The 72,089-nt window shown below is 42.7% G+C and overlaps 9 non-coding genes across 9 annotated transcripts; 7 read left to right on the top strand and 2 right to left on the bottom strand.

Annotated features, from left to right (window-relative positions):
• Positions 1 to 2,303: 2,303 nt before the first annotated feature.
• Positions 2,304 to 2,417, top strand: LOC140310521 (U5 spliceosomal RNA). The gene has a single exon (XR_011916581.1). It is a non-coding gene; the product is annotated as a U5 spliceosomal RNA (small nuclear RNA).
• Positions 2,418 to 18,701: 16,284 nt separating this feature from the next.
• LOC140310790 (U5 spliceosomal RNA) lies at positions 18,702 to 18,815 on the top strand. The gene has a single exon (XR_011916828.1). It is a non-coding gene; the product is annotated as a U5 spliceosomal RNA (small nuclear RNA).
• A 19,882-nt stretch (positions 18,816 to 38,697) lies between these two features.
• On the top strand, positions 38,698 to 38,811 carry LOC140310494 (U5 spliceosomal RNA). The gene has a single exon (XR_011916557.1). It is a non-coding gene; the product is annotated as a U5 spliceosomal RNA (small nuclear RNA).
• Positions 38,812 to 39,119: 308 nt separating this feature from the next.
• On the top strand, positions 39,120 to 39,303 carry LOC140310378 (U2 spliceosomal RNA). Its single transcript, XR_011916455.1, has one exon. It is a non-coding gene; the product is annotated as a U2 spliceosomal RNA (small nuclear RNA).
• Positions 39,304 to 41,580: 2,277 nt separating this feature from the next.
• LOC140310503 (U5 spliceosomal RNA) lies at positions 41,581 to 41,694 on the top strand. Its single transcript, XR_011916565.1, has one exon. It is a non-coding gene; the product is annotated as a U5 spliceosomal RNA (small nuclear RNA).
• Positions 41,695 to 42,313: 619 nt separating this feature from the next.
• On the top strand, positions 42,314 to 42,504 carry LOC140310518 (U2 spliceosomal RNA). The gene has a single exon (XR_011916578.1). It is a non-coding gene; the product is annotated as a U2 spliceosomal RNA (small nuclear RNA).
• Positions 42,505 to 50,974: 8,470 nt separating this feature from the next.
• LOC140310706 (U5 spliceosomal RNA) lies at positions 50,975 to 51,088 on the top strand. The gene has a single exon (XR_011916751.1). It is a non-coding gene; the product is annotated as a U5 spliceosomal RNA (small nuclear RNA).
• A 3,252-nt stretch (positions 51,089 to 54,340) lies between these two features.
• LOC140310390 (U2 spliceosomal RNA) lies at positions 54,341 to 54,524 on the bottom strand. Its single transcript, XR_011916466.1, has one exon. It is a non-coding gene; the product is annotated as a U2 spliceosomal RNA (small nuclear RNA).
• A 308-nt stretch (positions 54,525 to 54,832) lies between these two features.
• On the bottom strand, positions 54,833 to 54,946 carry LOC140310535 (U5 spliceosomal RNA). Its single transcript, XR_011916594.1, has one exon. It is a non-coding gene; the product is annotated as a U5 spliceosomal RNA (small nuclear RNA).
• Positions 54,947 to 72,089: the final 17,143 nt, after the last annotated feature.

Below are 72,089 nucleotides of genomic sequence, written 5' to 3'. Positions count from 1 at the left end.
CAAATATAGTCGGACATTCACACCTTCTTGCAGCCGAACACTTCCGCTTTTAGTGTTCTATGAGGCATTCACATATTTTTTTTCACCGTATTTTATAGATTATGGTTGGAAATTCTCACCCACTCTCATCCGAAGACCTCTCCTCCCGCTTTTGTTAATATATAGTCGGGCATTCGAACCTTTTCTTACCCGCTTTTTACAAATTATGGTCGAACATTCACACCTACTTGCAGCTGAATACTTCCGCTCCACCTTTTAGGTATGTATGGTTGGCATTTGCACCTCTTTTTATACTGATTGCTGAAGATTAAGTTGTTCTTTCTCAAACTACAATTTTTTTTTAATCGTTGAAACTTGATTTGAAGTGGATAAATAAGGAGGACAAACAGTTTTAAGTCAGGCTGATAGAAGGAATTAATTTTATAGCAAAATCTGTATTTCGTCATATTTCGAGAGATGCTTATTGCTGAAGAAGTTCTTTCTCATTCTACAAAGTACAACGTTGTTTATCGTTGAAACTTGATTAGACATGAATAAATATGAAGGACAAAGCAGTCTTAACTTGGTTTGAGTTAATGAATTCGTTTTATAGGAGAATCCGAATTCGTGCATAACTCATAAAATAGAGCTTATTTTCGGATTCCTGAAGAATGAGTCTGGTTCTTTCTCATAATACAAAGTTTGTTGTTTATTGTTGAAACTTCATCAGAAGTGAAGAAATAAATGAATGCCTATCAACAAATGTGGGATCTAAACTCTAGTGCTTCCTCTAAAATAATTTCCTTTCTCAATTTAGAAATGTGTGTGTGTAAGTCACAACACCCGTGACACCAAAACGGCTTTCTTTTCTCTACACTCTGCACTATGAGCACACACACCAAATCAGAAAGGCTTTTTTCTCTCTTTTCTACATTATGGACTGTGGGGACACAAAACCGCTCTCTCTTTTTTTTTTTTTATCGTGTGCCAGGGCGTTGTCTCACGTATTAGATTATGCTTAAGATACGAATGGGTTTATCAGTCACATCAGAATCCATACATACTGATCCTCCCGTAATAAAATGGTCGGATCTTATCAAACACACTTTGTTTCTTGTGACAATCAAGTCAGCGAAACAGCGTATACACGTCAAGACACTGAATCAAGTTTGCCACAAGAACTCATAAGTTTGGCAGTATTGCTCTGCCGTCAGCAATCATACACCCATTTTATTTTCGTGAGACATGTGCAAGCACCTGTTCATCTACTGTTCTATCACTATGAATTAGTGATCTATTATCAATAAGGATACTTCTACAACTACTATCAAAGTATGTCCGGACTTCTTATGTTGTCAGTTGCTATATATGAATAAGTGGGTAGCTACTGACAAGCATTAAGCATGTCACACAGCCCAAACATATAACATTTCAGGACACACCACACAGTTAACAACCACAGAGAAGCGTGTCAAAGCCCAAACATGTAACATTCAACAGGACACTTACACAACACATTCAAATCAAACAGTCAGACAACATACAAGAACATATACCCCAGCCGGCATTGCTCCCTGCCTATTTTCGTACAGCACACTATGTGTGCGCACACCTTTATTCACAAACTCTTCAACTTATACTCTTTTACCGAAGCTGCTACAGCTCGATTGGCTGAATACCCTTTGATCCTATTTCGGTGAATTTGACATCTGCCTTACATATAACAGATTAGCGGTTTAGCAGTTTTAATTTAGTTTGAGTGAAGGAATTAATTTTATAGCAAAATCCGAAATCGTGAAGAACTCATGAAAGTAAGCTTATTCTCGGATTCCTGAAACTTTAGATTTGCTCTTTCTTTTACTGCAAAGTACAACGTTGTTTTTTTTGTTTAAATCTTTCTAGACATGGTAAATATTAAGGACAAAGCAGTTTTCACATAGTTTGAGTGAAGGAATTCATTTTATAGATAAAATCCCAAGAGTCTGCTGAGAAAAGAGAGTGAAGGCGAAGTAGACTTTAACACGGCTATGGGAGCGAGCCGAGTGTGGGCTAACCGGGAGAATTGCTTGAAAGAAACGCGACACCGAATGAGCGATCAGAACAAAGCCTCAATACGGGATTCTCGTGGTGTTTTTGTTGCTGCCTTGTCTTTTGCACAGAGTAAAAGACAAGGCAGCCATCGAATAGGGCCCGATTGTTCCTAGTTGGTCAGCCGAGGAGCAAGGGGGGGGGGGGAGCAAGCGTCTCAACCAAGCAAAGCTCACCATGGGGAAGGTGGCTATGCCAACTAGCCTGATGCCCTGCTCCCGCAGTGACGGATAATCGTACTCTGGTTTCTCTTCATAACGTACAAGTCTTTCGCCTTTTACTAAAGACTTTCGTGGAGAGCAGCACTAATGAGTTGTTTCTATTTTTGGCAGGCTTTACCTTTGCGGGTGAAGCCCTTTCTGTCTGTGCAAAAGAAATCTTCTTACTGTGCAGAGTGACTTCTCTGAGTAGAGTCGCCTTACTTGTTGCGACTGTGCCGATGTTCGAAGCTGGAGTGCAAAGTTGTTGCTTGAATGGTGCTTGCTGGAGCGTGTGGGAGTGCAAAGTTATACCATTTAAAAGGGCTGAAGAGTGCTCAGTGCAGCGGGTGGGCGACACTCTGGCCACCTTGAAAACCGAGGTTACATCCACTACCAGGGGCAGCCCAAGTTCTGCCGCAAGTGTGGTGAGCATGGGCACCTGGTTGAGGCTTGTACCAAGGTGTTATGTGGGAAGAGCAGAGAAATTGGGCAAACTTTTGGAGAGTGTCCAAATGGCAGGAAATGTAATCTCTGTGGAGAATTAAATCACCTCTTCAGAGATTGCCCTAAATCTTTTGCCAACAAATTAAAGACGGTAAAGCCACAGTCAAGCCAACAAAGAGAAGGACCAAAGGTGGCGGTTGGTGAACAAAGTGAAGAGGACGACCCAATAAATTCAAACTTCCCGCCAAAAGCTTGGATTGGAAGTGAGGAGCAAAAAGGGGAGGGGCCTGTAGAGGCCTCACCACTCAGTGTTGAAGTCTGTGAGAATTCACAGGCAGAGGGTGGAGCTACGCTAAATGAGGAGGAAGAGCAGACAGGTGAGTCTAGTGAAGATACTCACCTCCCCGAAGGTCAACAGAAGGTCAATTTGTTGATAGGCATTAATTTATTTCTTCACTTCTGATGAAGTTTCAACAATAAACAACAAACTTTGTATTATGAGAAAGAACCAGAATCATTCTTCAGGAATCCGAAAATAAGCTCTATTTTATGAGTTATGCACGAATTCGGATTCTCCTATAAAACGAATTCCTTAACTCAAACCAAGTTAAGACTGCTTTGTCCTTCATATTTATTCATGTCTAATCAAGTTTCAACGATAAACAACGTTGTACTTTGTAGAATGAGAAAGAACTTCTTCAGCAATAAGCATCTCTCGACATATGACGAAATACAGATTTTGCTATAAAATTAATTTCTTCTATCAGCGTGACTTAAAACTGTTTGTCCTCCTTATTTATCCACTTCAAATCAAGTTTCAACAATTAAAAAAAAATTGTAGTTTGAGAAAGAACAACTTAATCTTCAGCAATCAGTATAAAAAGAGGTGCAAATGCCAACCATACATACCTAAAAGGTGGAGCGGAAGTATTCAGCTGCAAGTAGGTGTGAATGTTCGACCATAATTTGTAAAAAGCGGGTAAGAAAAGGTTCGAATGCCCGACTATATATTAACAAAAGCGGGAGGAGAGGTCTTCGGATGAGAGTGGGTGAGAATTTCCAACCATAATCTATAAAATACGGTGAAAAAAAATATGTGAATGCCTCATAGAACACTAAAAGCGGAAGTGTTCGGCTGCAAGAAGGTGTGAATGTCCGACTATATTTCGTGAAAAGCAGGTGAAGCAAGGTCTGAATGCCCAACCTTACATCATCAAAAGCGAGATCAGAGGTGTTTGGCTGCAAGAAGGCCATAGTTTTCCAAAAGCGGGTAAGGTGCGAATGTCCGACTAAATATCAACAAAATTTGGGGCGGAGGTCTTCGGATGCAAGTGGGTGTGAATATTCCACCATACAAGTATGGTGGAGAGGAAGCTGTGAATAGCCGACCATAGTTTGGAAAAAGCGGGTAAGAAAAGGTTTGAATGCCCGAACATACACCATCAAAAGAGGGAGCGGAGGTGTTCCGCTGTACGAAGGTGTGAATGTCCGACCATAGTTGGTAAAAAGCGGGTAAGAAAAGGTTAAAATACCCGACTGTACACAATCAATAGCGGGAGCGGATGTGTTCGGCTAGAAGAAGATGTGAAAGTCCGACCATGGTTTTTAAAAAGCGGGTAAGAAAAGGTGCGAATGTCCGACAATGTATGATCAAAAGAGAGAGCGGAGGTTTTCGGATACAAGAAGGTGTGAATGTCCCACCATAGTTTGTAAAAAGCGGGTAAGAAAAGGTTCGAATGCCCGACTATACACCATCAAAAGCGGGAGCAGAGGTGTTCCGCTGTAAGACGGTGTGAATGTCCGACCATAGTTGGTAAAAAGCGGGTAAGAAAAGGTTAAAATACCCGACTGTACACAATCAATAGCGGGAGCGGAGTTGTTCCGCTACAAGAAGGTGTGAAAGTCCGACCATGGTTTGTAAAAACCGGGAAGAAAAGGCTCGAAAGCCCGACTATACACCATCAAAAAGAAGGTTTGAATGTCCATCAATAATTGCTTTAAAACAAGAAAGTAAATTTTCGAATATCAAACCGCACATGATCATAAGCGGGAGAGGAGGTGTTCGGCTGCAAGAAGGTGTGAATGTCCACCCATAATTCATGAAAAATGGGTAAAAAAAAGGTGCGAATGCCTAACAATACATTATCAAAAGCAGGTGTGAATGTCAGCTCATAATTTGTAAAAAGCTGATGAGAAAGGGTGAGAATGCCCGACTATACACCATCAAATGCGGGAGCGGAGTTGTTCGGCTCTGAGTAGGTGTGAATGTCCGACCATAATTGCCGAAGAATGTGTTAGAAAAGGTAAGAATGCTGGACCATACATCATCAAAAGCGGGAGAGGTGGTGTTCGGCTGCAAGTAGGTGTGACTGTTCGACTAAAGTTTGTAAAAAGTGGGTAAGACAAGGTGCGAATGCCTGACAATATATGATCAAAAGCGGGAGCGGAGGTGTTCAGCTGCAAGGTGTGAATGTCCACCCATAATTCCTGAAAAATGGGCAAAAAAAAAGGTGTGAATGCCCAACCATACATCATCAAAAGCAGGAGTGGAAGTGTTCGGCTACAAGAAGGTGTGAACGTCCAACCAAAATATGTAAAAAGAAGTTAAGAAAAGGTTCGAATATCCAACCAAACATAATCAAAAGCGGGAGCAGAGCTGTTCGACTGCAAGTAGGTGTGAATGTCAGATCATAATTTGCAAAAAGCTGATGAGAAAGGGTGAGAATGCCCGACTATACATCATCAAATGCGGGAGCGGAGTTGTTCGGCTGTGAGTAGGTGTGAATCTCCGACCATAATTGCTGAAAAATGTGTTAGAAAAGGTAAAAATGCCAGTCCATACATCATCAAAAGTGAGAGAGGTTGTGTTCGATTGCAAGTAGGTGTGAATGTCCAGCCATAATTACTCACAAACGGGTAAGAAAAGGTAGTAGCCAGACCATATATGATCAAAACAGGGAGCGGAGGTGGTTCAGCTGCAAGAAGGTTTGAATGTCAAACTAAAGTTCAAATATATTAACAAAAGCGGGAGGAGAGGTCTTCGGATGAGAGTGGTTGAAAATTTCCAACCACAATGTATAAAATGCGGTGAAAAAAAAGGTGTGATAGAACACTAAAAGGTGGAGCGGAAGTGTTCGGCTGCAAGAAGGTGTGAATGTCCGACTATATTTGGTGAAAAGCAGGTGAAGCAAGGTCTGAATGCCCAACCTTACATCATCAAAAGCAAGATCAGAGTTGTTTGGCTGCAAGAAGGCCATAGTTTGCCAAAAGCGGGTAAGGTGCGAATGTCCGACTAAATATCAACAAAATTTGGGGTGGAGGTCTTCGGATGCAAGTGGGTGTGAATATCCCACCATACAAGTATGGTGGAGAGGAAGCTGTGAATAGCCGACCATAGTTTGGAAAAAGCGGGTAAGAAAAGGTTTGAATGCCCGAACATACACCATCAAAAGAGGGAGCGGAGGTGTTCCGCTGTACGAAGGTGTGAATGTCCAACCATACTTGGTAAAAAGCGGGTAAGAAAAGGTTAATATACCCGACTGTACACAATCAATAGCGGGAGCGGATGTGTTCGGCTACAAGAAGGTGTGACAGTCCGACAATGGTTTGTAAAAAGCGGGTAAGAAAAGGTGCGAATGTCCGACAATGTATGATCAAAAGAGAGAGCGGAGGTTTTCGGATACACGAAAGTTTGAATGTCCTACCATAGTTTGTAAATAGCGGGTAGGAAAAGGTTCGAATGCCCGACTATACACCATAAAAACCGCTGTAAGACGGTGTGAATGTCCGACCATAGTTGGTAAAAAGCGGGTAAGAAAAGGTTAAAATACCCGACTGTACAAAATCAATAGCGGGAGCGGAGTTGTTCGGCTACAAGAAGGTGTGAAAGTCCGACCATGGTTTGTAAAAAGCAGTTAAGAAAAGGTTCGAATATCCAACCAAACATAATCAAAAGCGGGAGCAGAGCTGTTCGACTGCAAGTAGGTGTGAATGTCCAGCCATAATTACTCACAAACGGGGGAAGAAAAGGTAGTATTGCCAGACCATACATCATCAAAACAGGGAGCGGAGGTTCAGCTGCAAGGTGTGAATGTCTGACTATAGTTTGTAAAAAGCGGGTAAGACAAGGTGCGAATGCCCGACAATGTATGATCAAAAGAGAGAGCGGAGGTGTTCGGCTGCAAGGTCTGAATGTCCAACCATAATTGCTAAAAACCGGGTAAGAAAAGGCTCGAAATCCCGACTATACATCATCAAAAGCGGGAGCGGAGGTGTTCAGCTGCAAGAAGGTGTGAATGTTCGACTAAAGTTTGTAAAAAGCTGGTAAGACAAGGAGCGATGTCCCGACATTGTATGATCAAAAGCGGGAGCGGAGGTGTCCAGCTGTGAGTAGGTGTGAATGTCCGACCATAATTGCTGAAAAATGTGTTAGAAAAGGTAAGAATACTGGACCATACATCATCAAAAGCGGGAGAGGTGGTGTTCGGCTGCAAGAAGGTGTGAAAGTCCGACAATGGTTTGTAAAAAGCGGGTAATAAAAGGTTCGATTGCCCGAATATACATCATCAAAAGCGGAAGCGGAGGTGTTCAGATGCAAGAAGGTGTGAACGTCCGACCAAAGTTTGTAAAAAGCAGTTAAAAGCGAGAAAAAGCTTTTCGTGAGTTCTGCATGATTTGGGATTTTGCTTATAAAATGCATTACTTCACTCAAACTATGTTAAAACTGATTTGTCCTTCATATTTACCATGTCTAGAAAGATTTCAACAAAAAAACAACGTTGTACTTTGCTTAAAAGAAAGAGCAAATCTAAAGTTTCAGGAATCCGAGTATAAGCCTGCTTTCATGAGTTCTGCACGATTTCGGATTTTGCTATAAAATGAATTGCTTTGCTCAAACCAAGTTAAAACTGCTTTGTCCTTCCATATTCATCAATGTCTAGATCGACTTCAACAAAGAAAAACATTGGACTTTGCAGTAGAAGAAGTTGAAATCCATCTACACATTGATAAATATGAAGGACAAAGCAGTTCCCACTTGCCCATAAGAAAATAAGCTTATTCTCGGATTCCTGATCCTTCAGTTTTGCTCTTTCTTCTACTGCAAAATACAATGTTGTTCTTTGTTGAAGTCGATCTAGACATTGATAAATATGAAGGAAAAAGCAGTTTTAACTTGGTTTGAGTGAATGAATTCATTTTATACATAAAATCCGAAATCGTGCAGAACTCATGAAAATAAGCTTATTCTCGGATTCCTAAAACTTTTGATTGGCTCTTTCTTTTACTGCAAAGTACAACGTTGTTTTTTTGTTTAAATCTATCGAGACATTGATAAATATGAAGGTAAAAGCCGTTTTAACATAGTTTGAGTGAAGGAATTGATTTTATAGATAAAATCCCAAATCATGCAGAACTCCTCAAAAGGGGCGTATGGCTTAATCACAAGTGTGGCTCTTTCTCATTCAGGGTAGTATGAGGAAGTTTATGCTTGAAATATATGTAGAAATGGGTACATATGAAGGACAAAGCAGTGTTAACTTAGTTTGAGTGAAGGAATTAATTTTATACATAAAATCCCAAATCATGCAGAACGTATGAAAAGAAGCTTATTCTCGGATTCCTGATCCTTCAGTTTTGCTCTTTCTTCTACTGCAAAATACAATGTTGTTCTTTGTTGAAGTCGATCTAGATATTGATAAATATGAAGGAAAAAGCAGTTTTAACTTGGTTTGAGTGAATGAATTCATTTTATACATAAAATCCGAAATCGTGCAGAACTCATGAAAATAAGCTTATTCTCGGATTCCTAAAACTTTTGATTTGCTCTTTCTTTTATTGCAAAGTACAACGTTGTTTTTTTGTTTAAATCTATCGAGACATTGATAAATATGAAGGTAAAAGCCGTTTTAACATAGTTTGAGTGAAGGAATTAATTTTATAGATAAAATCCCAAACCATGCAGAACTCCTCAAAAGGGGCGCATGGCTTAATCACAAGTGTGGCTCTTTCTCATTCAGGGTAGTATGAGGAAGTTTATGCTTGAAATATATGTAGAAATGGGTACATATGAAGGACAAAGCAGTGTTAACTTAGTTTGCGTGAAGGAATTCATTTTATACATAAAATCCGAAATCGTGCAGAACTCATGAAAATAAGCTTATTCTCGGATTCCTAAAACTTTTGATTTGCACTTTCTTTTACTGCAAAGTACAACGTTGTTTTTTGTTGAAATCTATCTAGACATTGATAAATACCAGCCGAAACTCTGCTGCCGCTTTTGATAATTTATGGTTGGGCATTCTTACCCTTTCTTACCCGCTTTTTACAAATTATGATCTTACATTCACACCTACTTGCAGTCGAACACCTTCTCATCCACTTATGATCATGTGCGGTTGGGCTTTCGCACCTTTTCTTACCCATTTTTCAGTAATTATGGGTGGACATTCAGACCTTCTTGCAGCCGAAAACCTCCGCTCCTCTTTTGATCATACATTGTCGGGCATTCACACCTTGTCTTACCCGCTTTTTACAAACTTTAGTGTATAGTCGGGCATTCTCACCCTTTCTCATCAGCTTTTTGCAAATTATGATCTGATATTCACACCTACTTGCAGTCGAACAGCTCTGCTCCCGCTTTTGATTATGTTTGGTTGGATATTCGAACATTTTCTTAATGCTTTTTACAAACTTTGGTCGGACGTTCACACCGTCTTGCAGCCGAACACCTCCGCTCCTCTTTTGATCATACATTGTCGGGCATTCACACCTTGTCTTACCCGCTTTTTACAAACTTTAGTCGGACATTCAAACCTTCTTGCAGCTGAACCACCTCCGCTCCCTGTTTTGATCATATATGGTCTGGCAATAGTACCTTTTCTTACCCGTTTGTGAGTAATTATGGCTGGACATTCACACCTTCTTGCAGCCGAACACAACCTCTCCCGCTTTTGATGATATATGGTCCGGCATTCTTACCTTTTCTAACACATTTTTCAGCAATTATGGTCGGACATTCACACCTACTCACAGACGAACACCTCCGCTCCCACATTTGATAGTGTATAGTCGGGCATTCTCACCCTTTCTCATCAGCTTTTTGCAAATTATGATCTGATATTCACACCTACTTGCAGTCGAACAGCTCTGCTCCCGCTTTTGATTATGTTTGGTTGGATATTCGAACATTTTCTTAATGCTTTTTACAAACTTTGGTCGGACGTTCACACCGTCTTGCAGCCGAACACCTCCGCTTCCGCTTTTGATGGTGTATAGTCGGGCATTCGAGCCTTTTCTTACCCACCTATTACTTACTATGGTTGGACATTCAAACCTTCTTGTAGCCGAACACATCCGCTCCTGCTTTTGATGATGTATGATTTGGCATTCGCACCTTTTCTTACCCATTTTTCAGTAATTATTGGTCGGACATTCAGACCTTCTTGCACCTGAACACCTCTGCTCCCGCTTTTGATGGTGTATAGTCGGGCTTTCGAGCCTTTTCTTCCCCGATTTTTACAAATTATGGTTGGACATTCAGACCTTGCAGCCAAAAACCTCCGCTCCCTCTTTTGATCATACATTGTCGGGCATTCGCCCCTTGTCTTACACGGTTTTTAAAAACTTTAGTCAGACATTCACACCTTGCAGCTGAACCACCTCCATTCCCTGTTTTGATCATGTGTGGTCTCGAAATACTACCTTTTCTTCCCCCGTTTGTGAGTAATTATGGCTGGACATTCACACCTACTTGCAGCCGAAAAACCACCTCTCCCGCTTTTGATGATGTATTGTCCGGCATTCTAGTCTTTTCTATCACATTTTTCAGCAATTATGATCTGACATTCACACCTACTTGCAGTCGAACAGCTCTGCTCCCGCTTTTGATTATGTTCGGTTGGATATTCAAACCTTTTCTTAACTGCTTTTTACAAACTTTGGTCGGACGTTCACACCTTCTTGCAGCCGAACACCCCCGCTTCCGCTTTTGATGGTATATATTCGGGTATTCGAACCTTCTCTTACCCGCTTTTTACAAACCATGGTTGGACTTTCATACCTTCTTGTAGCTGAACAACTCCACTCCTGCTTTTGATGATTTATGGTTGGACATTCGCATCTTTTCCTACCCATTTTTCAGTAATTATGGGTGGATATTCACATCTTCTTGCAGCTGAACACCTCCTCTCCCGCTAATGATCATGTAAGGTTTGATATTCGAAAATTTTCTTTCATGTTTTAAAGCAATTATTAATGGACATTCACACCTACTTGCAGCCGAACACCACCTCTCCCGCTTTTGATGATGTATGGACCGGCATTCTTACCTTTTCTAACACATTTTTCAGCAATTATGGTTGGAGAATCACACCTACTCAAAGCCGAACAACTCCGCTACCGCATTTGATGGTGTATAGTCGGGATTTCTCACCCTTTCTCATCAGCTTTTTGCAAATTATTCTCTGACATTCACACCTACTTGCAGTCGAACAGCTCTGCTCCCGCTTTTGATTATGTTTGGTTAGATATTCGAACCTTTTCTTAACTGCTTTTTTACAAACTTTGGTCGGACGTTCACACCTTCTTGCAGCTGAACACCTCCGCTCCCTCTTTTGATGGTGTATGTTCGGGCATTCGAACCTTTTCTTACCCGCTTTTTACAAACCAGGGTCGGACTTTCACACCTTTTAGTAGCCGAACAACTCCGCTCCCGCTTATTGATTGTGTACAGTCAGTTATTTTAACCTTTTCTTACCCGCTTTTTATCAACTATGGTCAGACATTCACACCTTCGTACAGCGGAACACCTCCGCTCCCTCTTTTGATGGTGTATGTTCGGGTATTCAAACCTTTTCTTACCCGCTTTTTCCAAACTATGGTCGGCTATTCACAGCTTCCTCTCTACCATACTTGTATGGTTGGATATTGACACCCACTTGCATCTGAAGACCTCTGCCCCAAATTTTGTTGATATTTAGTCGGACATTCGCACCTTACCCGCTTTTGGCAAACTATGGCCTTCTTGCAGCCAAACAACTCTGATCTCGCTTTTGATGATGTAAGGTTGGGCATTCAGACCTTGCTTCACCTGCTTTTCACCAAATATAGTCGGACATTCACACCTTCTTGCAGCCGAACACTTCCGCTCCACCTTTTAGTGTTCTATCACACCTTTTTTTCACCGCATTTTATACATTATGGTCGAAAATTTTCAACCACTCTCATCCGAAGACCTCTCCTCCCGCTTTCTTTAATATATTTGAACTTTAGTCGGACATTCAAACCTTCTTGCAGCTGAACCACCTCCGCTCCCTGTTTTGATCATATATGGTCTGGCAATACTACCTTTTCTTACCAGTTTGTGAGTAATTATGGCTGGACATTCACACCTACTTGCAGCCGAACACAACCTCTCTCGCTTTTGATGATGTATGGACCGGCATTTTTACCTTTTCTAACACATTTTTCAGCAATTATGGTCGGAGATTCACACCTACTCACAGCCGAACAACTCCGCTCCCGCATTTGATGATGTATAGTCGGGCATTCTCACCCTTTCTCATCAGCTTTTTGCAAATTATGATCTGACATTCACACCTACTTGCAGTCGAAAAGCTCTGCTCCCGCTTTTGATTATGTTTGGTTGGATATTCGAACCTTTTCTTAACTGCTTTTTACATATTTTGGTTGGACGTTCACACCTTCTTGTAGCCGAACACTTCCACTCCTGCTTTTGATGATGTATGGTTGGGCATTCACACCTTTTTTTTTCCCATTTTTCAGGAATTATGGGTGAACATTCACACCTTGCAGCTGAACACCTCCTATCCCACTTATGATCATGTGCGGTTTGATTTTCGAAAAGTTTCTTTCATGTTTTCTAGCAATTATTGATGGACATGTAGACCTTCTTGCAGCTGAACACCTCCGCTCCCGCTTTTGATCATACATTGTCAGGCATTCGCACCTTGTCTTACCCACTTTTTACAAACTTTAGTCAAACAGTCACACCTATTTGCAGCCGAACACAACCTCTCTCGCTTTTGATGATGTATGGACCGGCATTGTTACCTTTTCTAACACATTTTTCAGCAATTATGGTCGGAGATTCACACCTACTCACAGCCGAACAACTCCGCTCCCGCATTTGATGGTGTATAGTCGGGGATTCTCACCCTTTCTCATCAGCTTTTTGCAAATTATGATCTGACATTCACACCTACTTGCAGTCGAACAGCTCTGCTCCCGCTTTTGATTATGTTTGGTTGGATATTCGAACCTTTTCTTAACTGCTTTTTACAAACTTTGGTTGGACGTTCACACCTTCTTGTAGCCGAACACATGCACTCCTGCTTTTGATGATGTATGGTTGGGCATTCGCACCTTTTTTTTACCCGCCTTTTACTATGGTCGGCCATTCACAGCTTCCTCTCCACCATACTTGTATGGTGGGATATTCACACCCACTTGCATCCGAAGACCTCCGCCCCCACTTTTGTTGATATTTAGTCGGTCATTCGCACCTTACCCGCTTTTGGCAAACTATGGCCTTCTTGCAGCCAAACACCTCTGATCTCGCTTTTGATGATGTAAGGTTGGGCATTCAGACCTTGCTTCACCTGCTTTTCACCAAATATAGTCGGACATTCACACCCACTTGCATCCGAAGACCTCCGCCCCAAATTTTGTTGATATTTAGTCGGACATTCGCACCTTACCCGCTTTTGGCAAACTATGGCCTTCTTGCAGCCAAACACCTCTGATCTCGCTTTTGATGATGTAAGGTTGGGCATTCAGACCTTGCTTCACCTGCTTTTCACCAAATATAGTCGGACATTCACACCCACTTGCAACCGAAGACCTCCGCCGCAAATTTTGTTGATATTTAGTCGGACATTCGCACCTTACCCGCTTTTGGCAAACTATGGCCTTCTTGCAGCCAAACACCTCTGATCTCGCTTTTGATGATGTAACGTTGGGCATTCAGACCTTGCTTCACCTGCTTTTCACCAAATATAGTCGGACATTCACACCTTCTTGCAGCCGAACACTTCCGCTCCACCTTTTAGTGTTCTATCACACCTTTTTTTCACCGCATTTTATACATTATGGTCGGAAATTTTCAACCACTCTCATCCGAAGACCTCTCCTCCCGCTTTTGTTAATATATTTGAACTTTAGTCGGACATTCAAACCTTCTTGCAGCTGAACCACCTCCGCTCCCTGTTTTGATCATATATGGTCTGGCAATACTACCTTTTCTTACCCGTTTGTGAGTAATTATGGCTGGACATTCACACCTACTTGCAGCCGAACACAACCTCTCTCGCTTTTGATGATGTATGGACCGGCATTCTTACCTTTTCTAACACATTTTTCAGCAATTATGGTCGGAGATTCACACCTACTCACAGCCGAACAACTCCGCTCCCGCATTTGATGGTGTATAGTCGGGCATTCTCACCCTTTCTCATCAGCTTTTTGCAAATTATGATCTGACATTCACACCTACTTGCAGTCGAACAGCTCTGATCCCGCTTTTGATTATGTATGGTTGGATATTCGAACCTTTTCTTAACTGCTTTTTACAAACTTTGGTTGGACGTTCACACCTTCTTGTAGCCAAACACATGCACTCCTGCTTTTGATGATGTATGGTTGGGCATTCGCACCTTTTTTTTACCCATTTCTCAGGTATTATGGGTGGACATTCACACCTTCTTGCAGCTGAACACCTCCTCTCCCACTTATGATCATGTGTGGTTTGATTTTCGAAAATTTTCTTTCATGTTTTCTAGCAATTATTGATGGACATTTAGACCTTCTTGCAGCTGAACACCACCTCTCCCGATTTTGATTATGTATGGACCGGCATTTTTACCTTTTCTAACACATTTTTCAGCAATTATGGTTGGAGATTCACACCTACTCACAGCCGAACAACTCCGCTACCGCATTTGATGGTGTATAGTCGGGCATTTTCACCCTTTCTCATCAGCTTTTTGCAAATTATGATCTGACATTCACACCTACTTGCAGTCGAACAGCTCTGCTCCCGCTTTTGATTATGTATGGTTGGATATTCGAACCTTTTCTTAACTGCTTTTTACAAACTTTGGTTGGACGTTCACACCTTCTTGTAGCCAAACACATGCACTCCTGCTTTTGATGATGTATGGTTGGGCATTCGCACCTTTTTTTTACCCATTTCTCAGGTATTATGGGTGGACATTCACACCTTCTTGCAGCTGAACACCTCCTCTCCCACTTATGATCATGTGTGGTTTGATTTTCGAAAATTTTCTTTCATGTTTTCTAGCAATTATTGATGGACATTTAGACCTTCTTGCAGCTGAACACCACCTCTCCCGATTTTGATTATGTATGGACCGGCATTTTTACCTTTTCTAACACATTTTTCAGCGATTATGGTTGGAGATTCACACCTACTCACAGCCGAACAACTCCGCTACCGCATTTCATGGTGTATAGTCGGGCATTCTCACCCTTTCTCATCAGCTTTTTGCAAATTATGATCTGACATTCACACCTACTTCCAGTCGAACAGCTCTGCTCCCACTTTTGATTATGTTTGGTTAGATATTCGAACCTTTTCTTAACTGCTTTTTACAAACTTTGGTCGGACGTTCACAATATCTTGCAGCCGAACACCTCCGCTTCCGCTTTTGATGGTGTATATTCGGGCATACGAACCTTTTCTTACCCGCTTTTTACAAACCAAGGTCGGACTTTCACACCTTCTCTTAGCTGAACAACTCCGCTCCCTCTTTTGATTGTGTACAGTCGGGTAATTTAACCTTTTCTTACCCGCTTTTTACCATCTATGGTCGGACATTCACACCGTCTTACAGTGGAACACCTCCGCTCCCTCTTTTGATGATGTATGGTTAGGCATTCGCACCTTTTCTTACCCATTTTTCAGTAATTATGGGTAGACATTCACACCTTCTTGCAGCTGAACACCTCCTCTCCCGCTTATGATCATGTGCAGTTTGATATTCGAAAATTTTCTTTCATGTTTTCTAGCAATTATTGATGGACATTCAGACCGTCTTGCAGCTGAACACCTCCGCTCCCACTTTTGATGGTGTATAGTCGGGCTTTGGAGCCTTTTCTTCCCCGGTTTTTACAAATTATGGTTGGACATTCAGACCTTCTTGCAGCCGAAAACCTCCACTCCCTCTTTTGATCATACATTGTCGGGCATTCGCACCTTTTCTTACCCGCTTTTTACAAACCATGGTCGGACTTTCACACCTTTTAGTAGCCGAACAACTCCGCTCCCGCTATTGATTGTGTACAGTCGGGTATTTTAACCTTTTCTTACCCGCTTTTTACCAACTATGGTTGGACATTCACACCTTCTTACAGCAGAACACCTCCGCTCCCTGTTTTGATTATGTATGGTTTGACATTCGCACCTTCTCTCACCCGCCTTTTACTATGGTCGGCCATTCACAGCTTCCTCTCCACCATACTTGTATGGTGGGATATTCACACCCACTTGCATCCGAAGACCTCCGCCCCCACTTTTGTTGATATTTAGTCGGTCATTCGCACCTTACCCGCTTTTGGCAAACTATGGCCTTCTTGCAGCCAAACACCTCTGATCTCGCTTTTGATGATGTAAGGTTGGGCATTAAGACCTTGCTTCACCTGCTTTTCAACAAATATAGTCGGACATTCACACCTTCTTGCAGCCGAACACTTCCGCTTTTAGTGTTCTATGAGGCATTCACATATTTTTTTTCACCGTATTTTATAGATTATGGTTGGAAATTCTCACCCACTCTCATCCGAAGACCTCTCCTCCCGCTTTTGTTAATATATAGTCGGGCATTCGAACCTTTTCTTACCCGCTTTTTACAAATTATGGTCGAACATTCACACCTACTTGCAGCTGAATACTTCCGCTCCACCTTTTAGGTATGTATGGTTGGCATTTGCACCTCTTTTTATACTGATTGCTGAAGATTAAGTTGTTCTTTCTCAAACTACAATTTTTTTTTAATTGTTGAAACTTGATTTGAAGTGGATAAATAAGGAGGACAAACAGTTTTAAGTCAGGCTGATAGAAGGAATTAATTTTATAGCAAAATCTGTATTTCGTCATATTTCGAGAGATGCTTATTGCTGAAGAAGTTCTTTCTCATTCTACAAAGTACAACGTTGTTTATCGTTGAAACTTGATTAGACATGAATAAATATGAAGGACAAAGCAGTCTTAACTTGGTTTGAGTTAATGAATTCGTTTTATAGGAGAATCCGAATTCGTGCATAACTCATAAAATAGAGCTTATTTTCGGATTCCTGAAGAATGAGTCTGGTTCTTTCTCATAATACAAAGTTTGTTGTTTATTGTTGAAACTTCATCAGAAGTGAAGAAATAAATGAATGCCTATCAACAAATGTGGGATCTAAACTCTAGTGCTTCCTCTAAAATAATTTCCTTTCTCAATTTAGAAATGTGTGTGTGTAAGTCACAACACCCGTGACACCAAAACGGCTTTCTTTTCTCTACACTCTGCACTATGAGCACACACACCAAATCAGAAAGGCTTTTTTCTCTCTTTTCTACATTATGGACTGTGGGGACACAAAACCGCTCTCTCTTTTTTTTTTTTTATCGTGTGCCAGGGCGTTGTCTCACGTATTAGATTATGCTTAAGATATGAATGGGTTTATCAGTCACATCAGAATCCATACATACTGATCCTCCCGTAATAAAATGGTCGGATCTTATCAAACACACTTTGTTTCTTGTGACAATCAAGTCAGCGAAACAGCGTATACACGTCAAGACACTGAATCAAGTTTGCCACAAGAACTCATAAGTTTGGCAGTATTGCTCTGCTGTCAGCAATCATACACCCATTTTATTTTCGTGAGACATGTGCAAGCACCTGTTCATCTACTGTTCTATCACTATGAATTAGTGATCTATTATCAATAAGGATACTTCTACAACTACTATCAAAGTATGTCCGGACTTCTTATGTTGTCAGTTGCTATATATGAATAAGTGGGTAGCTACTGACAAGCATTAAGCATGTCACACAGCCCAAACATATAACATTTCAGGACACACCACACAGTTAACAACCACAGAGAAGCGTGTCAAAGCCCAAACATGTAACATTCAACAGGACACTTACACAACACATTCAAATCAAACAGTCAGACAACATACAAGAACATATACCCCAGCCGGCATTGCTCCCTGCCTATTTTCGTACAGCACACTATGTGTGCGCACACCTTTATTCACAAACTCTTCAACTTATACTCTTTTACCGAAGCTGCTACAGCTCGATTGGCTGAATACCCTTTGATCCTATTTCGGTGAATTTGACATCTGCCTTACATATAACAGATTAGCGGTTTAGCAGTTTTAATTTAGTTTGAGTGAAGGAATTAATTTTATAGCAAAATCCGAAATCGTGAAGAACTCATGAAAGTAAGCTTATTCTCGGATTCCTGAAACTTTAGATTTGCTCTTTCTTTTACTGCAAAGTACAACGTTGTTTTTTTTGTTTAAATCTTTCTAGACATGGTAAATATTAAGGACAAAGCAGTTTTCACATAGTTTGAGTGAAGGAATTCATTTTATAGATAAAATCCCAAGAGTCTGCTGAGAAAAGAGAGTGAAGGCGAAGTAGACTTTAACACGGCTATGGGAGCGAGCCGAGTGTGGGCTAACCGGGAGAATTGCTTGAAAGAAACGCGACACCGAATGAGCGATCAGAACAAAGCCTCAATACGGGATTCTCGTGGTGTTTTTGTTGCTGCCTTGTCTTTTGCACAGAGTAAAAGACAAGGCAGCCATCGAATAGGGCCCGATTGTTCCTAGTTGGTCAGCCGAGGAGCAAGGGGGGGGGGGAGCAAGCGTCTCAACCAAGCAAAGCTCACCATGGGGAAGGTGGCTATGCCAACTAGCCTGATGCCCTGCTCCCGCAGTGACGGATAATCGTACTCTGGTTTCTCTTCATAACGTACAAGTCTTTCGCCTTTTACTAAAGATTTCTGTGGAGAGCAGCACTAATTAGTTGTTTCTATTTTTGGCAGGCTTTACCTTTGCGGGTGAAGCCCTTTCTGTCTGTGCAAAAGAAATCTTCTTACTGTGCAGAGTGACTTCTCTGAGTAGAGTCGCCTTACTTGTTGCGACTGTGCCGATGTTCGAAGCTGGAGTGCAAAGTTGTTGCTTGAATGGTGCTTGCTGGAGCGTGTGGGAGTGCAAAGTTATACCATTTAAAAGGGCTGAAGAGTGCTCAGTGCAGCGGGTGGGCGACACTCTGGCCACCTTGAAAACCGAGGTTACATCCACTACCAGGGGCAGCCCAAGTTCTGCCGCAAGTGTGGTGAGCATGGGCACCTGGTTGAGGCTTGTACCAAGGTGTTATGTGGGAAGAGCAGAGAAATTGGGCAAACTTTTGGAGAGTGTCCAAATGGCAGGAAATGTAATCTCTGTGGAGAATTAAATCACCTCTTCAGAGATTGCCCTAAATCTTTTGCCAACAAATTAAAGACGGTAAAGCCACAGTCAAGCCAACAAAGAGAAGGACCAAAGGTGGCGGTTGGTGAACAAAGTGAAGAGGTTGACCCAATAAATTCAAACTTCCCGCCAAAAGCTTGGATTGGAAGTGAGGAGCAAAAAGGGGAGGGGCCTGTAGAGGCCTCACCACTCAGTGTTGAAGTCTGTGAGAATTCACAGGCAGAGGGTGGAGCTACGCTAAATGAGGAGGAAGAGCAGACAGGTGAGTCTAGTGAAGATACTCACCTCCCCGAAGGTCAACAGAAGGTCAATTTGTTGATAGGCATTAATTTATTTCTTCACTTCTGATGAAGTTTCAACAATAAACAACAAACTTTGTATTATGAGAAAGAACCAGACTCATTCTTCAGGAATCCGAAAATAAGCTCTATTTTATGAGTTATGCACGAATTCGGATTCTCCTATAAAACGAATTCATTAACTCAAACCAAGTTAAGACTGCTTTGTCCTTCATATTTATTCATGTCTAATCAAGTTTCAACGATAAACAACGTTGTACTTTGTAGAATGAGAAAGAACTTCTTCAGCAATAAGCATCTCTCGACATATGACGGAATACAGATTTTGCTATAAAATTAATTCCTTCTATCAGCCTGACTTAAAACTGTTTGTCCTCCTTATTTATCCACTTCAAATCAAGTTTCAACAATTACAAAAAATTTGTAGTTTGAGAAAGAACAACTTAATCTTCAGCAATCAGTATAAAAAGAGGTGCAAATGCCAACCATACATACCTAAAAGGTGGAGCGGAAGTATTCAGCTGCAAGTAGGTGTGAATGTTCGACCATAATTTGTAAAAAGCGGGTAAGAAAAGGTTCGAATGCCCGACTATATATTAACAAAAGCGGGAGGAGAGGTCTTCGGATGAGAGTGGCTGAGAATTTCCAACCATAATCTATAAAATACGGTGAAAAAAAATATGTGAATGCCTCATAGAACACTAAAAGCGGAAGTGTTCGGCTGCAAGAAGGTGTGAATGTCCAACTATATTTGGTGAAAAGCAGGTGAAGCAAGGTCTGAATGCCCAACCTTACATCATCAAAAGTGAGATCAGAGGTGTTTGGCTGCAAGAAGGCCATAGTTTGCCAAAAGCGGGTAAGGTGCAACTAAATATCAACAAAAGTGGGGGCGGAGGTCTTCGGATGCAAGTGGGTGTGAATATCCCACCATACAAGTATGGTGGAGAGGAAGCTGTGAATGGCCGACCATAGTAAAAGGCGGGTGAGAGAAGGTGCGAATGTCAAACCATACATCATCAAAAGAGGGAGCGGAGGTGTTCCGCTGTAAGACGGTGTGAATGTCCGACCATAGATGGTAAAAAGCGGGTAAGAAAAGGTTAAATTACCCGACTGTACACAATCAAAAGAGGGAGCGGAGTTGTTCAGCTAAGAGAAGGTGTGAAAGTCCGACCAAAGTTTGTAAAAAGCAGTTAAGAAAAGGTTAGAATATCTAACCAAACATAATCAAAAGCGGGAGCAGAGCTGTTCGACTGGAAGTAGGTGTGAATGTCAGATCATAATTTGAGAAAAGCTGATGAGAAAGGGTGAGAATGCCCGACTATACACCATCAAATGCGGGAGCGGAGTTGTTCGGCTGTGAGTAGGTGTGAATCTCCAACCATAATTGCTGAAAAATGTGTTAGAAAAGGTAAAAATGCCGGTCCATACATAATCAAAATCGGGAGAGGTGGTGTTCAGCTGCAAGAAGGTCTAAATGTCCATCAATAATTGCTAGAAAACATGAAAGAAAATTTTCGAAAATCAAACCACACATGATCAAAAGTGGGAGAGGAGGTGTTCAGCTGCAAGAAGGTGTGAATGTCCACCCATAATACCTGAAAAATGGGTAAAAAAAAGGTGCGAATGCCCAACCATACATCATCAAAAGCAGGAGTGCATGTGTTCGGCTACAAGAAGGTGTGAACGTCCAACCAAAGTTTGTAAAAAGCAGTTAAGAAAAGGTTCGAATATCCAACCATACATAATCAAAAGCGGGAGCAGAGCTGTTCGACTGCAAGTAGGTGTGAATGTCAGATCATAATTTGCAAAAAGCTGATGAGAAAGGGTGAGAATGCCCGACTATACACCATCAAATGCGGTAGCGGAGTTGTTCGGCTGTGAGTAGGTGTGAATCTCCAACCATAATTGCTGAAAAATGTGTTAGAAAAGGTAAAAATGCCGGTCCATACATAATCAAAATCGGGAGAGGTGGTGTTCAGCTGCAAGAAGGTCTAAATGTCCATCAATAATTGCTAGAAAACATGAAAGAAAATTTTCGAAAATCAAACCACACATGATCATAAGTGGGAGAGGAGGTGTTCAGCTGCAAGAAGGTGTGAATGTCCACCCATAATACCTGAAAAATGGGTAAAAAAAAGGTGCGAATGCCCAACCATACATCATCAAAAGCAGGAGTGCATGTGTTCGGCTACAAGAAGGTGTGAACGTCCAACCAAAGTTTGTAAAAAGCAGTTAAGAAAAGGTTCGAATATCCAACCATACATAATCAAAAGCGGGAGCAGAGCTGTTCGACTGCAAGTAGGTGTGAATGTCAGATCATAATTTGCAAAAAGCTGATGAGAAAGGGTGAGAATGCCCGACTATACACCATCAAATGCGGGAGCGGAGTTGTTCGGCTGTGAGTAGGTGTGAATCTCCAACCATAATTGCTGAAAAATGTGTTAGAAAAGGTCAAAATACCGGTCCATATATAATCAAAATCGGGAGAGGTGGTGTTCAGCTGCAAGAAGGTCTAAATGTCCATCAATAATTGCTAGAAAACATGAAAGAAAATTTTCGAAAATCAAACCACACATGATCATAAGTGGGATAGGAGGTGTTCAGCTGCAAGAAGGTGTGAATGTCCACCCATAGTACCTGAAAAATGGGTAAAAAAAAGGTGCGAATGCCCAACCATACATCATCAAAAGCAGGAGTGCATGTGTTCGGCTACAAGAAGGTGTGAACGTCCAACCAAAGTTTGTAAAAAGCAGTTAAGAAAAGGTTCGAATATCCAACCATACATAATCAAAAGCGGGAGCAGAGCTGTTCGACTGCAAGTAGGTGTGAATGTCAGATCATAATTTGCAAAAAGCTGATGAGAAAGGGTGAGAATGCCCGACTATACACCATCAAATGCGGGAGCGGAGTTGTTCGGCTGTGAGTAGGTGTGAATCTCCGACCATAATTGCTGAAAAATGTGTTAGAAAAGGTAAGAATGCCGGTCCATACATCATCAAAAGCGAGAGAGGTTGTGTTCGGCTGCAAGTAGGTGTGAATGTCCAGCCATAATTACTCACAAACGGGTAAGAAAAGGTAGTATTGCCAGACCATATATGATCAAAACAGGGAGCGGAGGTGGTTCAGCTGCAAGAAGGTTTGAATGTCCGACTAAAGTTCAAATATATTAACAAAAGCGGGAGGAGAGGTCTTCGGATGAGAGTGGTTGAAAATTTCCAACCATAATGTATAAAATGCGGTGAAAAAAAGGTTTGATAGAACACTAAAAGGTTGAGCGGAAGTGTTCGGCTGCAAGAAGGTGTGAATGTCCGACTATATTTGGTGAAAAGCAGGTGAAGCAAGGTCTGAATGCCCAACCTTACATCATCAAAAGCGAGATCAGAGGTGTTTGGCTGCAAGAAGGCCATAGTTTGCCAAAAGCGGGTAAGGTGCGAATGTCCGACTAAATATCAACAAAATTTGGGGCGGAGGTCTTCGGATGCAAGTGGGTGTGAATGTCCGACTATATTTGGTGAAAAGCAGGTGAAGCAAGGTCTGAATGCCCAACCTTACATCATCAAAAGCGATATCAGAGGTGTTTGGCTGCAAGAAGGCCATAGTTTGCCAAAAGCGGGTAAGGTGCGAATGACCGACTAAATATCAACAAAAGTGGGGGCGGAGGTCTTCGGATGCAAGTGGGTGTGAATATCCCACCATACAAGTATGGTGGAGAGGAAGCTGTGAATGGCTGACCATAGTAAAAGGCGGGTGAGAGAAGGTGCGAATGTCAAACCATACATAATCAAAACAGGGAGCGGAGGTGTTCTGCTGTAAGAAGGTGTGAATGTCCAACCATAGTTGGTAAAAAGCGGGTAAGAAAAGGTTAAAATACCCGACTGTACACAATCAATAGCGGGAGCGGAGTTGTTCGGCTACTAAAAGGTGTGAAAGTCCGACCATGGTTTGTAAAAAGCGGGTAAGAAAAGGTGCGAATGCCCGACAATGTATGATCAAAAGAGGGAGTGGAGGTTTTCGGCTGCAAGAAGGTCTGAATGTCCAACCATAATTTGTAAAAACCGGGGAAGAAAAGGCTCGAAAGCCCGACTATACACCATCAAAAGTGGGAGCGGAGGTGTTCAGCTGCAAGACGGTCTGAATGTCCATCAATAATTGCTAGAAAACATGAAAGAAAATTTTCGAATATCAAACTGCACATGATCATAAGCGGGAGAGGAGGTGTTCAGCTGCAAGAAGGTGTGAATGTCTACCCATAATTACTGAAAAATGGTTAAGAAAAGGTGCGAATGCCTAACCATACATCATCAAAAGAGGGAGCGGAGGTGTTCCGCTGTAAGACGGTGTGAATGTCCGACCATAGATGGTAAAAAGCGGGTAAGAAAAGGTTAAATTACCCGACTGTACACAATCATAAGAGGGAGCGGAGTTGTTCAGCTAAGAGAAGGTGTGAAAGTCCGACCTTGGTTTGTAAAAAGCGGGTAAGAAAAGGTTCGTATGCCCGAATATACACCATCAAAAGCGGAAGCGGAGGTGTTCGGCTGCAAGATATTGTGAACGTCCGACCAAAGTTTGTAAAAAGCAGTTAAGAAAAGGTTCGAATATCTAACAAAACATAATCAAAAGCGGGAGCAGAGCTGTTCGACTGGAAGTAGGTGTGAATGTCAGATCATAATTTGCAAAAAGCTGATGAGAAAGGGTGAGAATGCCCGACTATACACCATCAAATGCGGTAGCGGAGTTGTTCGGCTGTGAGTAGGTGTGAATCTCCAACCATAATTGCTGAAAAATGTGTTAGAAAAGGTAAAAATGCCGGTCCATACATAATCAAAATCGGGAGAGGTGGTGTTCAGCTGCAAGAAGGTCTAAATGTCCATCAATAATTGCTAGAAAACATGAAAGAAAATTTTCGAAAATCAAACCACACATGATCATAAGTGGGAGAGGAGGTGTTCAGCTGCAAGAAGGTGTGAATGTCCACCCATAATACCTGAAAAATGGGTAAAAAAAAGGTGCGAATGCCCAACCATACATCATCAAAAGCAGGAGTGCATGTGTTCGGCTACAAGAAGGTGTGAACGTCCAACCAAAGTTTGTAAAAAGCAGTTAAGAAAAGGTTCGAATATCCAACCATACATAATCAAAAGCGGGAGCAGAGCTGTTCGACTGCAAGTAGGTGTGAATGTCAGATCATAATTTGCAAAAAGCTGATGAGAAAGGGTGAGAATGCCCGACTATACACCATCAAATGCGGTAGCGGAGTTGTTCGGCTGTGAGTAGGTGTGAATCTCCAACCATAATTGCTGAAAAATGTGTTAGAAAAGGTAAAAATGCCGGTCCATACATAATCAAAATCGGGAGAGGTGGTGTTCAGCTGCAAGAAGGTCTAAATGTCCATCAATAATTGCTAGAAAACATGAAAGAAAATTTTCGAAAATCAAACCACCCATGATCATAAGTGGGAGAGGAGGTGTTCAGCTGCAAGAAGGTGTGAATGTCCACCCATAATACCTGAAAAATGGGTAAAAAAAAGGTGCGAATGCCCAACCATACATCATCAAAAGCAGGAGTGCATGTGTTCGGCTACAAGAAGGTGTGAACGTCCAACAAAAGTTTGTAAAAAGCAGTTAAGAAAAGGTTCGAATATCCAACCATACATAATCAAAAGCGGGAGCAGAGCTGTTCGACTGCAAGTAGGTGTGAATGTCAGATCATAATTTGCAAAAAGCTGATGAGAAAGGGTGAGAATGCCCGACTATACACCATCAAATGCGGGAGCGGAGTTGTTCGGCTGTGAGTAGGTGTGAATCTCCGACCATAATTGCTGAAAAATGTGTTAGAAAAGGTAAGAATGCCGGTCCATACATCATCAAAAGCGAGAGAGGTTGTGTTCAGCTGCAAGTAGGTGTGAATGTCCAGCCATAATTACTCACAAACGGGTAAGAAAAGGTAGTATTGCCAGACCATATATGATCAAAACAGGGAGCGGAGGTGGTTCAGCTGCAAGAAGGTTTGAATGTCCGACTAAAGTTCAAATATATTAACAAAAGCGGGAGGAGAGGTCTTCGGATGAGAGTGGTTGAAAATTTCCAACCATAATGTATAAAATGCGGTGAAAAAAAGGTGTGATAGAACACTAAAAGGTGGAGCGGAAGTGTTCGGCTGCAAGAAGGTGTGAATGTCCGACTATATTTGGTGAAAAGCAGGTGAAGCAACGTCTGAATGCCCAACCTTACATCATCAAAAGCGAGATCAGAGGTGTTTGGCTGCAAGAAGGCCATAGTTTGCCAAAAGCGGGTAAGGTGCGAATGTCCGACTAAACATCAACAAAATTTGGGGCGGAGGTCTTCGGATGCAAGTGGGTGTGAATGTCCGACTATATTTGGTGAAAAGCAGGTGAAGCAAGGTCTGAATGCCCAACCTTACATCATCAAAAGCGAGATCAGAGGTGTTTGGCTGCAAGAAGGCCATAGTTTGCCAAAAGCGGGTAAGGTGCGAATGACCGACTAAATATCAACAAAAGTGTGGGCGGAGGTCTTCGGATGCAGGTGGGTGTGAATATCCCACCATACAAGTATGGTGGAGAGGAAGCTGTGAATGGCCGACCATAGTAAAAGGCGGGTGAGAGAAGGTGCGAATGTCAAACCATACATAATCAAAACAGGGAGCGGAGGTGTTCTGCTGTAAGAAGGTGTGAATGTCCAACCATAGTTGGTAAAAAGCGGGTAAGAAAAGGTTAAAATACCCGACTGTACACATTCAATAGCGGGAGCGGAGTTGTTCGGCTACTAAAAGGTGTGAAAGTCCGACCATGGTTTGTAAAAAGCTGGTAAGAAAAGGTGCGAATGCCCGACAATGTATGATCAAAAGAGGGAGTGGAGGTTTTCGGCTGCAAGAAGGTCTGAATGTCCAACCATAATTTGTAAAAACCGGGGAAGAAAAGGCTCAAAAGCCCGACTATACACCATCAAAAGTGGGAGCGGAGGTGTTCAGCTGCAAGACGGTCTGAATGTCCATCAATAATTGCTAGAAAACATGAAAGAAAATTTTCGAATATCAAACTGCACATGATCATAAGCGGGAGAGGAGGTGTTCAGCTGCAAGAAGGTGTAAATGTCTACCCATAATTACTGAAAAATGGGTAAGAAAAGGTGCGAATGCCTAACCATACATCATCAAAAGAGGGAGCGGAGGTGTTCCGCTGTAAGACGGTGTGAATGTCCGACCATAGATGGTAAAAAGCGGGTAAGAAAAGGTTAAATTACCCAACTGTACACAATCAAAAGAGGGAGCGGAGTTGTTCAGCTAAGAGAAGGTGTGAAAGTCCGACCTTGGATTGTAAAAAGCGGGTAAGAAAAGGTTCGTATGCCCGAATATACACCATCAAAAGCGGAAGCGGAGGTGTTCGGCTGCAAGATATTGTGAACGTCCGACCAAAGTTTGTAAAAAGCAGTTAAGAAAAGGTTCGAATATCCAACCAAACATAATCAAAAGCGGGAGCAGAGCTGTTCGACTGGAAGTAGGTGTGAATGTCAGATCATAATTTGCAAAAAGCTGATGAGAAAGGGTGAGAATGCCCGACTATACATCCTCAAATGCGGGAGCGGAGTTGTTCGGCTGTGAGTAGGTGTGACTGTTCGACTAAAGTTTGTAAAAAGTGGGTAAGACAAGGTGCGAATGCCTGACAATGTATGATCAAAAGTGGGAGCGGAGGTGTTCAGCTGCAAGAAGGTCTACATGTCCATCAATAATTGCTAGAAAACATGAAAGAAACTTTTCGAAAATCAAACCGCACATGATCATAAGTGGGATAGGAGGTGTTCAGCTGCAAGGTGTGAATGTCCACCCATAATTCCTGAAAAATGGGCAAAAAAAAGGTGTGAATGCCCAACCATACATCATCAAAAGCAGGAGTGGAAGTGTTCGGCTACAAGAAGGTGTGAACGTCCCACCAAAATATGTAAAAAGCAGTTAAGAAAAGGTTCGAATATCCAACCAAACATAATCAAAAGCGGGAGCAGAGCTTTTCGACTGCAAGTAGGTGTGAATGTCAGATCATAATTTGCAAAAAGCTGATGAGAAAGGGTGAGAATGCCCGACTATACATCATCAAATGCGGGAGCGGAGTTGTTCGGCTGTGAGTAGGTGTGAATCTCCGACCATAATTGCTGAAAAATGTGTTAGAAAAGGTAAAAATGCCGGTCCATACATCATCAAAAGCGAGAGAGGTTGTGTTCGGCTGCAAGTAAGTGTGAATGTCCATTAATAATTGCTTTAAAACATGAAAGAAAATTTTCGAATATCAAACCTTACATGATCATTAGCGGGAGAGGAGGTGTTCAGCTGCAAGAAGATGTGAATATCCACCCATAATTACTGAAAAATGGGTAGGAAAAGATGCGAATGTCCAACCATAAATCATCAAAAGCAGGAGTGGAGTTGTTCAGCTACAAGAAGGTATGAAAGTCCAACCATGGTTTGTAAAAAGCGGGTAAGAGAAGGTTCGAATACCCGAATATATACCATCAAAAGCGGAAGCGGGGGTGTTCGGCTGCAAGAAGGTGTGAACGTCCGACCAAAGTTTGTAAAAAGCAATTAAGAAAAGGTTTGAATATCCAACCGAACATAATCAAAAGCGGGAGCAGAGCTGTTCGACTGCAAGTAGGTGTGAATGTCAGATCATAATTGCTGAAAAATGTGATAGAAAAGACTTAGAATGCCGGACAATACATCATCAAAAGCGGGAGAGGTGGTTTTTCGGCTGCAAGTAGGTGTGAATGTCCAGCCATAATTACTCACAAACGGGGGAAGAAAAGGTAGTATTTCCAGACCACACATGATCAAAACAGGGAATGGAGGTGGTTCAGCTGCAAGGTGTGAATGTCTGACTAAAGTTTGTAAAAACCGTGTAAGACAAGGGGCGTATGCCCGACAATGTATGATCAAAAGAGGGAGCAGAGGTTTTCGGCTGCAAGGTCTGAATGTCCAACCATAATTTGTAAAAATCGGGGAAGAAAAGGCTCGAAAGCCCGACTATACACCATCAAAAGTGGGAGCAGAGGTGTTCAGGTGCAAGAAGGTCTGAATGTCCGACCAATAATTACTGAAAAACTGGGTAAGAAAAGGTGCGAATGCCAAATCATACTTCATCAAAAGCAGGAGCGGATGTGTTCGGCTACAAGAAGGTTTGAATGTCCAACCATAGTAAGTAATAGGTGGGTAAGAAAAGGCTCGAATGCCCGACTATACACCATCAAAAGCGGAAGCGGAGGTGTTCGGCTGCAAGACGGTGTGAACGTCCGACCAAAGTTTGTAAAAAGCATTAAGAAAATGTTCGAATATCCAACCAAACATAATCAAAAGCGTGAGCAGAGCTGTTCGACTGCAAGTAGGTGTGAATATCAGATCATAATTTGCAAAAAGCTGATGAGAAAGGGTGAGAATGCCCGACTATACACAATCAAATGTGGGAGCGGAGGTGTTCGTCTGTGAGTAGGTGTGAATGTCCGACCATAATTGCTGAAAAATGTGTTAGAAAAAGTAAGAATGCCGGACCATATATCATCAAAAGCGGGAGAGGTTGTGTTCGGCTGCAAGAAGGTGTGAATGTTCAGCCATAATTACTCACAAACGGGTAAGAAAAGGTACTATTGCCAGACCATATATGATCAAAACAGGGAGCGGAGGTGGTTCAGCTGCAAGAAGGTTTGAATGTCCGACTAAAGTTTGTAAAAAGCGGGTAAGACAAGGTGTGAATGCCCGACAATGTATGATCAAAAGAGGAGCGGAGGTTTTCGGCTGCAAGAAGGTCTGAATGTCCACCCATAATTACTGAAAAATGGGTAAGAAAAGGTGCGAAAGCCCAACCGCACATGATCATAAGTGGATGAGAAGGTGTTCGACTGCAAGTAGGTGTGAATGTAAGATCATAATTTGTAAAAAGTGGGTAAGAAAAGGTAAGAATGCCCAACCATAAATTTTCAAAAGCGGCAGCAGAGTTTCGGCTGGTATTTATCAATGTCTAGATAGATTTCAACAAAAAACAACGTTGTACTTTGCAGTAAAAGAAAGTGCAAATCAAAAGTTTTAGGAATCCGAGAATAAGCTTATTTTCATGAGTTCTGCACGATTTCGGATTTTATGTATAAAATGAATTTCTTCACGCAAACTAAGTTAACACTGCTTTGTCCTTCATATGTACCCATTTCTACATATATTTCAAGCATAAACTTCCTCATATTACCCTGAATGAGAAAGAGCCACACTTGTGATTAAGCCATACCTCCCTTTTGAGGAGTTCTGCATGATTTGGGATTTTATCTATAAAATTAATTCCTTCACTCAAACTATGTTAAAACGGCTTTTACCTTCATATTTATCAATGTCTCGATAGATTTAAACAAAAAAACAACGTTGTACTTTGCAATAAAAGAAAGAGCAAATCAAAAGTTTTAGGAATCCGAGAATAAGCTTATTTTCATGAGTTCTGCACGATTTCGGATTTTATGTATAAAATGAATTCATTCACTCAAACCAAGTTAAAACTGCTTTTTCCTTCATATTTATCAATGTCTAGATCGACTTCAACAAAGAACAACATTGTATTTTGCAGTAGAAGAAAGAGCAAAACTGAAGGATCAGGAATCCGAGAATAAGCTTCTTTTCATACGTTCTGCATTATTTGGGATTTTATGTATAAAATGAATTCCTTCACTCAAACTAAGTTAACACTGCTTTGTCCTTCATATGTACCCATTTCTACATATATTTCAAGCATAAACTTCCTCATACTACCCTGAATGAGAAAGAACCACACTTGTGATTAAGCCATACGCCCCTTTTGAGGAGTTCTGCATGATTTGGGATTTTATCTATAAAATCAATTCCTTCACTCAAACTATGTTAAAACGGCTTTTACCTTCATATTTATCAATGTCTCGATAGATTTAAACAAAAAAACAACGTTGTACTTTGCAGTAAAAGAAAGAGCCAATCAAAAGTTTTAGGAATCCGAGAATAAGCTTATTTTCATGAGTTCTGCACGATTTCGGATTTTATGTATAAAATGAATTCATTCACTCAAACCAAGTTAAAACTGCTTTTTCCTTCATATTTATCAATGTCTAGATCGACTTCAACAAAGAACAACATTGTATTTTGCAGTAGAAGAAAGAGCAACACTGAAGGATCAGGAATCCGAGAATAAGCTTATTTTCTTATGGGCAAGTGGGAACTGCTTTGTCCTTCATATTTATCAATGTGTAGATGGATTTCAACTTCTTCTACTGCAAAGTCCAATGTTTTTCTTTGTTGAAGTCGATCTAGACATTGATGAATATGGAAGGACAAAGCAGTTTTAACTTGGTTTGAGCAAAGCAATTCATTTTATAGCAAAATCCGAAATCGTGCAGAACTCATGAAAGCAGGCTTATACTCGGATTCCTGAAACTTTAGATTTGCTCTTTCTTTTACTGCAAAGTACAACGTTGTTTTTTTGTTTAAATATTTCTAGACATGGTAAATATGAAGGACAAATCAGTTTTAACATAGTTTGAGTGAAGTAATGCATTTTATAAGCAAAATCCCAAATCATGCAGAACTCACGCTTTTCACTGCTTTTTACAAACTTTGGTCGGACGTTCACACCTTCTTGCATCCGAACACCTCCGCTTCCACTTTTGATGATGTATATTCGGGCATTCGAACCTTTTTTTACCCGCTTTTTACAAACCATTGTCGGACTTTCACACCTTCTTGCAGCCGAACACCACCTCTCCCGCTTTTGATGATGTATGGTCCAGTATTCTTACCTTTTCTAACACATTTTTCAGCAATTATGGTCGGACATTCACACCTACTCACAGCTGGACACCTCCGCTCCCGCATTTGATCATACAATGTCGGGACATCGCTCCTTGTCTTACCAGCTTTTTACAAACTTTAGTCGAACATTCACACCTTCTTGCAGCTGAACACCTCCGCTCCCGCTTTTGATGATGTATAGTCGGGCTTTCGAGCCTTTTCTTACCCGGTTTTTACAAATTATGGTTGGACATTCAGACCTTGCAGCCGAACACCTCCGCTCTCTCTTTTGATCATACAATGTCGGGACATCGCTCCTTGTCTTACCCGCTTTTTACAAACTATAGTCAGACATTCACACCTTGCAGCTGAACCTCCGCTCCCTGTTTTGATCATGTATGGTCTGGCAATACTACCTTTTCTTCCCCCGTTTGTGAGTAATTATGGCTGGACATTCACACCTACTTGCAGTCAAACAGCTCTGCTCCCGCTTTTGATTATGTTTGGTTGGATATTCGAACCTTTTCTTAACTGCTTTTTACAAACCATGGTCGGACTTTCACACCTTCTTGTAGCCGAACAACTCCGCTCCCGCTATTGATTGTGTACAGTCGGGTATTTTAACCTTTTCTTACCCGCTTTTAACCAACTATGGTCGGACATTCAGACCGTCTTACAGCGGAACACCTCCGCTCCCGCTTTTTATGGTGTATAGTCGGGCATTCGAACCTTTTCTTACCCGCTATTTACAAACTATGGTAGGACATTCAAACCTTCGTGTATCCGAAAACCTCCGCTCTCTCTTTTGATCATACATTGTCGGACATTCGCACCTTTTCTTACCTGCTTTTTACAAACCATGGTCGGACTGTCACACCTTCTTGTAGCCGAACACATCCGCTCCCGCTATTGATTGTGTACAGTCGGGTATTTTAACCTTTTCTTACCCGCTTTTTACCAAGTATGGTCGGACATTCACACCTTCGTACAGCGGAACACCTCCGCTCCCTCTTTTGATGGTGTATGTTCGGGCATTCAAACCTTTTCTTACCCGCTTTTTCCAAACTATGGTCGGCTATTCACAGCTTCCTCTCCACCATACTTGTATGGTGGGATATTCACACCCACTTGCATCCGAAAACCTCCGCCCCAAATTTTGTTTATGTTTAGTCGGACATTCGCACCTTACCCGCTTTTGGCAAACTATGGCCTTCTTGCAGCCAAACAACTCTGATCTTGCTTTTGATGATGTAAGGTTGGGCATTCAGACCTTGCTTCACCTGCCTTTCACCAAATATAGTCGGACATTCACACCTTCTTGCAGCCGAACACTTCCGCTCCACCTTTTAGTGTTCTATCACACCTTTTTTTTCACCGCATTTTATACATTATGGTTGGAAATTTTCAACCACTTTCATCCGAAGACCACTCCTCCCGCTTTTGTTAATATATTTGAACTTTAGTCGGACATTCAAACCTTCTTGCAGCTGAACCACCTCCGCTCCCTGTTTTGATCATATATGGTCTGGCAATAGTACCTTTTTTTACCCGTTTGTGAGTAATTATGGCTGGACATTCACACCTACTTGCAGCCGAACACAACCTCTCTCGCTTTTGATGATGTATGGACCGGCATTTTTACCTTTTCTAACACATTTTTCAGCAATTATGGTCGGAGATTCACACCTACTCACAGCCGAACAACTCCGCTCCCACATTTGATGATGTATAGTCGGGCATTCTCACCCTTTCTCATCAGCTTTTTGCAAATGATGATCTGACATTCACACCTACTTGCAGTCGAAAAGCTCTGCTCCCGCTTTTGATTATGTTTGGTTGGATATTCGAAACTTTTCTTCACTGCTTTTTACAAACTTTGGTCGGACGTTCACACCTTCTTGCAGCCGAACACCTCCGCTTCCGCTTTTGATGGTATAAATTCGGGCATTCGAACCTTTTCTTACCCGCTTTTTACAAACCATGGTCGGACTTTCACACCTTCTTGTAGCCGAACAACTCCGCTCCCGCTATTGATTGTGTACAGTCGGGTATTTTAACCTTTTCTTACCCGCTTTTTACCAACTATTGTTGGACATTCACACCGTCTTACAGCGGAACACCTCCGCTCCCTCTTTTGATGGTGTATGTTCGGGCATTCGAACCTTTTCTTACCCGCATTTTACGAACTATGGTCGGACATTCAAACCTTCTTTTAGCCGAACACATCCACTCCTGCTTTTGATGATGTATGGTTGAGCATTCGCACCTTTTCTTACCCATTTTTTACAAACTATGGTCGGATATTCACACCTTCTTGCAGCTGAACACCTCCTCTCCCGCTTATGATGATGTGTGGTTTGATATTCGAAAATTTTCTTTCATATTTTCTAGCAATTATTGATGGACATTCAGACCTTCTTGCAGCTGAACAAGAATGATGTATAGTCGGGCTTTCGAGCCTTTTCTTCCCCGGTTTTTACAAAATTATTGTTGGACATTCAGACCTTCTTGCAGCCGAAAACCTCCGCTCCCTCTTTTGATCATACATTGTCGGGCATTCGCACCTTCTCTTACCCGCTTTTTACAAACCAGGGTCGGACTTTCACATCTTTTAGTAGCCGAACAACTCCGCTCCCGCTATTGATTGTGTACAGTCGGGTATTTTCACCTTTTCTTACCCGTTTTTTACCAACTATGGTCAGACATTCACACCTTCTTACAGTGGAACACCTCCGCTCCCTCTTTTGATGGTGTATGTTCGGGCATTCGAACCTTTTCTTACCCGCTATTTACAAACTATGGTCGGACATTAAAACCTTCTTGTAGCCGAACACATCCACTCCTGCTTTTGATGATGTATGGTTGGGCATTCGTACCTTTTCTTACCCATTTTGCAGTAATTATGGGTGGACATTCACACCTTTTTGCATTTTAACACCTCCTCTCCCGCTTATGATCATGTGCGGTTTGATATTCGAAAATTCTCTTCCATGTTTTCTAGCAATTATTGATGGACATTCAGACCTTCTTGCAGCTGAACACCTCCGCTCCAGCTGTTGATGGTGTATAGTCGGGCTTTCGAGCCTTTTCTTCCCCGATTTTTACAAATTATGGATGGACATTCAGACCTTCTTTCAGCCGAAAACCTCCGCTCCCTCTTTTGATCATACATTGTCGGGCATTCGCACCTTTTCTTACCCGCTTTTTACAATTCATGGTTGGACTTTCACACCTTTTAGTAGCGGAACAACTCTGCTCCCGCTATTGATTGTGTACAATCGGGTATTTTAACCTTTTCTTACCTGCTTTTTGCCAATTATGGTTGGACATTCACACCTTCTTACAGCGGAACACCTCCGCTCCCTCCTTTGATGGTGTATGTTCGGGCATTCGAACCTTTTCTTACCCACTTTTTACCAACTATGGTCAGACATTCAAACCTTCTTGTAGCCGAACACATCCACTCCTGCTTTTGATGATGGGTATTCAAACCTACTTGTTGCCCGCTTTTCATTAATTATGGGTGGACATACACACCTTGTCGCAGCCAAACACCTCCGCTCCCTGCTAGGATCATGTATGGTTGGGCATTCGTACCTTTTCTTACCCATTTTGCAGTAATTATGGGTGGACATTCACACCTTCTTGCATTTGAACACCTCCTCTCCCGCTTATGATCATGTGCTGTTTGTTTTCGAAAATTCTCTTCCATGTTTTCTAGCAATTATTGATGGACATTCAGACCTTCTTGCAGCTGAACACCTCCGCTCCAGCTGTTGATGGTGTATAGTCGGGCTTTCGAGCCTTTTCTTCCCAGATTTTTACAAAATATGGATGGACATTCAGACCTTGTTTCAGCCGAAAACCTCCGCTCCCTCTTTTGATCATACATAGTCGGGCATTCGCACCTTTTCTTACCCGCTTTTTACAAACCATGGTCGGACTTTCACACCTTTTAGTAGCGGAACAACTCTGCTCCCGCTATTGATTGTGTACAATCGGGTATTTTAACCTTTTCTTACCTGCTTTTTGCCAACTATGGTCGGACATTCACACCTTCTTACAGCGGAACACCTCCACTCCCTCCTTTGATGGTGTATGTTCGGGCATTCGAACCTTTTCTTACCCGCTTTTTACAAACTATGGTCAGACATTCACACCTTCTTGCAGCCGAACACTTCCGCTCTACCTTTTAGTGTTCTATGGGGTATTCGCACCTTTTCTTACCCGCTTTTTACAATTCATGGTTGGACTTTCACACCTTTTAGTAGCGGAACAACTCTGCTCCCGCTATTGATTGTGTACAATCGGGTATTTTAACCTTTTCTTACCTGCTTTTTGCCAATTATGGTTGGACATTCACACCTTCTTACAGCGGAACACCTCCGCTCCCTCCTTTGATGGTGTATGTTCGGGCATTCGAACCTTTTCTTACCCACTTTTTACCAACTATGGTCAGACATTCAAACCTTCTTGTAGCCGAAAACATCCACTCCTGCTTTTGATGATGGGTATTCAAACCTACTTGTTGCCCGCTTTTCATTAATTATGGGTGGACATACACACCTTGTCGCAGCCAAACACCTCCGCTCCCTGTTAGGATCATGTATGGTTGGGCATTCGTACCTTTTCTTACCCATTTTGCAGTAATTATGGGTGGACATTCACACCTTCTTGCATTTGAACACCTCCTCTCCCGCTTATGATCATGTGCTGTTTGATATTCGAAAATTCTCTTCCATGTTTTCTAGCAATTATTGATGGACATTCAGACCTTCTTGCAGCTGAACACCTCCGCTCCAGCTGTTGATGGTGTATAGTCGGGCTTTCGAGCCTTTTCTTCCCAGATTTTTACAAAATATGGATGGACATTCAGACCTTGTTTCAGCCGAAAACCTCCGCTCCCTCTTTTGATCATACATTGTCGGGCATTCGCACCTTTTCTTACCCGCTTTTTACAAACTATGGTCGGACTTTCACACCTTTTAGTAGCGGAACAACTCTGCTCCCGCTATTGATTGTGTACAATCGGGTATTTCAACCTTTTCTTACCTGCTTTTTGCCAACTATGGTCGGACATTCACACCTTCTTACAGCGGAACACCTCCGCTCCCTCCTTTGATGGTGTATGTTCGGGCATTCGAACCTTTTCTTACCCGCTTTTTACAAATTATGGTCGAACATTCACACCTACTTGCAGCCGAACACCTCCGCTCCCGCTTTTGATGGTGTATAGTCGGGCTTTCGAGCCTTTTCTTCCCCGGTTTTTACAAATTATGGTTGGACATTCAGACCTTGCAGCCGAAAACCTCCGCTCCCTCTTTTGATCATACATTGTCAGGCATTCACACCTACTTGCAGCCGAATACTTCCGCTCCACCTTTTAGTAATGTATGGTTGGCATTTGCACCTTTTCTTACCCTTTCTTACCCTACTGATTGCTTAAGATTAAGTTGTTTTTTCTCAAACTACAACATTTTTTTAATTGTTGAAATTTGATTTGAAGTGGATAAATAAGGAGGACAAACAGTTTTAAGTCAGGCTGATAGAAGGAATTAATTTTATAGCAAAATCTGTATTTCGTCATATGTCGAGAGATGCTTATTGCTGAAGAAGTTCTTTCTCATTCTACAAAGTACAACGTTGTTTATCGTTGAAACTTGATTAGACATGAATAAATATGAAGGACAAAGCAGTCTTAACTTGGTTAGAGTTAAGGAATTCGTTTTATAGGAGAATCCGAATTCGTGCATAACTCGTAAAATAGAGCTTATTTTCGGATTCCTGAAGAATGAGTCTGGTTCTTTCTCATAATACAAAGTTTGTTGTTTATTGTTGAAACTTCATCAGAAGTGAAGAAATAAATGAATGCCTATCAACAAATGTGGGATCTAAACTCTAGTGCTTCCTCTAAAATAATTTCCTTTCTCAATTCAGAAATGTGTGTGTGTAAGTCACAACACCCGTGACACCAAAACGGCTTTCTTTTCTCTCTTTTCTCTACACTCTGCACTGTGAGCACACACACCAAATCAGAAAGGCTTTTTTCTCTCTTTTCTACATTATGGACTGTGGGGACACAAAACCGCTCTCTCTTTTTTTTTTTGATTGTGTGCCAGGGCGTTGTCTCACGTATTAGATTATGCTTAAGATACGAATGGGTTTATCAGTCACATCAGAATCCATACATACTGATCCTCCCGTAATAAAATGGTCGGATCTTATCAAACACACTTTGTTTCTTGTGACAATCAAGTCAGCGAAACAGCGTATACACGTCAAGACACTGAATCAAGTTTGCCACAAGAACTCATAAGTTTGGCAGTATTGCTCTGCCGTCAGCAATCATACACCCATTTTATTTTCGTGAGACATGTGCAGGCACCTGTTCATCTACTGTTCTATTACTATGAATTAGTTTATCTATTATCAATAAGGATACTTCTACAACTACTATCAAAGTATGTCCAGACTTCTTATGTTGTCAGTTGCTATATATGAATAAGTGGGTAGCTACTGACAAGCATTAAGCATGTCACACAGCCCAAACATATAACATTTCAGGACACACCACACAGTTAACAACCACAGTGAAGTGTCAAAGCCCAAACATGTAACATTCAACAGGACACTTACACAACACATTCAAATCAAACAGTCAGACAACATACAAGAACATATACCCCAGCCGGCATTGCTCCCTGCCTATTTTCCTACAGCTCACTATGTGTGCGCACACCTTTATTCACAAACTCTTCAACTTATACTCTTTTACCAAAGCTGCTACAGCTCGATTGGCCGAATACCCTTAGATCCTATTTCGGTGAATTTGACATCTGCCTTACATGTAACAGATTAGCGGTTTAGCAGTTTTAATTTAGTTTGAGTGAAGGAATTCATTTTATAGCAAAATCCGAAATCGTGAAGAACTCATGAAAGTAAGCTTATTCTCGGATTCCTGAAACTTTAGATTTGCTCTTTCTTTTACTGCAAAGTACAACGTTGTTTTTTTTTTGTTTAAATCTTTCAAGACATGGTAAATATGAAGGACAAAGCAGTTTTAACATAGTTTGAGTGAAGGAATTCATTTTATAGATAAAATCCCAAGAGTCTGCTGAGAAAAGAGAGTGAATGCGAAGTAGACTTTAACACGGCTCTGGGAGCGAGCCGAGTGTGGGCTAACCGGGAGAATTGCTTGAAAGAAACGCGACACCGAATGAGCGGTCAGAACAAAGCCTCAATACGGTGTTCCCGTGGTGTTTTTGTTGCTGCCTTGTCGATTGCACAGGGGCAAGCGTTTCAACCAAGCAACGCTCACCATGGGGAAGGTGGCTATGGCAACTAGCCTGATGCCCTGCTCCCGCAGTGACGGATAATCGTACTCTGGTTTCTCTTCATAACATACAAGTCTTTCGCCTTTTACTAAAGACTTCCGTGGAGAGCAGCACTAATGAGTTGTTTCTATTTTTGGCAGGCTTTACCTTTGCGGGTGAAGCCCTTTCTGTCTGTGCAAAAGAAATCTTGTTACTGTGCAGAGTGACTTCTCTGAGTAGAGTCGCCTTACTTGTTGCGATTGTGCCGATGTTCGAAGCTGGAGTGCAAAGTTGTTGCTTGAATGGTGCTTGCTGGAGCATGCGGGAGTGCAAAGTTATACCATTTAAAAGGGCTGAAGAGTGCTCAGTGCAGCGGGTGGGCGGAGGTGCAACGTGACACTCTGGCCACCTATGGCCATAAAAAGAACACTGCTACAAGTGCGCATTGTGCCAGCAAGGGCCCTCGGACCTGAAACAGTGGACAGTTATCGCTTCTCGGCCTTTTGGCTAAGATCAAGTGTAGTATCTGTTCTTATCAGTTTAACATGTCCTCTATACGAGGACTACATATTAAATGGATTTTTAAGAATAGGAGTTGAAAAAGAAGCTTGCTCCGTTCACTCCAAGCATCGACCCAGTACTGCAGTGCCGCTGGGAACGGTGCGCTCTTCTCTCCTCTTGTGAAAAAGCAAACAGCGGTGCAGGATGGAAGTTTCAGGGAGCCCAAGATGAAACTTTCTTTTAATCTGCTGAGAAAAGAGAGTGAATGCGAAGTAGACTTTAACACAGCTCTGGGAGCGAGCCGAGTGTGGGCTAACCGGGAGAATTGCTTGAAAGAAACGCGACACCGAATTAGTGGTCAGAACAAAGCCTCAATACGGTGTTCCCGTGGTGTTTGTGGCTGCCTTGTCTTTTGCACAGAGTAAAAGTCAAGGCAGCCATAGAATAGGGCCCGATTGTTCCTACTTGGTCAGCCGAGGAGCAAGGGGGGGGAGCAAGCGTCTCAACCAAGCAAATCTCACCAAGTAGGAACAATCGGGCCCTATTCGATGGCTGCAACACCTGAAAGAGATATTGATGCGAGACCCGATCAAAAGCTTTTTCAAAGTCTAAATTTAAGATGACAAGCCGGGTGTTTCTGTCACTAGCGTAATCAATGATGTCTCGAATCAGTACGAGGCTGTCGGTGAGTTGTCTCTCTGAGATGGCACAAGCCTGGTCTGGGTGAATTACCTCCTCTAAAACAGAGGACATCCGTGTCGTTAAAACCTTGCTAAAAAGTTTACAGTCAAAGTTTAAAAGTGTGATGGGCCTCCAATTCTTTAGGTCAGTCTTATCATTTTTATCAGAAGTGAAGAAATAAATGAATGCCTATCAACAAATGTGGGATCTAAACTCTAGTGCTTCCTCTAAAATAATTTCCTTTCTCAATTTAGAAATGTGTGTGTGTAAGTCACAACACCCGTGACACCAAAACGGCTTTCTTTTCTCTACACTCTGCACTATGAGCACACACACCAAATCTGAAAGGGTTTTTTCTCTCTTTTCTACATTATGGACTGTGGGGACACAAAACCGCTCTCTCTTTTTTTTTTATCGTGTGCCAGGGCGTTGTCTCACGTATTAGATTGTGCTTAAGATACGAATGGGTTTATCAGTCACATCAGAATCCATACATACTGATCCTCCCGTAATAAAATGGTCGGATCTTATCAAACACACTTTGTTTCTTGTGACAATCAAGTCAGCGAAACAGCGTATACACGTCAAGACACTGAATCAAGTTTGCCACAAGAACTCATAAGTTTGGCAGTATTGCTCTGCCGTCAGCAATCATACATCCATTTTATTTTCGTGAGACATGTGCAGGCACCTGTTCATCTACTGTTCTATCACTATGAATTAGTTTATCTATTATCAATAAGGATACTTCTACAACTACTCTATCAAAGTATGTCCGGACTTCTTACGTTGTCAGTTGCTATATATGAATAAGTGGGTAGCTACTGACAAGCATTAAGCATATCACACAGCCCAAACATATAACATTTCAGGACACACCACACAGTTAACAACCACAGTGAAGCGTGTCAAAGCCCAAACATGTAACATTCAACAGGACACTTACACAACACATTCAAATCAAACAGTCAGACAACATACAAGAACATATACCCCAGCCGGCATTGCTCCCTGCCTATTTTCCTACAGCTCACTATGTGTGCGCACACCTTTATTCACAAACTCTTCAACTTATACTCTTTTACCGAAGCTGCTACAGCTCGATTGGCCGATTACCGAATAATCCTAATTCGGTGAATTTGACATCTGCCTTACATGTAACAGATTAGCGGTTTAGCAGTTTTAATTTAGTTTGAGTGAAGGAATTCATTTTATAGCAAAATCCGAAATCGTGAAGAACTCATGAAAGTAAGCTTATTCTCGGATTCCTGAAACTTTAGATTTGCTATTTCTTTTACTGCAAAGTACAACGTTGTTTTTTTTGTTTAAATCTTTCAAGACATGGTAAATATGAAGGACAAAGCAGTTTTAACATAGTTTGAGTGAAGGAATTAATTTTATTGATAAAATCCCAAGAGTCTGCTGAGAAAAGAGAGTGAATGCGAAGTAGACTTTAACACGGCTCTGGGAGTGAGCCGAGTGCTAACCGGGAGAATTGCTTGAAAGAAACGCGACACCGAATGAGCGGTCAGAACAAAGCCTCAATACGGGATTCTCGTGGTGTTTTTGTTGCTGCCTTGTCTTTTGCACAGAGTAAAAGACAAGGCAGCCATCGAATAGGGCCCGATTGTTCCTAGTTGGTCAGCCGAGGAGCAAGGGGGGGGGGGGGGGGGGGGGAGCAAGCGTCTCAACCAAGCAAAGCTCACCATGGGGAAGGTGGCTATGCCAACTAGCCTGATGCCCTGCTCCCGCAGTGACGGATAATCGTACTCTGGTTTCTCTTCATAACGTACAAGTCTTTCGCCTTTTACTAAAGACTTCTGTGGAGAGCAGCACTAATGAGTTGTTTCTATTTTTGGCAGGCTTTACCTTTGCGGGTGAAGCCCTTTCTGTCTGTGCAAAAGAAATCTTGTTACTATGCAGAGTGACTTCTGTGAGTAGAGTCGCCTTACTTGTTGCGACTGTGCCGATGTTCGAAGCTGGAGTGCAAAGTTGTTGCTTGAATGGTGCTTGCTGGAGCGTGCGGGAGTGCAAAGTTATACCATTTAAAAGGGCTGAAGAGTGCTCAGTGCAGCAGGTGGGCGGAGGTGCAAAGTGACACTCTGGCCACCTATGGCCATAAAAAGAACAGGGGTGTTAGCGGACAAGTAAATGGTAAATGGACTTGTACTTGTATAGCGCTTTTCTAGTCTAGCTGACCACTCAAAGCGCTTCACTACATGCCGCATTCACGCCACTCACACACATTCATACAGCACGTCTTAGGATATAACTACGTGCTTTCTAAGCATTCACACACATTCATACCCCCAATGATACACTGGGGGAGCAACGTGGGGTTCAGTGTCTTGCCCAAGGACGCTTCGACATGTATGTATGAGTCGAACCACCGACCTTCCGATTGGTGGGCGACTGCTCTTCCTCCTGAGCTACAGCCGCCCCACTCCCAAATGCGCATTGTGCCAGGAAGGGCCCTCGGACGTGAACCAGTGGACAGTTGTCGCTTCTCGGCCTTTTGGCTAAGATCAAGTGTAGTATCTGTTCTTATCAGTTTAATATCTGATATGTCCTCTATACGAGGACTACATATTAAATGGATTTTTAGCAATAGGAGTTGAAAAAGTAGCTTGCTCCGTTCACTCCAAGCATTGACCCCGTACTGCAGTGCCGCTGGGAACGGTGCGCTCTTCTCTACTCTTGTGAAAAAGCAAACAGCTGTGCAGGATGCAAGTTTCAGGGAGCCCAAGATGAAACTTTCTTTTAGTCTGCTGAGAAAAGAGAGTGATTGCGAAGTAGACTTTAACACGGCTCTGGGAGCGAGCCGAGTGCGGGCTAACCGGGAGAATTGCTTGAAAGAAACGCCATACCAAATGAGCGGTCATGATCACATGCGGGAGAGGAGGTGTTCAAATGCAAGAAGGTGTGAATGTCCACCCATAATTACTGCAAAATGGGTAAGAAAAGGTATGAATGCCCAACCATACATGATCCTAACAGGGAGCGGAGGTGTTTGGCTGCGACAAGGTGTGTATGTCGACCCATAATTAATGAAAAGCGGGCAACAAGTAGGTTTGAATACCCATCATCAAAAGCAGGAGTGGATGTGTTCGGCTACAAGAAGGTTTGAATGTCTGACCATAGTTTGTAAAAAGCGGGTAAGAAAACGTTCGAATGCCCGAACATACACCATCAAAGGAGGGAGCGGAGGTGTTCCGCTGTAAGAAGGTGTGAATGTCCAACCATAATTGGCAAAAAGCAGGTAAGAAAAGGTTAAAATACCCTATTGTACACAATCAATAGCGGGAGCAGAGTTGTTCCGCTACTAAAAGGTGTGAAAGTCCGACCATGAATTGTAAAAAGCGGGTAAAAAAAGGTGCGAATGCCCGACAATGTATCATCAAAAGAGGGAGCGGAGGTTTTCGGCTGAAAGAAGGTCTGAATGTCCATCCATAATTTGTAAAAATTGGGGAAGAAAAGGCTCGAAAGCCCGACTATACACCATCAACAGCTGGAGCGGAGGTGTTCAGCTGCAAGAAGGTCTGAATGTCCATCAATAATTGCTAGAAAACATGGAAGAGAATTTTCGAACATCAAACCGCACATGATCATAAGCGGGAGAGGAGGTGTTAAAATGCAAAAAGGTGTGAATGTCCACCCATAATTACTGCAAAATGGGTAAGAAAAGGTACGAATGCCCAACCATACATCATCAAAAGCAGGAGTGGATGTGTTCGGCTACAAGAAGGTTTTAATGTCCGACCATAGTTTGTAAAAAGCGGGTAAGAAAAGGTTCGAATGCCCGAACATACACCATCAAAAGAGGGAGCGGAGGTGTTCCACTGTAAGAAGGTGTGAATGTCTGACCATAGTTGGTAAAAAGCGGGTAAGAAAAGGTGAAAATACCCGACTGTACACAATCAATAGCGGGAGCGGAGTTGTTCGGCTACTAAAAGGTGTGAAAGTCCGACCCTGGTTTGTAAAAAGCGGGTAAGAGAAGGTGCGAATGCCCGACAATGTATGATCAAAAGAGGGAGCGGAGGTTTTCGGCTGCAAGAAGGTCTGAATGTCCAACAATAATTTTGTAAAAACCGGGGAAGAAAAGGCTCGAAAGCCCGACTATACATCATCAAAAGCGGGAGCGGAGGTGTTCGGCTAAAAGAAGGTTTGAATGTCCGACCATAGTTCGTAAAATGCGGGTAAGAAAAGGTTCGAATGCCCGAACATACACCATCAAAAGAGGGAGCGGAGGTGTTCCGCTGTAAGACGGTGTGAATGTCCAACATTAGTTGGTAAAAAGCGGGTAAGAAAAGGTTAAAATACCCGACTGTACACAATCAATAGCGGGAGCGGAGTTGTTCGGCTACAAGAAGGTGTGAAAGTCCGACCATGGTTTGTAAAAAGCGGGTAAGAAAAGGTTCGAATGCCCGAATATATACCATCAAAAGCGGAAGCGGAGGTGTTCGGCTGCAAGAAGGTGTGAACGTCCGACCAAAGTTTGTAAAAAGCAGTGAAGAAAAGTTTCGAATATCCAACCAAACATAATCAAAAGCGGGAGCAGAGCTGTTCGACTGCAAGTAGGTGTGAATGTCAGATCATAATTTGCAAAAAGCTGATGAGAAAGGGTGAGAATGCCCGACTATACACCATCAAATGCGGGAGCGGAAGTGTTCGGCTGTGAGTAGGTGTGAATGTCAAACCATAATTGCTGAAAAATGTATTAGAAAAGACTAGAATGCCGGATCATACATCATCAAAAGCGGGAAAAGTGGTGTTCGGCTGCAAGTAGGTGTGAATGTCCAGCCATAATTACTCACAAACGGGGGAAGAAAAGGTAGTATTGCCAGACCATACATAATCAAAACAGGGAGCGGAGGTTCAGCTGCAAGGTGTGAATGTCTGACTATAGTTTGTAAAAAGCGGGTAAGACAAGGTGCGAATGCCCAACAATGTATGATCAAAAGAGAGAGCGGAGGTGTTCGGCTGCAAGGTCTGAATGTCCAACCATAATTTGTAAAAACCGGGTAAGAAAAGGCTCGAAAGCCCGACTATACATCATCAAAAGCGGGAGCGGAGGTGTTCAGCTGCAAGAAGGTGTGAATGTTCGACTAAAGTTTGTAAAAAGCTGGTAAGACAAGGAGCGATGTCCCGACATTGTATGATCAAAAGCGGGAGCAGAGGTGTCCAGCTGTGAGTAGGTGTGAATGTCCGACCATAATTGCTGAAAAATGTGTTAGAAAAGGTAAGAATACTGGACCATACATCATCAAAAGCGGGAGAGGTGGTGTTCGGCTGCAAGAAGGTGTGAAAGTCCGACAATGGTTTGTAAAAAGCGGGTAAAAAAAGGTTCGAATGCCCGAATATACATCATCAAAAGCGGAAGCGGAGGTGTTCGGATGCAAGAAGGTGTGAACGTCCGACCAAAGTTTGTAAAAAGCAGTGAAAAGCGAGAAAAAGCATTTCGTGAGTTCTGCATGATTTGGGATTTTGCTTATAAAATGCATTACTTCACTCAAACTATGTTAAAACTGATTTGTCCTTCATATTTACCATGTCTAGAAATATTTAAAAAAAAAAACAACGTTTTACTTTGCAGTAAAAGAAAGAGCAAATCTAAAGTTTCAGGAATCCGAGTATAAGCCTGCTTTCATGAGTTCTGCACGATTTCGGATTTTGCTATAAAATTAATTGCTTTGCTCAAACCAAGTTAAAACTGCTTTGTCCTTCCATATTCATCAATGTCTAGATCGACTTCAACAAAGAAAAACATTGGACTTTGCAGTAGAAGAAGTTGAAATCCATCTACACATTGATAAATATGAAGGACAAAGCAGTTCCCACTTGCCCATAAGAAAATAAGCTTATTCTCGGATTCCTGATCCGTCAGTGTTGCTCTTTCTTCTACTGCAAAATACAATGTTGTTCTTTGTTGAAGTCGATCTAGACATTGATAAATATGAAGGAAAAAGCAGTTTTAACTTGGTTTGAGTGAATGAATTCATTTTATACATAAAATCCGAAATCGTGCAGAACTCATGAAAATAAGCTTATTCTCGGATTCCTAAAACTTTTGATTGGCTCTTTCTTTTACTGCAAAGTACAACGTTGTTTTTTTTGTTTAAATCTATCGAGACATTGATAAATATGAAGGTAAAAGCCGTTTTAACATAGTTTGAGTGAAGCAATTGATTTTATAGATAAAATCCCAAATCATGCAGAACTCCTCAAAAGGGGCGTATGGCTTAATCACAAGTGTGGTTCTTTCTCATTCAGGGTAGTATGAGGAAGTTTATGCTTGAAATATATGTAGAAATGGGTACATATGAAGGACAAAGCAGTGTTAACTTAATTTGCGTGAAGAAATTCATTTTATACATAAAATCCGAAATCGTGCAGAACGTATGAAAAGAAGCTTATTCTCGGATTCCTGATCCTTCAGTTTTGCTCTTTCTTCTACTGCAAAATACAATGTTGTTCTTTGTTGAAGTCGATCTAGACATTGATAAATATGAAGGAAAAAGCAGTTTTAACTTGGTTTGAGTGAATGAATTCATTTTATACATAAAATCCGAAATCGTGCAGAACTCATGAAAATAAGCTTATTCTCGGATTCCTAAAACTTTTGATTTGCTCTTTCTTTTACTGCAAAGTACAACGTTGTTTTTTTTTGTTTAAATCTATCTAGACATTGATAAATACCAGCCGAAACTCTGCTGCCACTTTTGATAATTTATGGTTGGGCATTCTTACCTTTTCTTACCCGCTTTTTACAAATTATGATCTTACATTCACACCTACTTGCAGTCGAACACCTTCTTATCCACTTATGATCATGTGCGGTTGGGCTTTCGCACCTTTTCTTACCCATTTTTCAGTAATTATGGGTGGACATTCAGACCTTCTTGCAGCCGAAAACCTCCGCTCCTCTTTTGATCATACATTGTCGGGCATTCACACCTTGTCTTACCCGCTTTTTACAAACTTTAGTCGGACATTCAAACCTTCTTGCAGCTGAACCACCTCCGCTCTCTGTTTTGATCATATATGGTCTGGCAATAGTACCTTTTCTTACCCGTTTGTGAGTAATTATGGCTGGACATTCACACCTACTTGCAGTCGAACAGCTCTGCTCCCGCTTTTGATTATGTTTGGTTGGATATTTGAACATTTTCTTAATGCTTTTTACAAACTTTGGTTGGACGTTCACACCGTCTTGCAACCGAACACCTCCGCTTCCGCTTTTGATGGTGTATAGTCGGGCATTCGAGCCTTTTCTTACCCACCTATTACTTACTATGGTTGGACATTCAAACCTTCTTGTAGCCGAACACATCCGCTCCTACTTTTGATGATGTATGATTTGGCATTCGCACCTTTTCTTACCCATTTTTCAGTAATTATTGGTCGGACATTCAGACCTTCTTGCACCTGAACACCTCTGCTCCCGCTTTTGATGGTGTATAGTTGGGCTTTCGAGCCTTTTCTTCCCCGATTTTTACAAATTATGTTTGGACATTCAGACCTTGCAGCCGAAAACCTCCGCTCCCTCTTTTGATCATACATTGTCGGGCATTCGCCCCTTGTCTTACACGGTTTTTACAAACTTTAGTCAGACATTCACACCTTGCAGCTGAACACCACCTCTCCCGATTTTGATTATGTATAGACCGGCATTTTTACCTTTTCTAACACATTTTTCAGCAATTATGGTTGGAGATTCACACCTACTCACAGCCGAACAACTCCGCTACCGCATTTGATGGTGTATAGTCGGGCATTCTCACCCTTTCTCATCAGCTTTTTGCAAATTATGATCTGACATTCACACCTACTTCCAGTCGAACAGCTCTGCTCCCGCTTTTGATTATGTTTGGTTAGATATTCGAACCTTTTCTTAACTGCTTTTTACAAATTTTGGCCAGACGTTCACAATATCTTGCAGCCGAACACCTCCGCTTCCGCTTTTGATAGTGTATATTCGGGCATACGAACCTTTTCTTACCCGCTTTTTACAAACCAAGGTCGGACTTTCACACCTTCTCTTAGCTGAACAACTCCGCTCCCTCTTTTGAATGTGTACAGTCGGGTAATTTAACCTTTTCTTACCCGCTTTTTACCATCTATGGTCGGACATTCACACCGTCTTACAGCGGAACACCTCCGCTCTCTCTTTTGATGATGTATGGTTAGGCATTCGCACCTTTTCTTACCCATTTTTCAGTAATTATGGGTAGACATTCACACCTTCTTGCAGCTGAACACCTCCTCTCCCGCTTATGATCATGTGCAGTTTGATATTCGAAAATTTTCTTTCATGTTTTCTAGCAATTATTGATGGACATTCAGACCGTCTTGCAGCTGAACACCTCCACTCCCTCTTTTGATCATACATTGTCGGGCATTCGCACCTTTTCTTACCCGCTTTTTACAAACCATGGTCGGACTTTCACACCTTTTAGTAGCCGAACAACTCCGCTCCCGCTATTGATTGTGTACAGTCGGGTATTTTAACCTTTTCTTACCCGCTTTTTACCAACTATGGTTGGACATTCACACCTTCTTACAGCAGAACACCTCCGCTCCCTGTTTTGATTATGTATGGTTTGACATTCGCACCTTCTCTCACCCGCCTTTTACTATGGTCGGCCATTCACAGCTTCCTCTCCACCATACTTTTATGGTGGGATATTCACACCCACTTGCATCCGAAGACCTCCGCCCCCACGTTTTTTGATATTTAGTCGGTCATTCGCACCTTACCCGCTTTTGGCAAACTATGGCCTTCTTGCAGCCAAACACCTCTGATCTCGCTTTTGATGATGTAAGGTTGGGCATTCAGACCTTGCTTCACCTGCTTTTCACCAAATATAGTCGGACATTCACACCTTCTTGCAGCCGAACACTTCCGCTTTTAGTGGTCTATGAGGCATTCACAAATTTTTTTTCACCGTATTTTATAGATTATGGTTGGAAATTCTCACCCACTCTCATCCGAAGACCTCTCCTCCCGCTTTTGTTAATATATAGTCGGGCATTCGAACCTTTTCTTACCCGCTTTTTACAAATTATGGTCGAACATTCACACCTACTTGCAGCCGAATACTTCCGCTCCACCTTTTAGGTATGTATGGTTGGCATTTGCACCTCTTTTTATACTGATTGCTGAAGATTAAGTTGTTCTTTCTCAAACTACAAATTTTTTTTAATTGTTGAAACTTGATTTGAAGTGGATAAATAAGGAGGGCAAACAGTTTTAAGTCAGGCTGATAGAAGGAATTAATTTTATAGCAAAATCTGTATTTCGTCATATGTCGAGAGATGCTTATTGCTGAAGAAGTTCTTTCTCATTCTACAAAGTACAACGTTGTTTATCGTTGAAACTTGATTAGACATGAATAAATATGAAGGACAAAGCAGTCTTAACTTGGTTTGAGTGAATGAATTCGTTTTATAGGAGAATCCGAATTCGTGCATAACTCATAAAATAGAGCTTATTTTCGGATTCCTGAAGAATGAGTCTGGTTCTTTCTCATAATACAAAGTTTGTTGTTTATTGTTGAAACTTCATCAGAAGTGAAGAAATAAATGAATGCCTATCAACAAATGTGGGATCTAAACTCTAGTGCTTCCTCTAAAATAATTTCCTTTCTCAATTTAGAAATGTGTGTGTGTAAGTCACAACACCCGTGACACCAAAACGGCTTTCTTTTCTCTACACTCTGCACTATGAGCACACACACCAAATCAGAAAGGCTTTTTTCTCTCTTTTCTACATTATGGACTGTGGGGACACAAAACCGCTCTCTCTCTATTTTTTTTTTTATCGTGTGCCAGGGTGTTGTCTCACGTATTAGATTATGCTTAAGATACGAATGGGTTTATCAGTCACATCAGAATCCATACATACTGATCCTCCCGTAATAAAATGGTCAGATCTTATCAAACACACTTTGTTTCTTGTGAAAATCAAGTCAGCGAAACAGCGTATACACGTCAAGACACTGAATCAAGTTTGCCACAAGAACTCATAAGTTTGGCAGTATTACTCTGCCGTCAGCAATCATACACCCATTTTATTTTCGTGAGACGTGCAAGCACCTGTTCATCTACTGTTCTATCACTATGAATTAGTGATCTATTATCAATAAGGATACTTCTACAACTACTATCAAAGTATGTCCGGACTTCTTATGTTGTCAGTTGCTATATATGAATAAGTGGGTAGCTACTGACAAGCATTAAGCATGTCACACAGCCCAAACATATAACATTTCAGGACACACCACACAGTTAACAACCACAGTGAAGCGTGTCAAAGCCCAAACATGTAACATTCAACAGGACACTTACACAACACATTCAAATCAAACAGTCAGACAACATACAAGAACATATACCCCAGCCGGCATTGCTCCCTGCCTATTTTCGTACAGCACACTATGTGTGCGCACACCTTTATTCACAAACTCTTCAACTTATACTCTTTTACCGAAGCTGCTACAGCTCGATTGGCCGAATACCCTTTGATCCTATTTCGGTGAATTTGACATCTGCCTTACATATAACAGATTAGCGGTTTAGCAGTTTTAATTTAGTATGAGTGAAGGAATTCATTTTATAGCAAAATCCGAAATCGTGAAGAACTCATGAAAGTAAGCTTATTCTCGGATTCCTGAAACTTTAGATTTGCTCTTTCTTTTACTGCAAAGTACAACGTTGTTTTTTTTGTTTAAATCTTTCTAGACATGGTAAATATTAAGGACAAAGCAGTTTTCACATAGTTTGAGTGAAGGAATTCATTTTATAGATAAAATCCCAAGAGTCTGCTGAGAAAAGAGAGTGAATGCGAAGTAGACTTTAACGCGGCTATGGGAGCGAGCCGAGTGTGGGCTAACCGGGAGAATTGCTTGAAAGAAACGCGACACCGAATGAGCGATCAGAACAAAGCCTCAATACGGGATTCTCGTGGTGTTTTTGTTGCTGCCTTGTCTTTTGCACAGAGTAAAAGACAAGGCAGCCATCGAATAGGGCCCGATTGTTCCTAGTTGGTCAGCCGAGGAGCAAGGGGGGGGGGAGCAAGCGTCTCAACCAAGCAAAGCTCACCATGGGGAAGGTGGCTATGCCAACTAGCCTGATGCCCTGCTCCCGCAGTGACGGATAATCGCACTCTGGTTTCTCTTCATAACGTACAAGTCTTTCGCCTTTTACTAAAGATTTCTGTGGAGAGCAGCACTAATGAGTTGTTTCTATTTTTGGCAGGCTTTACCTTTGCGGGTGAAGCCCTTTCTGTCTGTGCAAAAGAAATCTTCTTACTGTGCAGAGTGACTTCTCTGAGTAGAGTCGCCTTACTTGTTGCGACTGTGCCGATGTTCGAAGCTGGAGTGCAAAGTTGTTGCTTGAATGGTGCTTGCTGGAGCGTGCGGGAGTGCAAAGTTATACCATTTAAAAGGGCTGAAGAGTGCTCAGTGCAGCGGGTGGGCGACACTCTGGCCACCTTGAAAACCGAGGTTACATCCACTACCAGGGGCAGCCCAAGTTCTGCCGCAAGTGTGGTGAGCATGGGCACCTGGTTGAGGCTTGTACCAAGGTGTTATGTGGGAAGAGCAGAGAAATTGGGCAAACTTTTGGAGAGTGTCCAAATGGCAGGAAATGTAATCTCTGTGGAGAATTAAATCACCTCTTCAGAGATTGCCCTAAATCTTTTGCCAACAAATTAAAGACGGTAAAGCCACAGTCAAGCCAACAAAGAGAAGGACCAAAGGTGGCAGTTGGTGAACAAAGTGAAGAGGTTGACCCAATAAATTCAAACTTCCCGCCAAAAGCTTGGATTGGAAGTGAGGAGCAAAAAGGGGAGGGGCCTGTAGAGGCCTCACCACTCAGTGTTGAAGTCTGTGAGAATTCACAGGCAGAGGGTGGAGCTACGCTAAATGAGGAGGAAGAGCAGACAGGTGAGTCTAGTGAAGATACTCACCTCCCCGAAGGTCAACAGCCGAAGAGGACGGCATCTGAGCCTCTGATTCCCCAGTGGTATCAGAGAAGAGGGGAAGGGTTAGGTCCCTTTCAGACAGTTTTTCAGTGGAAGAACCTAGAGTCTTCCCCTCCGACTCACCAAATGAGGTCTCCTTTTTAACTTCAGCTCTGCAATCAACCCCCAGGGACTCAAAGTTAAATGCAACATTGCGTCAGAGGCCAACACCGAGAGTCCGAAAAGGAAATATAGATCACCCTACTCACTTTTCACCTAAAGAAATGAAGGAAGAGCTAGTTTCCCAAGAAACGTGTGTAATTTGTTTTGATAAGTTAGAAAAACGAAAATGACATACCTACTTTCCTTTATGCTTTTAATGGTTCTCACCTTCTCAACACTAAATGTGAGAAGTGTGAAATCAAAGACAAGAGCCCAGAGTATTTTATCCTTCTTAGACTCCATAAAATCAGATGTGTTTTTAATACAAGAATGTGGACTACCTTTTTTAAAAAACCATAGACAATGGGAGGAAATGTGGCCCCATTTATCGATATGGAGTGGCTCAAATCAAAATAAAAATGATGGTGTGGCCATTCTAATTAAAAATCCGCATGTTCTGGTGAAAGGTAGCACAGTGGTAAGAGACGGACGGGCACTTTTAGCACACTTGAATTTTATGGGGCAAGACTTTAACCTCTTAAATATTTATGGTTTCAATGGAAAAAATGAAAGGTATGACCTTTTAGAAGATATACAGCTTTACATGCTAGGGCAAGTACCTTTAGTTGTACGAGGGGATTTTAACTGTATCTTGAGCAGGAAAGATAGAAAAAGAGCAGGGGTAGATTTTAAAGTGGATAAGACTTCGATTTTACTTCAGGGCATATGCAGGGATTTTAAGCTTACTGACTGTTTTAAAACCATGCATCCCAGAGAGGAGGGCTTCACCTGGTTTAGTCATGATGGCACCAGAGCCTCTCGCATTGATTATTTCTTTACTAGAGATTGCCCACCCACTGATGTTAGATTAACCCCTGTTTTCTTTTCAGACCACCTTATGCTCTCCTGCACCCTTTCACCCCCTTCTGGTGTGACGGTAGGAAGTGGTCTGTGGAAACTCAACTGTTCCCTGTTGGAGGATGAAATCATAGTCAGTCAGTACAGGGAATGTTATAAAGAGTGGCAGACCCTTCAAGACCTCTACGAAACACATGCACAATGGTGGGAAATGGTGAAGGAAACGACCCAGACTTTTTTTAAACAGCAAGGTAAACGTAAAAAAAGGAAAGAGAATAGATGTATGATGGGACTACATAAACGCTTACAGCGCTACTTTAAACTAAATCAGTGTGGCATAGACTTTAAAGAAGAAATCAAAGATGTCAAAAAGGAAATGTCAGTTTCAGCAGAAATAAAGAGTAAAGGAATTTTTGTAAGAAGCAGGGAGCAGGAAATTGAGGAAGGTGAAAAAGAAAGAAAGTTATAAATAAAAAGGAGTGTATTCAAAATATAAAAAGAGAAGATGGGTTTTTAACAAAATCCACACAAGAGATGATTGAAACTGTACATACCTTTTATAGTAACATGTACAAAGAGAAACCAGTGCACTTGGAAACATCGGCAGAAATCTTAAAATTCGTTGACAAAACCGTAAAAGAGAATGCACACTTGACACAGAATTTTACTGCTTTAGAGTTAAAAAAATGCCTAACAGGTTTTAAGAGAAGTCGAGCTCCGGGTTTAGACGGGCTTCCTGCAGAATTCTATCTGACCTATTGGGATCTTTTATCATCAGACATTTTAGATGTTTTTAAAGATTTTGAAAAACTCGACCGACTGCCTGACAGTTTTAGAGTGGGAATAGTGACTCTACTTTATAAAAAAAATGATAAGACTGACCTAAAGAATTGGAGGCCCATCACACTTTTAAACTTTGACTGTAAACTTTTTAGCAAGGTTTTAGCGACACGGATGTCCTCTGTTTTAGAGGAGGTAATTCACCCAGACCAAGCTTGTGCCATCTCAGGGAGACAACTCACCGACAGCCTCGTACTGATTCGAGACATCATTGATTACGCTAGAGACAGAAACACCCGGCTTGTCATCTTAAATTTAGACTTTGAAAAAGCATTTAATCGGGTCTCGCATCAATATCTCTTTCAGGTGTTGCAGCCATCGAAAAGGGCCCGATTGTTCCTACTTGGTGAGCTTTGCTTGGTTGAGACGCTTGCCCCCCCCCCCCCCCCCCCCCCCCCGCTCCTCGGCTGACCAAGTAGAAACAATCTATTCGATGGCTGCCTTGTCTTTTACTCTGTGCAAAAGACAAGGCAGCCACAAACACCACGGGAACACCGTATTGAGGCTTTGTTCTGACCACTCATTCGGTGTCGCGTTTCTTTCAAGCAATTCTCCCGGTTAGCCCGCACTCGGCTCGCTCCCAGAGCCGTGTTAAAGTCCACTTCGCATTCACTCTCTTTTCTCAGCAGATTAAAAGAAAGTTTCATCTTGGGCTCCCTGAAACTTCCATCCTGCACCGCTGTTTGCTTTTTCACAAGAGCAGAGGAGAGCGCACCGTTCCCAGCGGCACTGCAGTACCGGGTCGAGGCTTGGAGTGAACGGAGCAAGCTTCTTTTTCAACTCCTATTCTTAAAAATCCATTTAATATGTTGTCCTCGTATAGAGGACATATTAAACTGATAAGAACAGATACTACACTTGATCTTAGCCAAAAGGCCGAGAAGCGATAACTGTCCACTGTTTCAGGTCCGAGGGCCCTTGCTGGCACAATGCGCACTTGTAGCAGTGTTCTTTTTATGGCCATAGGTGGCCAGAGTGTCACGTTGCACCTCCGCCCACCCGCTGCACTGAGCACTCTTCAGCCCTTTTAAATGGTATAACTTTGCACTCCCGCATGCTCCAGCAAGCACCATTCAAGCAACAACTTTGCACTCCAGCTTCGAACATCGGCACAGTCGCAACAAGTAAGGCGACTCTACTCAGAGAAGTCACTCTGCAAAGTAGCAAGATTTCTTTTGCACAGACAGAAAGGGCTTCACCCGCAAAGGTAAAGCCTGCCAATAATAGAAACAACTCATTAGTGCTGCTCTCCACGGAAGTCTTTAGTAAAAGGCGAAAGACTTGTATGTTATGAAGAGAAACCAGAGTACGATTATCCGTCACTGCGGGAGCAGGGCATCAGGCTAGTTGGTATAGCCACCTTCCCCATGGTGAGCTTTGCTTGGTTGAGACGCTTGCCCCTGTGCAATCGACAAGGCAGCAACAAAAACACCACGGGAACACCGTATTGAGGCTTTGTTCTGACCGCTCATTCGGTGTCGCGTTTCTTTCAAGCAATTCTCCCGGTTAGTTCACACTCGGCTCGCTCCCAGAGCCGTGTTAAAGTCTACTTCGCATTCACTCTCTTTTCTCAGCAGACTCTTGGGATTTTATCTATAAAATGAATTCCTTCACTCAAACTATGTTAAAACTGCTTTGTCCTTCATATTTACCATGTCTAGAAAGATTTAAACAAAAAAAAAAACAACGTTGTACTTTGCAGTAAAAGAAAGAGCAAATCTAAAGTTTCAGGAATCCGAGAATAAGCTTACTTTCATGAGTTCTTCACGATTTCGGATTTTGCTATAAAATGAATTCCTTCACTCAAACTAAATTAAATCTGCTAAACCGCTAATCTGTTACATGTAAGGCAGATGTCAAATTCACCGAAATAGGATCTAAGGGTATTCGGCCAATCGAGCTGTAGCAGCTTTGGTAAAAGAGTATAAGTTGAAGAGTTTGTGAATAAAGGTGTGCGCACACATAGTGAGCTGTAGGAAAATAGGCAGGGAGCAATGCCGGCTGGGGTATATGTTCTTGTATGTTGTCTGACTGTTTGATTTGAATGTGTTGTGTAAGTGTGCTGTTGAATATTACATGTTTGGGCTTTGACACTTCACTGTGGTTGTTAACTGTGTGGTGTGTCCTGAAATGTTATATGTTTGGGCTGTGTGACATGCTTAATGCTTGTCAGTAGCTACCCACTTATTCATATATAGCAACTGACAACGTAAGAAGTCCGGACATACTTTGATAGAGTAGTTGTAGAAGTATCCTTATTGATAATAGATAAACTAATTCATAGTGATAGAACAGTAGATGAACAGGTGCCTGCACATGTCTCACGAAAATAAAATGGGTGTATGATTGCTGACGGCAGAGCAATACTGCCAAACTTATGAGTTCTTGTGGCAAACTTGATTCAGTGTCTTGACGTGTATACGCTGTTTCGCTGACTTGATTGTCACAAGAAACAAAGTGTGTTTCATAAGATCCAACCATTTTATTACGGGAGGATCAGTATGTATGGATTCTGATGTGACTGATAAACCCATTCGTATCGTAAGCATAATCTAATACGTGAGACAACGCCCTGGCACACAATCAAAAAAAAAAAGAGAGAGCGGTTTTGTGTCCCCACAGTCCATAATGTAGAAAAGAGAGAAAAAAGCCTTTCTGATTTGGTGTGTGTGCTCACAGTGCAGAGTGTAGAGAAAAGAGAGAAAAGAAAGCCGTTTTGGTGTCACGGGTGTTGTGACTTACACACACACATTTCTGAATTGAGAAAGGAAATTATTTTAGAAGAAGCACTAGAGTTTAGATCCCACATTTGTTGATAGGCATTCATTTATTTCTTCACTTCTGATGAAGTTTCAACAATAAACAACAAACTTTGTATTATGAGAAAGAACCAGACTCATTCTTCAGGAATCCGAAAATAAGCTCTATTTTACGAGTTCTGCACGAATTCGGATTCTCCTATAAAACGAATTCCTTAACTCTAACCAAGTTAAGACTGCTTTGTCCTTCATATTTATTCATGTCTAATCAAGTTTCAACGATAAACAACGTTGTACTTTGTAGAATGAGAAAGAACTTCTTCAGCAATAAGCATCTCTCGACATATGACGAAATACAGATTTTGCTATAAAATTAATTCCTTCTATCAGCCTGACTTAAAACTGTTTGTCCTCCTTATTTATCCACTTCAAATCAAGTTTCAACAATTAAAAAAATGTTGTAGTTTGAGAAAAAACAACTTAATCTTAAGCAATCAGTAGGGTAAGAAAGGGTAAGAAAAGGTGCAAATGCCAACCATACATCACTAAAAGGTGGAGCGGAAGTATTCGGCTGCAAGTAGGTGCGAATGCCTGACAATGTATGATCAAAAGAGGGAGCGGAGGTTTTCGGCTGCAAGGTCTGAATGTCCAACCATAATTTGTAAAAACCGGGGAAGAAAAGGCTCGAAAGCCCGACTATACACCATCAAAAGTGGGAGCGGAGGTGTTCGGCTGCAAGTAGGTGTGAATGTTCGACCATAATTTGTGTTGAGGTCAACCTGTGCCTCTTTCCGAGTCCGTTGATGCAGTGAAGGAGGAAGACAGAGGAGACGATATAAGAATCATCACAGTTTTATTTGCGCAGTTTGCAAAGTGCGGAGAGCAGTTCAGTACAATGCATGCGAACAGCACAAAGTACGGAAAAGCTCTGTCGTTGTCTAGGGGTGTGGTGTTATATACACTTGTATTCAGTCTCCTCCTTATGGGATGTGTGTGCGTCAATATCTTATCTCTTCCTCTATGTGTGTGCGTGTGTGTACTGGTATAAGGCGTTACTTTCAGAAGACCGTTGTAGGTGCGGTCCTAGTTTTACAACATGTTGTTCTCAGAGATATTTCCTTATCAGGCTGCTGTGCAAGCACAGAAATGAGCAAGTCGGTTATACAGGATATCACCTTATACAGCTATCCTCACTCACAATACCCCCTTTTGATCTCTATTAAGAGATCACACAAATAGTTGAGTAACAATACATGACTAAAAAGAAATTGAAAAACCTCACGCCCCCTTTTGATAACAACAAGATGATCACACAATCTCTGACATTCTGATGATATCGTCTTCATCTATATCAGGAGCGGGAGGGTTCAGACCTTATCTATCAGGGTGCTCTAGGCGGGGTTACCCCTAGAGGAGCTTTAAACCTTATAGTTTGCCAACATTACCCAACTCCTTAGCAAATAGCACACATTATTAAAAGATATCATAAGGGTGATACTGCAATGATTATAACTTGGTATGACCTGTAAGAGCAAGTTTAAGCAAAGCCCCAGCAAACACGATTATGAGTATAACAAATCCAAAATAAACTAATTCAACTGCGATGACGTCATCTGGTCCCGTTCTTCTAAGAAGCACAACTCCGGGTGCTCTTTAAGGAAAGTCAGTCGCTGGTAATATGAAGAAGGTGAGGGCTGACGTTTCCAGATGAGGGTTGAGTTGGAGCCCGGGTCTAACACCCTTCCTGCTCGTAAATGATGTCGTTGCAAAATGCCACCAGGGGATTATTCTGCCCCTTGTTGGTTGGTGGTCTTTTCCTCTGTACCAGCCGGTACAGTGTGCAAATCTTTCAGCGCCTGGTGAGTCGCTGCTAGGGAGCGTTGAGGTTCCTCGGCTGCCGCACACTGGCTCCAATGGAACCACGTATCACCTTTCCCTTTGACTCGGACTGCGTGGGAGGTCCTCTCGGTCACCTGATAGGGCCCTGTCCACCTTGGCTCCGACCACTTTCGTTTGATGACCCTCAGCAATACCCACTCAGCCTCTGGAGCCGGCGCTGGTTGGCCCTCTCCTCTGCTACTCGCCACCTGCTTTGAAAATTCTGCAACGAGACTTTGGAGTTCATGGAAATACATTTTGTGGGTTAGGTGTTGTTCAATATGTCCTGTTCCTGGCAACTTAGATTGAGGTCCAGGAAAAGCTCTCCCTGTCTGGAGCTCATGTGGTGTAAACCTTGTGGACTGATTAACAGAGCTCCTGATGGACATTAAGGCTAAGGGCAACGCATCTAGCCAATTCATTTTGGTCTGTGCACAGATTTTAGCCAATTTGCTCTTCACTGTCTGATGGGTTTATTTGTTGCGGTTAGAAATCCAGCCCTCAACCACTGTTTCAGTTCCACATGTACTGCTCCTGCCGCATAGGCTGAATCTGTGTAAATGTTTACTTCCTGCCCTTCCCCTAGCCTCAGTGCTGCTATTACTGCCAGTACTTCTGCTCTTTGTGCTGACTGCTGTCCTTCCAGTCTCTCTGTTTGTCGTGTGATCAGTTCCCCTTGCACGTCCTCTACAACTGCATATGCTGCTTTCAGTCCTTCTCGTTCATCCCTGAAGCAACAACCGTCTGTGTACAGTTCTCTAGCCCCTGGTATCGGTTCTGTTTGTAGGTCCAGTCGTACTTTCTCCTCTTTCTGCACTCTGTCCGTACACTCATGTGGCTCACCTGTTCCTAGCTGATCTGCCATGTTTATGCCTTCATGAGTGAAAGTCAGGTTTGGTGCCTCGAGAATTTTGCTCAGTCGTCTTTGTCTCAGAGCAGTCAGCGTAAAAGTCTGTGAGTTCACATAGGCCACAACGCTATGTGTGGTCAGAATGTGCAGTTGATGTCCCATGACAATGTGTGCAGTTTTTTGAATGAGCTTCGCTATCCCTGCTGCCTGTTGTGTACACATAGGATGGCGCTTTTCCATATTGTCTAGCATCACACTGATATACATTAGTACTACTCTCTCACCCCCTTTTCTCTGGAACAGGACGCCATTAGTGCAAAGTTCTGTTCCAGAGACATCCAAGTAGAATGGTAAGCTATAATCGGGTATAGCTAGGTCTGCTGCTGTGGAGAGGGCCTGTTTTAGTGCAATAAAGGCTTCCTCCGCCTCCTGAGTCCAATTCAGGGTCGCTGACAGGTTGCGCATGCCTTGTTCTTTCACTAGGGCCCGCAGAGGTCTAGTTAAGCCGGTGTAATTGGCTATGTAAGTCCTACTATAGCCCGTCAACCCTAAGAAAGACAACATGTCCTTTACCTTCACTGGCTTAGAGTGATGGAGAATAGTAGACCTGTGCTGAGGGGAGAGCCCTGCTCCTTTTTGGGAAATTTGCCTGCCCAAAAACGCTACCTGCCGCCGTGCAACCTGAAGTTTGGCTTTGCTGACCTTGAACCCTGTTCTTGCAAGATGTAAAAGGACATTTTTAGTTGCTTCCAAACACAGAGCCGCAGTGGGCGCTGCCAACAACAAATCATCTACATACTGAACGAGAGTCACCTGCTCTGGTAGTGGGCAATCACTCAGGATATCTTTTAAAACCTGGTTAAAAATCCCTGGGGACAAAGCGAACCCTTGCGGCAGCCTGGTGTACTGTAGCTGCTTGTGCTGATACGAAAACGAGAAAATGTGCCTGCAGTCTTCCGCCAAGGGAAGACAAAAGAATGCATTAGCCAAGTCAATGCAGGTAAACCACTAAATTTTCCTGATACCAATCTGTCTGTAACCCATCATAAAATAGAGTAACATGGGGGGAATCGGGAGGTGAGACATAGGGTTCGAGTTGGGAAATCCAGGGTTTCCACTGGAGGTAAGCCGAGAGGATACCACGCCGCTCAGATGTTTCTGGCTGTAATAGACCCCAGTATATGTCCGCGTATTGTTCATTCACTGGCTGCACAAGATATTGACCAGTGATGTTCTCCATCGGTCCAGAGCACGGCAAATGAGATCCATCAGGCATGACAACAACCAGGCCATCGGCGCTGCAGAGTATCGTGGCCCCCAGTTTTATCAGGAGATCTCTTCCCAGCAAGTTCATCGGTACAGAAGGTGAATGTACAAATGGATGTGTCACAGTCTGTTTTCCCACCTGGGTGAGTAGCGGCTTAGTGAACGGCAGTGTCTTTTTCTCCCCAGAGAAGCCCATAAGCGTGATGGTATGCGATGACAGGGAACCAGATGGTACAACTTTCAATGTGGAACATGTGGCTCCAGTGTCAACCAAGAAAGGCAGATCTTTTTTCTCAATCTGAACTGACAGCATCGGTTCTGCCGTAGTGATGCTGTCTGAGAGTCTCTGTGGGGTGTGTCAATACTGACCGGACTGGTCAGGGTTCTCCCCATTGTCCCACAATGGGAACTGACCAGCAGTAGCTGCTCCCCAAGGCTGCTGAGGATACATAGGTGCAGTAACAGGAGGTCCGGAGCCGCGACCCCTGCCTCTCCCAGGAGGACCACTATCCACACCTTTCTGTGCTCTTGGATTATGTGGGCAGCTTCTTATCCAATGATTAGGGTCTCCACAGAGATAACAACAACGAGTCTCCCCTGACTGTCCTCTTCCTGTACCGCCCCTTAGTCCCCGACCTCTTCCCCCAAAGCCTCCACCCCGCATTGGTCCTCCCCCATGTCTTCTCCCGCCTGATGGGGGCTGCGGTACCCATGGTGGGACCGGAAATAAATCAGGAACCTGTGGTGGCTCGGCAGCCAACATGACCTTCGCAGCTTCCCCTTTTTGTTTTTTATTTTTATTATTACATTTCTGTCTAGCTTCCGTTAACTGTAATTTTAACAGCTGAACCTGCAATTCTTTTAAGTCATCCTGTTCTTTCTGTGTATTATCTTGTGCACGGGTGAGATGGTGAATTAAGTGTTTCTCCCAGACATGGGATTCACTACCGAGCATGTCCGGGTTATTACCCATGGCTGTTTTGACATTCTCCGGCACTCCATCCAGTATAGCCTGTCTAAACCACTCCCTCTGAGCTCCAGCTCTCCCTGGGTGGCATCCTGTGTGTTTCAACCATAAATCCTTGCTCTGATCCACATACTCCCTGGGATTCTGTTTGGGGTCCCATCTCATCTTTGGCATTACGGTGGCGTTAGGTAGTGGATATTTGTCTCTCATTGCTTTCCCTATTTCAGTGCTATGATGCGTGAAGGGGGTGTCATCTGTCATTCTGTTTGTGTGGGCGATAGTCTCAATGTCTCTCATGTCCCCACCCGTCATGCATCGTCCTGCAATCGCTCTAAAGTCCCCCAATGCCAATTTCTGTCCTGCCGTCAGAGAATCCAATTTGCTGAGCCACAAATTTCCACCCTCGGCTACAGGTGGTAATTTCTCCACTATGGCCTGTATGTCCCCTATAGTGAATGGTCGGTACTGGTCACCTTGTCCTGGTACTGCTGTTAGTGGGTACATTGTGACCGGAAGGATTGTCCCACCACGTCGGCGCTGGCTAACTCTTCTGCCTATCGTATCTGTCAGTTCCTCTGCCACCTTCATTCCTTTCTCTACACTTCTCACCAGTCCGTCCCTTTTTTGACAGAGCTCTTCTATCTCTCTCCGACATAACTCATCTAGCTCTCTCTCTTTCCTGACGGCTGAATCTTCCTCCTCTTCCCTCCATGATCCTGCCAAGCTAAAACTTACTGGTACTTCTTGTCTTTCACCTTCCCACTGTCCCTTTCCTTGAAAAGAAGCTGTCCCTGCTGCTTCTGCTTCCTCCTCACAATCTGAAATCTCACTTCCCCTCATGACCTGCCTCCGTGGCTGTGGTGTGACTTTTCGTTTTACCGTGTGCTGTGGAGCCTGTTCTCTTGCCTGTCTCTGCGAGAATGGGTCTGGGGGCGCCGAAAGGTTATCACCTGTGAAGGGGTTATAAGAGGATTTGGACGTCGTCCCTGTCCTTACTGAAGTCTCAGGGCTTGATGCTGTAGGAGTGGCTGCACCTGCTTCAGTCACCCTGTCACTTACAAGTGTCTCTTCTGAGGATCCAACCTGAAGTGTACCACTAGTCACATATAGTGTGGGATATAACCCTGGTGTCGGTGCAGCAGGCGGTGCATATGGAGGTGGGCATGTAGGAGTGTCAGGTGCAGTTACCATTTGTTTGCCTCCTGGTTTTCCTGCGTTCTCATGGAGATGTCTCACACTTTACCAGAAGACCGCCAGCTCAGACCAGCCCCGTCGTCGCTCCTCCTGCTCTTTCGCCTCCTTTTTTTAATTTTGAACGTTGCAGCACACCTGCCTTTTGTCCCTGCTCTGCCAGCTCTTCTTTCCTCACCTTACATTCTTTCTCCTTTTCCCACAACCAGGCCCCTAACGGACCGGGGTCTGACATTTTCTTGCCCTTATGTCTCACCAATTGTTCCACTTGTCCCTTTATGTCGGCTAATTTCCTGTCCCTACCCTTTTTAGGTAACACTGCCCCTGCTGCTTTTAACGTATTCTCTAACTGCAGCTCGAGGGGCCTCCAGGCACCCATACCTGGGCCCCATCCCCCATCATCTATTTCCCTGTCAAACTCTCCCTCCATTTTACTTCTCTTTTTCTAAATTCTGAGGCCAGCCGGTTTGTATGACGTACGTCCGAGCAACAGGCCTTGTAAGGTGATGATTTATTAACGGCCAGTCAGTTTGTATGGCATAACACCCGAGCAACTGACCCTTTTGACAAACCAAGCCACTTATGTTAGCACCGCTAGGTTTCGATGGCTCAGACAGATTACGTTATCACCGTTAGGTTTCCTCTGTCTGATTGTCGAGTTTGTCAAGACACCGTTTTATGTACCCATTCACCTTTAGACACCTCAGAATTTTATTTTTCCCACAGCCCGCTTCTCCTTATTTCTCTCAAACAAATACAAAACACACAAAGCACGTTAAAATCTTCACAAACTTTTTCAAAATGCACTTATAGAAAAATACCTCAGGAACCCTGTTCCTGTACTCTAGTATAGGGGACTCTAGCCCCAAACAGACTTCCAGAATTTATGAGGAGTATAACCTCAAGGGACTCTAACCCAACTCCGTAGAGTATACTACTTTAGGGGACTCTAACCCCAAACAGACTTCAAGAATTTATGAGGAGTATAACCTCAAGGGACTCTAACCCAACTCCGTAGAGTATACTACTTTAGGGGACTCTAACCCCAGGGACTCAAACCCAGTAGAATTCGGGGTGTCTTCACCTCCCCGGGACTCTAACCCAGCAGCCTCTCAGGCTTCCGGTTCCTCGTCAGGCAACCGGTGGGGTCCGCCACGACCAAAGACAGTCTGTTTTATCCTCTTTTTATATTCACTTTTCTTTTATAGTTTTTTTTTTTTTTTTTTTTTTTTTTTACGCAGTTCTCGACATTAATTCTTATCGTCTTTTGCTGATTCAACCACCAGTTTCAGGACAGGACACGTTGTTTTAAAATATTCAATGTGCAGAGTTTGATAAAACAGGTTCTGCTTACCTCTGTGTTAACGTGCCGGCTCGTGTCCCGTCTCTGTCACCGTGAAGGAATCTTTTATCCGAATGAACTCCGTCCTCTCCTCACCACATCCCGAACGAGCCCCCAAAATTGTTGAGGTCAACCTGTGCCTCTTTCCGAGTCCGTTGATGCAGTGAAGGAGGAAGACAGAGGAGACGATATAAGAATCATCACAGTTTTATTTGCGCAGTTTGCAAAGTGCGGAGAGCAGTTCAGTACAATGCATGCGAACAGCACAAAGTACGGAAAAGCTCTGTCGTTGTCTAGGGGTGTGGTGTTATATACACTTGTATTCAGTCTCCTCCTTATGGGATGTGTGTGCGTCAATATCTTATCTCTTCCTCTATGTGTGTGCGTGTGTGTACTGGTATAAGGCGTTACTTTCAGAAGACCGTTGTAGGTGCGGTCCTAGTTTTACAACATGTTGTTCTCAGAGATATTTCCTTATCAGGCTGCTGTGCAAGCACAGAAATGAGCAAGTCGGTTATACAGGATATCACCTTATACAGCTATCCTCACTCACATTTGTAAAAAGCGGGTAAGAAACGGTTCGAATGTCCGACTATATATTAACCAAAGCAGGAGGAGAGGTCTTCGGATAAGAGTGGGTGAGAGTTTACAACCATAATCTATAAAATGCGGTGAAAAAAAAGGTGTGAATACCCCATAGAACACTAAAAGGTAGAGCGGAAGTGTTCAGCTGCAAGAAGGTGTGAATGTCTGACCATAGTTTGTAAAATGCGGGTAAGAAAAGGTTCGAATGCCCGAACATACACCATCAAAGGAGGGAGCGGAGGTGTTCCGCTGTAAGAAGGTGTGAATGTCCGACCATAGTTGGCAAAAAGCAGGTAAGAAAAGGTTAAAATACCCGATTGTACACAATCAATAGCGGGAGCAGAGTTGTTCCGCTACTAAAAGGTGTGAAAGTCCGACCATGGTTTGTAAAAAGCGGGTAAGAAAAGGTGCGAATGCCCGACAATGTATGATCAAAAGAGGGAGCGGAGGTTTTCGGCTGAAACAAGGTCTGAATGTCCATCCATATTTTGTAAAAATCTGGGAAGAAAAGGCTCGAAAGCCCGACTATACACCATCAACAGCTGGAGCGGAGGTGTTCAGCTGCAAGAAGGTCTGAATGTCCATCAATAATTGCTAGAAAACATGGAAGAGAATTTTCGAATATCAAACCGCACATGATCATAAGCGGGAGAGGAGGTGTTCAAATGCAAGAAGGTGTGAATGTCCACCCATAATTACTGCAAAATGGGTAAGAAAAGGTACGAATGCCCAACCATACATGATCCTAACAGGGAGCGGAGGTGTTTGGCTGCGACAAGGTGTGTATGTCCACCCATAATTAATGAAAAGCGGGCAACAAGTAGGTTTGAATACCCATCATCAAAAGCAGGAGTGGATGTGTTCGGCTACAAGAAGGTTTGAATGTCTGACCATAGTTTGTAAAAAGCGGGTAAGAAAAGGCTCAAATGCCCGAACATACACCATCAAAGGAGGGAGCGGAGGTGTTCCGCTGTAAGAAGGTGTGAATGTCCAACCATAATTGGCAAAAAGCAGGTAAGAAAAGGTTAAAATACCCTATTGTACACAATCAATAGCGGGAGCAGAGTTGTTCCACTACTAAAAGGTGTGAAAGTCCGACCATGAATTGTAAAAAGCGGGTAAGAAAAGGTGCGAATGCCCGACAATGTATGATCAAAAGAGGGAGCGGAGGTTTTCGGCTGAAAGAAGGTCTGAATGTCCATCCATAATTTGTAAAAATCGGGGAAGAAAAGGCTCGAAAGCCCGACTATACACCATCAACAGCTGGAGCGGAGGTGTTCAGCTGCAAGAAGGTCTGAATGTCCATCAATAATTGCTAGAAAACATGGAAGAGAATTTTCGAATATCAAACCGCACATGATCATAAGCGGGAGAGGAGGTGTTAAAATGCAAAAAGGTGTGAATGTCCACCCATAATACCTGAAAAATGGGTAAAAAAAAGGTGCGAATGCCCAACCATACATCATCAAAAGCAGGAGTGTATGTGTTCGGCTACAAGAAGGTGTGAACGTCCAACCAAAGTTTGTAAAAAGCAGTCAAGAAAAGGTTCGAATATCCAACCATACATAATCAAAAGCGGGAGCAGAGCTGTTCGACTGCAAGTAGGTGTGAATGTCAGATCATAATTTGCAAAAAGCTGATGAGAAAGGGTGAGAATGCCCGACTATACACCATCAAATGCGGTAGCGGAGTTGTTCGGCTGTGAGTAGGTGTGAATCTCCAACCATAATTGCTGAAAAATGTGTTAGAAAAGGTATAAATGCCGGTCCATACATCATCAAAAGCGAGAGAGGTTGTGTTCGGCTGCAAGTAGGTGTGAATGTCCAGCCATGATTACTCACAGACGGGTAAGAAAAGGTAGTATTGCCAGACCATATATGATCAAAAACAGGGAGCGGAGGTGGTTCAGCTGCAAGAAGGTTTGAAAGTCTGACTAATGTTCAAATATATTAACAAAAGCGGGAGGAGAGGTCTTCGGATGAGAGTGGTTGAAAATTTCCAACCATAATGTATAAAATGCGGTGAAAAAAAGGTGTGATAGAACAGTAAAAGGTGGAGCGGAAGTGTTCGGCTGCAAGAAGGTGTGAATGTCCGACTATATTTGGTGAAAAGCAGGTGAAGCATGGTCTCAATGCCCAACCTTACATCATCAAAAGCGAGATCAGAGGTGTTTGGCTGCAAGAAGGCCATAGTTTGCCAAAAGCGGGTAAGGTGCGAATGTCCGACTAAATATCAACAAAATTTGGGGCGGAGGTCTTCGGATGCAAGTGGGTGAGAATGTCCGACTATATTTGGTGAAAAGCAGGTGAAGCAAGGTCTGAATGCCCAACCTTACATCATCAAAAGCGAGATCAGAGGTGTTTGGCTGCAAGAAGGCCATAGTTTGCCAAAAGCGGGTAAGGTGCGAATGACCGACTAAATATCAACAAAAGTGGGGGCGGAGGTCTTCGGATGCAAGTGGGTGTGAATATCCCACCATACAAGTATGGTGGAGAGGAAGCTGTGAATGGCCGACCATAGTAAAAGGCGGGTGAGAGAAGGTGCGAATGTCAAACCATACATAATCAAAACAGGTAGCGGAGGTGTTCTGCTGTAAGAAGGTGTGAATGTCGAACCATAGTTGGTAAAAAGCGGGTAAGAAAAGGTTAAAATACCCGACTGTACACAATCAATAGCGGGAGCGGAGTTGTTCGGCTACTAAAAGGTGTGAAAGTCCGACCATGGTTTGTAAAAAGCGGGTAAGAAAAGGTGCGAATGCCCGACAATGTATGATCAAAAGAGGGAGTGGAGGTTTTCGGCTGCAAGAAGGTCTGAATGTCCAACCATAATTTGTAAAAACCGGGGAAGAAAAGGCTCGAAAGCCCGACTATACACCATCAAAAGTGGGAGCGGAGGTGTTCAGCTGCAAGACGGTCTGAATGTCCATCAATAATTGCTAGAAAACATGAAAGAAAATTTTCGAATATCAAACTGCACATGATCATAAGCAGGAGAGGAGGTGTTCAGCTGCAAGAAGGTGTGAATGTCTACCCATAATTACTGAAAAATGGGTAAGAAAAGGTGCGACTGCCTAACCATACATCATCAAAAGAGGGAGCGGAGGTGTTCCGCTGTAAGACGGTGTGAATGTCCGATCATAGATGGTAAAAAGCGGGTAAGAAAAGGTTAAATTACCCGACTGTACACAATCAAAAGAGGGAGCGGAGTTGTTCAGCTAAGAGAAGGTGTGAAAGTCCGACCTTGGTTTGTAAAAAGCGGGTAAGAAAAGGTTCGTATGCCCGAATATACACCATCAAAAGCGGAAGCGGAGGTGTTCGGCTGCAAGATATTGTGAACGTCCGACCAAAGTTTGTAAAAAGCAGTTAAGAAAAGGTTCGAATATCTAACCAAACATAATCAAAAGCGGGAGCAGAGCTGTTCGACTGGAAGTAGGTGTGAATGTCAGATCATAATTTGCAAAAAGCTGATGAGAAATGGTGAGAATGCCCGACTATACACTATCAAATGCGGTAGCGGAGTTGTTCGGCTGTGAGTAGGTGTGAATCTCCAACCATAATTGCTGAAAAATGTGTTAGAAAAGGTAAAAATGCCGGTCCATACATCATCAAAATCGGGAGAGGTGGTGTTCAGCTGCAAGAAGGTCTAAATGTCCATCAATAATTGCTAGAAAACATGAAAGAAAATTTTCGAAAATCAAACCACACATGATCATAAGTGGGAGAGGAGGTGTTCAGCTGCAAGAAGGTGTGAATGTCCACCCATAATACCTGAAAAATTGGTAAAAAAAAAAGGTGCGAATGCCCAACCATACATCATCAAAAGCAGGAGTGCATGTGTTCGGCTACAAGAAGGTGTGAACGTCCAACCAAAGTTTGTAAAAAGCAGTTAAGAAAAGGTTCGAATATCCAACCATACATAATCAAAAGCGGGAGCAGAGCTGTTCGACTGCAAGTAGGTGTGAATGTCAGATCATAATTTGCAAAAAGCTGATGAGAAAGGGTGAGAATGCCCGACTATACACCATCAAATGCGGGAGCGGAGTTGTTCGGCTGTGAGTAGGTGTGAATCTCCGACCATAATTGCTGAAAAATGTGTTAGAAAAGGTAAGAATGCCGGTCCATACATCATCAAAAGCGAGAGAGGTTGTGTTCGGCTGCAAGTAGGTGTGAATGTCCAGCCATAATTACTCACAAACGGGTAAGAAAAGGTAGTATTGCCAGACCATATATGATCAAAACAGGGAGCGGAGGTGGTTCAGCTGCAAGAAGGTTTGAATGTCCGACTAAAGTTCAAATATATTAACAAAAGCGGGAGGAGAGGTCTTCGGATGAGAGTGGTTGAAAATTTCCAACCATAATGTATAAAATGCGGTGAAAAAAAGGTGTGATAGAACACTAAAAGGTGGAGCGGAAGTGTTCGGCTGCAAGAAGGTGTGAATGTCCGACTATATTTGGTGAAAAGCAGGTGAAGCAAGGTCTGAATGCCCAACCTTACATCATCAAAAGCGAGATCAGAGGTGTTTGGCTGCAAGAAGGCCATAGTTTGCCAAAAGCGGGTAAGGTGCGAATGACCGACTAAATATCAACAAAAGTGGGGGCGGAGGTCTTCGGATGCAAGTGGGTGTGAATATCCCACCATACAAGTATGGTGGAGAGGAAGCTGTGAATGGCCGACCATAGTAAAAGGCGGGTGAGAGAAGGTGCGAATGTCAAACCATACATAATCAAAAAAGGTAGCCGAGGTGTTCTGCTGTAAGAAGGTGTGAATGTCGAACCATAGTTGGTAAAAAGCCGGTAAGAAAAGGTTAAAATACCCGACTGTACACAATCAATAGCGGGAGCGGAGTTGTTCGGCTACTAAAAGGTGTGAAAGTCCGACCATGGTTTGTAAAAAGCGGGTAAGAAAAGGTGCGAATGCCCGACAATGTATGATCAAAAGAGGGAGTGGAGGTTTTCGGCTGCAAGAAGGTCTGAATGTCCAACCATAATTTGTAAAAACCGGGGAAGAAAAGGCTCGAAAGCCCGACTATACACCATCAAAAGTGGGAGCGGAGGTGTTCAGCTGCAAGACGGTCTGAATTTCCATCAATAATTGCTAGAAAACATGAAAGAAAATTTTCGAATATCAAACTGCACATGATCATAAGCAGGAGAGGAGGTGTTCAGCTGCAAGAAGGTGTGAATGTCTACCCATAATTACTGAAAAATGGGTAAGAAAAGGTGCGACTGCCTAACCATACATCATCAAAAGAGGGAGCGGAGGTGTTCCGCTGTAAGACGGTGTGAATGTCCGATCATAGATGGTAAAAAGCGGGTAAGAAAAGGTTAAATTACCCGACTGTACACAATCAAAAGAGGGAGCGGAGTTGTTCAGCTAAGAGAAGGTGTGAAAGTCCGACCTTGGTTTGTAAAAAGCGGGTAAGAAAAGGTTCGTATGCCCGAATATACACCATCAAAAGCGGAAGCGGAGGTGTTCGGCTGCAAGATATTGTGAACGTCCGACCAAAGTTTGTAAAAAGCAGTTAAGAAAAGGTTCGAATATCTAACCAAACATAATCAAAAGCGGGAGCAGAGCTGTTCGACTGGAAGTAGGTTTGAATGTCAGATCATAATTTGCAAAAAGCTGATGAGAAATGGTGAGAATGCCCGACTATACACCATCAAATGCGGTAGCGGAGTTGTTCGGCTGTGAGTAGGTGTGAATCTCCAACCATAATTGCTGAAAAATGTGTTAGAAAAGGTAAAAATGCCGGTCCATACATAATCAAAATCGGGAGAGGTGGTGTTCAGCTGCAAGAAGGTCTAAATGTCCATCAATAATTGCTAGAAAACATGAAAGAAAATTTTCGAAAATCAAACCACACATGATCATAAGTGGGAGAGGAGGTGTTCAGCTGCAAGAAGGTGTGAATGTCCACCCATAATACCTGAAAAATTGGTAAAAAAAAAGGTGCGAATGCCCAACCATACATCATCAAAAGCAGGAGTGCATGTGTTCGGCTACAAGAAGGTGTGAACGTCCAACCAAAGTTTGTAAAAAGCAGTTAAGAAAAGGTTCGAATATCCAACCATACATAATCAAAAGCGGGAGCAGAGCTGTTCGACTGCAAGTAGGTGTGAATGTCAGATCATAATTTGCAAAAAGCTGATGAGAAAGGGTGAGAATGCCCGACTATACATCATCAAATGCGGGAGCGGAGTTGTTCGGCTGTGAGTAGGTGTGAATCTCCGACCATAATTGCTGAAAAATGTGTTAGAAAAGGTAAAAATGCCGGTCCATACATCATCAAAAGCGAGAGAGGTTGTGTTCGGCTGCAAGTAGGTGTGAATGTCCAGCCATAATTACTCACAAACGGGTAAGAAAAGGTAGTATTGCCAGACCATATATGATCAAAACAGGGAGCGGAGGTGGTTCAGCTGCAAGAAGGTTTGAATGTCAAACTAAAGTTCAAATATATTAACAAAAGCGGGAGGAGAGGTCTTCGGATGAAAGTGGTTGAAAATTTCCAACCATAATGTATAAAATGCGGTGAAAAAAAAGGTGTGATAGAACACTAAAAGGTGGAGCGGAAGTGTTCGGCTGCAAGAAGGTGTGAATGTCCGACTATATTTGGTGAAAAGCAGGTGAAGCAAGGTCTGAATGCCCAACCTTACATCATCAAAAGCAAGATCAGAGTTGTTTGGCTGCAAGAAGGCCATAGTTTGCCAAAAGCGGGTAAGGTGCGAATGTCCGACTAAATATCAACAAAATTTGGGGCGGAGGTTTTCGGATGCAAGTGGGTGTGAATATCCCACCATACAAGTATGGTGGAGAGGAAGCTGTGAATAGCCGACCATAGTTTGGAAAAAGCGGGTAAGAAAAGGTTTGAATGCCCGAACATACACCATCAAAAGAGGGAGCGGAGGTGTTCCGCTGTACGGAGGTGTGAATGTCCGACCATACTTGGTAAAAAGCGGGTAAGAAAAGGTTAAAATACCCGACTGTACACAATCAATAGCGGGAGCGGATGTGTTCGGCTACAAGAAGGTGTGACAGTCCGACCATGGTTTGTAAAAAGCGGGTAAGAAAAGGTGCGAATGTCCGACAATGTATGATCAAAAGAGAGAGCGGAGGTTTTCGGATACACGAAGGTTTGAATGTCATACCATAGTTTGTAAATAGCGGGTAAGAAAAGGTTCGAATGCCCGACTATACACCATAAAAAGCGGGAGCGGAGGTGTTCCGCTGTAAGACGGTGTGAATGTCCGACCATAGTTGGTAAAAACGGGTAAGAAAAGGTTAAAATACCCGACTGTACACAATCAATAGCGGGAGCGGAGTTGTTCGGCTACAAGAAGGTGTGAAAGTCCGACCATGGTTTGTAAAAAGCAGTTAAGAAAAGGTTCGAATATCCAAACCAAACATAATCAAAAGCGGGAGCAGAGCAGTTCGACTGCAAGTAGGTGTGAATGTCCAGCCATAATTACTCACAAACGGGGGAAGAAAAGGTAGTATTGCCAGACCATACATGATCAAAACAGGGAGCGGAGGTTCAGCTGCAAGGTGTGAATGTCTGACTATAGTTTGTAAAAAGCGGGTAAGACAAGGTGCGAATGCCTGACAATGTATGATCAAA

Source organism: Leuresthes tenuis, unplaced genomic scaffold, assembly GCF_036924035.1.
Source record: "Leuresthes tenuis unplaced genomic scaffold, fLeuTen1.0.hap1 SCAF_6, whole genome shotgun sequence".
Taxonomy (NCBI): Eukaryota; Metazoa; Chordata; class Actinopteri; order Atheriniformes; family Atherinopsidae; genus Leuresthes; species Leuresthes tenuis.
The sequence above is the reverse complement of the archived record's forward strand: the minus strand, read 5'-3'. Positions and strand labels throughout refer to the sequence as shown.